Source organism: Capricornis sumatraensis, chromosome 3 (genome assembly GCF_032405125.1).
Source record: "Capricornis sumatraensis isolate serow.1 chromosome 3, serow.2, whole genome shotgun sequence".
In the NCBI taxonomy this organism is placed as follows: Eukaryota; Metazoa; Chordata; class Mammalia; order Artiodactyla; family Bovidae; genus Capricornis; species Capricornis sumatraensis.
The window spans coordinates 21178632-21231685 of NC_091071.1; the positions used below are offsets into that span (position 1 = coordinate 21178632).

General features: G+C 47.2%; 1 protein-coding gene and 1 non-coding gene across 2 annotated transcripts; both read right to left on the reverse strand.

Annotated features, from left to right (window-relative positions):
• Window positions 1-6146: 6146 nt before the first annotated feature.
• TRNAC-GCA (transfer RNA cysteine (anticodon GCA)) lies at window positions 6147-6219 on the reverse strand. Its single transcript has one exon. It is a non-coding gene; the product is annotated as a tRNA-Cys (tRNA).
• Window positions 6220-14819: 8600 nt separating this feature from the next.
• Window positions 14820-40924, reverse strand: SCNN1G (sodium channel epithelial 1 subunit gamma). The gene is made up of 13 exons (XM_068968891.1): window positions 40608-40924; window positions 38494-38803; window positions 35338-35528; window positions 34256-34359; window positions 31479-31642; window positions 23488-23586; window positions 21841-21958; window positions 20952-21030; window positions 20811-20868; window positions 20560-20621; window positions 16454-16529; window positions 15797-16159; window positions 14820-14837 (listed from the first exon to the last, which is right to left on the reverse strand). Exons 1-13 carry the CDS (start codon window positions 40922-40924, stop codon window positions 14820-14822), a joined length of 1959 nt encoding a protein of 652 aa, XP_068824992.1.
• Between the last annotated feature and the right edge of the window lie 12130 nt (window positions 40925-53054).

Here is a 53054-nt window from a genome sequence, read left to right on the forward strand (position 1 = left end):
GAACTGAACTGAACCTTTCTATTTACAAAAGAGATACAGATTAAACCAACATCACTGTGGCCTATGTGATCGATGTCGTCTGATATCCTGTGTGATCGTAGGTGTAGGAAGTGGTGCACAATCTTTATAAAAAGCCATTTGAAATCAAAAGGCCCTTCCCCTCTCCCCACAAGTGTCAACTCACTGACCTGGCCACTCCACTAGCAATTTATCCAGAGGGGATAATTGGATAGCTGGACAAGGGACGTAACAAAAGCTGTTAAATCAAAGTATCTTTATAATGTAAATCAATGGATTAAATATACATTATTAAGGGATTGGCTGAGTAAAAATAGTGGTTTATTCCTCCTAGAATTTGCTTTCAGCCTTTGACATTTTTTTGATCTGCATAATAATTTGGGAGAAGAAGGAACTGGGTGAGCAGGAAGAGGGGGTGACAGGGAGATTTATTTATTAAGATTAACCTCTTTGGCTGCACTGGGCCTTCGTTGCGGCATGCCGGATCTTCATGGCTGCATGCTGACACTCTAGCTGTAGCTCGAGGGCTCAGTAGTTGCCACTTGTGGGCTTATTGTCCTGCGGCACATGGGGATCTCAGTTCCCAGATCAGGGATTGAACCTGCTTCTCCTGCACTGGAAGGTGGCCTCTTAACCCCTGGATGGTGAGGGAAGTCCTATGGGAGAGTTGCTAAATCTATATGGGTATATGCTAAATACCCTTTCTGTCTTTTGAATTTGGAACCATGTAACTTTATTCCCTACCAAAAAGTTAAAATAAAAATTTTAATAAAAATAAAAATTATGATCTGGAGCTAAACATGGAAGACCATTTACAATATAGGGTTTAGTGGGAAAAGCCCACAGCAAGGCAGAATGAGCAAATGTTTGTGAAAGCTGGATTTATATGGGTAAAGTATGCTGGGAGAAACAATAAAATGTTAACTGTCGTGTCTGGATGGTGGTTTTTGGTGACTATGAATTTTTTTCTTTTTATATTTTTTAATTAAAAAAATGATAAATTGTAAGCTTTGTATAATTAAAAATATATACTTTTTGGACATCAGTGGGAAAACTAGTGAAATCAAAGTTTGTAGTCTGGTTCACAGTAGTAAACCAACATCAATTTCCAAGTTTTGACCAATGCACTCAATGCGTTCACTAAGAAGCTCACGTTAGGGGAAATTGGATGAAGGGTACATGGGAACTCTCTGTGCTATTTTTTTGTGGCTCACTTGTAAATCTAAAATGATTTAAAAATAAAAAAGCTTTTTAAAAGTTTTTAAAATAAATTTAGTTAACTAAAAATGTCACTTTTTCAGGACTTCCCTTATGGTGAGTGGTTAAGAATCACCTGCCAATGCAGGGGACATGGGTTCAATCCCTGGTCTGGGAAGATTCTACATGCCCAGGGCCTGTGCCCTGGAATGAAAGAAGCCCCTGCAGTGAGAAGTCCGGGCACCACAACTAGAGAGAAGCCCCCGCTCTCCACACCTAGAGAAAGCCTGGGCACAGCAACAGAGACCCAAGGCAGTTAAAAGAAGAGTTCAGTTCAGTTCAGCCGCTCAGTCGTGTCCGAGTCTTTGCGACCCCATGAATCACAGCACATCAGGCCTCCCTGTCCATCACCAACTCCCGGAGTTCACTCAGAGTCGCGTCCGTCGAGTCAGTGATGCCATCCAGCCATCTCATCCTCTGTTGCCCCCTTCTCCTCCTGCCCCCAATCCCTCCCAGCATCAAAGTCTTCTCCAATGAGTCAACTCTTCGCATGAGGTGGCCAAAGTACTGGAGTTTCAGCCTCAGCATCATTCCTTCCAAAGAAATCCCAGGGCTGATCTCCTTCAGAATGCACTGGTTGGATCTCCTTGCAGTCCAAGGGACTCTCAAGAGTCTTCTCCAACACCACAGTTCAAAAGCATCAATTCTTCGGCGCTCAGCCTTCTTCACAGTCCAACTCTCACATCCATACATGACTACTGGAAAAACCATAGCCTTGACTAGACGGACCTTAGTCGGCAAAGTAATGTCTCTGCTTTTGAATATGCTATCTAGGTTGCTCAGTAAATATATTAAAAAACAAAGATATCACTTTTTCTACTATGATCACATTGTAGAATGTAGACACGACCGAAAAACAAAGCTTGGTGATGAAGGGAGGAGGGAGGTAGGGTATTACAGGAGTGGAATTTTAGGATAGGAGAGTTTTCACAGGCTGAGGAGGGCCCAGGAGACTGCAGAAGATGAAGATGAGCATGAAGAAAGCTGTAATCGAACAAGGGGCCTGAGGAAGGCAGGTGGGACCTTAGGACAGGGTGCCTCTTTCTCCAAGACCGAAGTGAAGTGAAGTGAAAGTCACTCAGTCTTGTCTAACTCTTTGTGAACCAGTGGACTATACAGTTCATGGAATTCTCCAGGCCACAATACTGGAGTGGGTAGTCTTTCCCTTCTCCAGGGGATCTTCCCAACCCAGGGATCGAACCCAGGTCTCCCTCATTGCAGGCGGATTCTTTACCAGCTGAGTCACAAGGGAAGCCCAAAAATGCTGAGGTGGGTTTCTTTGGGAGGTAGGGGCCAGCTCACCTGAGGAGGGGTGGGGAAAATGTGGAGCTTGTGGATGACAGAGAAGGTCTGGAAGCCAAAGTGCGTCATGCGACCAGGCAACCATGAGATAGCAGTATTTCCCAAGCGTCCCGGGAGATAAGGGTCACTTGGAACGTGCTAGAATCCAAGTCTCTGTGCCTCCAACGCAAACCAGGAAAGAGACTTGAAAACCTTTTCATTTAACAAGTGACCCCAGGTGGCTTTTCCCTGAAGGGAAGTTGGAGGAACACCGAAGTGAAAGATGACTAAGCTCTGGCTGCTTAAAATATGCTCTGACGACCGGCAGCATTAGCCTCAGCTGGGAGCTGGTTAGTATAGCACACCTCACTCCAGACCTGAGAAATCAGCATCTGCATTTTAAATATGATCCCCAAGTGAATCACTGGCATGTCAGAATTTGAGAAGCATTGTGTGAATTAACCACTATTACCGTCTGTTCAGTTCAGTTCAGTTGCTCAGTCGTGTCCAACTCTGCGACCCCATGGACTGCAGCACGCCAGGCTTCCCTGTCCACCACCAACTCCCAGAGCTTACTCAAACTCATGCCCATTGAGCCAGTGATGCCATCCAACCATCTCATCCTCTGTCGTCCCCTCCTGCCTTCAGTCTTTCCCAACAGTGGGGTCTTTTCCAATGAGTCAGTTCTTCACATCAACTTTGCTCAAGGTGAGGATCTAGGCTTGTTTGCTCAGTCACCATCCTTTGGGGATCCATGTGAGTTTGAAGGAACTCATGCTTACTGGGGGTGGGTATGTGCACACATGTGGCCAACTGGAGTGTACCATCCTGTAGCCATAGTGACTGGTTCAGAGGTGGGCATGTTGCAAAAAAAAAAAAAAAAAAAAAGCCAATTCTGGCTCCATGTTGGGACCGTTTCTTTGACTTGCTTTTCATTGCTTTTGTTATTATAATCATACAGAATGGCTGGCCTCAGAAACTCCTGCCCCTCTATCAGACTGTTAAATTAAAATGCCTTTGTTCAGAACCCTGTCAACCTGTAGATAGCAGGAAGGAAGAGATTATTAACACATCCCCTGCCTGAGGCTTGCCATTCTAGAAGATGTCTGCAAGACTAATGGCCTTTTTACTTTGCTTCAGGGCTTCCCAGGTGGCGCTAGTTGTAAAAAAATCTGCTCGCCAGTGCGGGAGATGCGAGAGACTCAGGTTCTATCCCTGGGTCAGGAAGATCCCCTGGAGAAGGAAATGGCAACCCACTCCAGTATTCTTGCTTGGTAAGTCTCATGGACAGAGGACCCTGGTGGGCTACAGTCCATGGTGTCACGAAGAGTCAGTTTACCTTGCTCTCTCACCTCCCTCCACCCATCTCTCTATAAAAAGAATCTGGCATCCAGACCCTGATAAGATGGTTATTTTGAGGCACTAACTTGACATCTTCTTGGTCAGCCAGCTCCCTGAATAAAGTTGTATTCTCTGCCTCAACCCCTCGTCTCTCAGTTTCATTGGCCTCTCGTGTGGCGAGCAGAATGAGCTTGGACTTGATAATAGGCACATGGCCCAAGTGGGACCAGAGTCCCTTGGTGAGTTTGGCATATGTATAGCTGGGGAAGGAGAATCTCATTTTCTTTGACATGAATGAGCTGTCAAACCAATATAGGCTTGGGGAGGTGAGGGTGGGTGTCAGAGGCCATCTTCCCACTGTGTGGAGAGAGGTGGTCTTGAGAAGCAGCAAGTTGCTCAGGGAAGTGGGGATGGATGAAGTGGAAAGGGGTGGATGAAGTCCCAAGACTGAGCAGCAGAGTCCATTCACGCCCAAAGCTAGATGCATCTGAACGTTTCATTTAAATGAGTCAAGATAGCCCCCCGCCCTCTCCTTTGGGGAAGCCTACGTAGCTCTTTGAGCTGGGGTATCTGTCCCAAGTGAGAAAACACAGATTCAAGAAGAAAATGAGGCAGGACTTCCCTGGTGGTCCTGTGGCTAAGACTCCATGCTCCCAATACAGGGGGCCCAGGTTCAATCCCTGGTCAGGGAACTGGATCCCACATGCAGCAACTAAAGACCCTGCATGTCACAACTAGGACCCAGCACAGCTAAATAAATACATAAAGATAAATGCTTTTTTAAAAAAAGAGGAATAAAACAGGGCATCAGGGGCTGAAGTCTCCAGGGGGATGTGAATAAGAGCTCATCGTGGGTGATGGTGTAAATCAGGTGCAAGAGCTTCACAGGAAGAAGGCTAGAAGGAGGGGCAGGGAAGTGGCAGAGAGGGTCCAGGGAAAGGTGAGTCCACCTTGAGAAAAGCCTGCAGGCAAAGCCTCCGTTGAAGCCTGAGAGCAAAGTGAGGTCAGCCAGACCAGAGGCCGAGTCTTGGACTGGACCTGGCCCTCAACTGATCCTGAGCACAGATGGACTCCTGACCTGACTGTGTGCTGGGCCCTCCTGTGGCCATAAGTTAACTCAATCCTAAGTCCTGATCTTGTTCTTTCTCCTTTTTCTTGGACTCAGTGAAAAAACTCTGGGGCAAGCTGACTCAGGGCAACCATAGTTTCCCCTTAGTTCCCCTGAACTACACCCATCACTCAGGAGGGACTAGAACATTTTTGCAAGATCTCAAACTTTGACCCAGAAATCCAAATCCAATTTTCCACCTGGAGAACCAGCTAGTGATCTCCCCAGTCATCCTCTTTCCTGACATCTCTGCTGTTGGGAGGAAGAAGTGATGAGGACACCCCCCTTGGCTCTGGTTGTGTTCTGAAAGTCTGTGCATTTCCAAAAATTGTTCATCAGGGTAATGAAGGGTGGGTCCCCCAGTTTGCTGGCTCAGTCACTCAGTCATATCTGACTCTTTGTTCAGCCCCATGGACTGCAGCCTACCGGGTTTCTCTGTCCATGGAAATCTCCAGGCAAGAATACTGGAGTGGGTTGCCATTTCCTTCTCCAGGCCCCCGCTCCCCACCACAAGACCTGCATCTAAATGGAGGTGGCCCAGTGGTCCAGAATGGTGATTTCTCAGAAGCCCAGTGTGATTTCAGAGCTTGAAAGATAATTAGCAGCTAAGTGGATGATGATAAATAGATGGATATATGAGTAGATGGATAACTGGATGAATGAATTGGTGATGGGTGGATAGGTGAGTGGCATTACTGAAGGAGGCAGAAGTTTGTTCCAAGGCTGGTGAGGAGCTGGGTAAGTGCCGGTCATTGGAGGCTGACAGCACCATGGATAACCAGCTTTGGTCTTGCCAAAGCTTCCTTTGCTCTCCTTCTCTTTCCTTGCCTTCTTACTTGGATCACTCTTGTGTTGCTGGGTTGAGGCATCATCCTCAGCTCGACCGAGTTCCCTCTCGCATGAAGTGATGGTGGAGGATCTGTGGAGGAAGCTTGTCATGGTGCGTTAGTGGCTGCTGCCTGTTTGCTGTCTGTGCTTTCCTGAAATGATCCAATTTTCCACAGTGTATGAACCAGTGAAGTCGCTCAGTCGTGTCCAACTCTTTGCGATCCCACGGACTATAGCCTACCAGGCTCCTCCATCCATGGAATTTTCCAGGCAAGAGTACTGGAGTGGGTTGCCATTTCCTTCTCCAGGGGATCTTCCTGACCTGGGGATTGAACCCAGGTCTCCTGCATTGCAGGCAGACGCTTTACCGTCTGAGCCACCAGGGAAGCCCTCCACAGTGTATAGCGGGTTTTTATTGCTTGTGCTGAACCAGTAAACACTCTTCCTTCTTGTGACAGCAGCACCCTAGTGGTTCTCAAGCAACCCCAGTCCTTACTCCACTCTCTTTCAATACAGTTTTTGAAGGGAGGCTGCTCCTCTAATACAGGAGTAACATAACCAGGCCTGGACAATCATCATGTTTCATCTCTTTGGTTATAGCGATTGGTTCGAGAAAAGACCCAAGACTCAAGTATGTCCAATGCAAGACCATTAAATAATTTTGGGTTTTTTTTTTTTAAAGAGTTGTAAGAAGGAAGCTTTCTTCCTTTTGGGGATGTGAGAGATGGAGCATGTATGTGGGACTTCCACTCTATAGCAGGAGTGTGTCTGAGAATGGAGCTAACATGAAGGAAAGCGCAGAGAGGCAGGAAGTGAGGGTTCTGATCTTATCACTGGAGTTTCTGGATCCAACTGTACCTGAAGCTGAAAACACATTTCCAGTTAGGTGAGCCAAAATTTTCTCAACCCAATGTAAATTAGGTTTTTAGAACTTGTGCCAAATTCCTTACACAATCTTTATTACTTTTGTACGAATACAAATCTGTATTTTTGCTAATGTTATTTTAAAGGAACAAAAGACAACTGTCAGATTCCTGAGTATGTGCAGTCGGTCAACAAGCAGAGCTGTTAAATAGAATTTGTCAAAGAAACACCTGCAGGTCTGGCCAGAGATGTGAGCGGATGTGGCTGGGAAGATTGCTCTGGGAGTGTTCCTGGAGGAAGGGAAGGCCTGGTAACAACTGGCTCCCATTCCACCTCCTCCTCCGGCTCCTTCCAGCTCCAGCTGGGTGCACAATGAATGAGGCTCCTTCAGCCCTCAGCCTGCAATTAGAGCACCCAGGAATCCTGCTGATAACGCCCTTTTTCCACCCTGGGTTGGTCCTGCCCCTGGAAAGAAAGAGCTGGAACAATTTCCTGGTTTCCTGGGAGGTGGGAGGTGGGCCAGAGCGTGGGCTAGAGCTGGGCCTGGTGGGGGTGCCGTTTCAGCACACCCACCCTGGAGGAAGGCTTCCCAGGTGGCGCTAGTGGTAAAGAACATGCCTGCAAATGCAGGAGACATAAGAGACCCCGGTTTGATCCCTGGGTATGGAAAATCCCCTGGAGAAGGGCATGGCAACCCACTCCACTATTCTTGCCTGGAGAACCCCACAGGCAGAGAAACCCCCCAGATGGGCTACTGTCCATACAGTCGCAAAGAGTGGGACGAGACTGAAGTCACTTCACACATATGACACACACCCTGGGGATGCCTCGCTGGCAATCTCCCGAGCTGTCTCAGTGGAGGAGGGAGGCACAGAGGCAGATAATTGTCCTTGGGGGCATTTCATGGAACACTACATAGCTTTATTACTGTTGTTGAATTGCTAAGTCGTGTCCGACTCTGAGAGACCCCAAGGACTGCGGTGTGCCAGACAACTCTGTCCTCCACTGTCTCCTGGAATTTGCTCAGATTCACCTTCATCTCGTCCTCTGCCACCCTCTTCTCCTTTTCCCTTCCATCTTTCCCAGCATCAGGGTCTTTTTTAATGAGTCAGCTCTTTGCATCACGTGGCCAAAATACAGGTGCTTCACCTTCAGTGTCAGTCCTTCCAATGAATATTCAGAGTTGATCGAGGATGCTATTAACATCCATGTGCTACCTTTGTTACTGCCCACTCACTATTTTGTTTTCTGAGATTTTAAAAAATGTGCAGAATCCTGCACTAGAAAGATATGCATAGAACATGTATGCCGTTTTTAAAAATAGGAGCGCAAACACCAGTGTTTGAGCCCCTGCTGAAGAGGGGACCACCACCAGCCAGTTCTCCTCATGCCCTGTAGGCCTCTGATCAGCTCCACTCCTGCCACCCCCTCCCCAGAAGTTTCTGTTATCCTGATTTCTGTGGCCAGTGCCTCCTGCTTTTCTTTGTAGTCTCTCTTACTGTTTTCCTTTAAGTCAGCTCACGCTTTTACTTGTTTTGGCTGGGTCTTTGTGGCTGAGCTTGGGCTTTCTAGTTGCTTCAAGCAGGGACTATTCTTTGTTGCAGTGATTGAGCTTCTCATTGCAGTGACTTCTCTTGTTTCAGAGGACAGGCTCTAGGGCACATGGGCTTCAGCAGTTGTGGCGTACGGGCTCAGTAGTTGCAGCTCAGTACTTGTGATGCACGGGCTTAGTTGCCGCATGGCCTGTCGGATCTTCCTGAGCCAGGGATTGAACCCGTGTCGTCTGCACTGGCAGGTGGATTCTTTACCACTGAGCCACCAGGGAAGCCCCAACTCACTCTTTTAATTCAACTAGTTTTTCGCCTTATTTTTTTTGAGATGCAATTCATGTAACATGACATTCAGCATTTTAAAGTGTACCGTTCAGTAGCACTCAACATGTTCACTCCTGTCTATCTCCAAACATTTTCTTCACCCCGAAAGGAGATCTTGGACCCACTGAGCAGTCATCCCCCACCCCCCCTCCCCCCAGCAACCTACTTTGTCTCCATGAATTTACTTATTCTGAGTACTTCACATAAATGGAATCACACAATGCATGGCTGAACTCCTTGGCTTTCCGTGGTGGTCCAGTGGTTAAGAATCTGCCCTCCAATGCAAGAGACGTAGGTTTGATCCCTGGTCATGGAACAAAATCCCCAATGTCTCAGGGCAATTAAGCCCGCATGCCACAAGGAAAATCCCAAGTGCTCCAAGTAGAGAAGGCCCCATGCACTGTAACTAGAAAAGAGCCCGAGCCCTGTGACAAAGACCCAGCAGAGCCAAAAAGAAACTAGAATCTAAATAACAACCAAATAAACTAAAAGAAAACTGCTCCGTCACCTCTGACATGTCCCTCTGCCTGAAACGTTGTTTTCTCAGATATGAATGACACCCTCAAGTTGTTCAGATAATACCCTTGCCCAGAGGTCTCCCCTGACCACATAACTCCCAGCCTGGCCCCTCTGTCTGCCCCTGGACTCCCAGACCCTCTCTACCCTGTGGTACGTTTTCTTCTTTCCATAGCACTTCTCACCCTCTGATGTGCAATCCTTCATACTCACTTCTTACACAGATTGTTTCTGGGTCTGCTCTCCCTCAGGAGGGGGTGAGGTCCACATGGGCAGGGAGCTTTATCTGCTTGCCCCACACATGTGTCCCCAGCTCCTACAGTGCTGCTTGGCAGAAGAGTAAGCAGTTGAGGGAGACTGAATAACAGCCCCAAGATGTCCGTGTCCGACTCCTTGGAACCTGTGAATGTCACCTCTATGGCACACGGAGCCTTTGCAGATATGATTAAGTTAAGAATCTTGAGATGGGGAGACTATCTTGGGGTCTCCAGGTGATCCGAAATGTAATCACAAGTATCTCTATTAAAAAAAAAAAAAAAAAACAGGGGAAGATTTGGCAGCAACAGAAGAAGACAACATGATGGGCTTTTCTGTTGGTCCAGGGCTTAAGAATACACCTTGCGATGCAGGGGACAAGCGTTCCATCCCTGGTCCATGAAGGTCCTGCCTGCTGTGAGACAGCTAAGCCCGTGCACCACATCCACTGACCTCTGGAGCCCTGGAGCGGCAGCTACTGTAGCCTGCGTGCCCTACAGTCCGTGCTCTGCAATAAGAGATGCCACCACAATGAGAGGCCTGTGCACGGCAACTGGAGAATAGCCCCGACTCGCTGTGACTGGAGAAAGCCCTTGCTCTGCAATGAAGAGCCAGCAGAGTCGAAAGTAAATCAGTGGATATTTTAAAAATAAAAGAAGACAATGTGAAAATAAAAGCAGGACACTACTGCTTCAGCTGGCTCTGAAGATGGACAAAGGGGCTGGGCAACGAGGAATGCAATTTCAGAAGCCAGAAAAGGCAAGAGGACAGATTCCCACCTGGAGCCTCTATGGTGTGCATGGTCCGGCCACACTTTGATCTTAGCCCTATACGACTCTTTTCATAGCTCTGGCTTCCAGAACTGTCAGGGAATACATTTCTGTGGTCGTAAGCCCCACAGTTTGTGGCGATTTGGTACAGCATCCATAGGAAACTAATACAGAGCTCAATGAACAGCTGTTAATGAATGCACTGCCCAATCAGTAACTAAAGGAAACTCCAGTATTATGCACAACAAGCAGAAGGTAACTGAGAAAACAAAGGCGTTGTAAACAGAGTGAGGCAGTTAAATTGGGCTGGATAGCCAGAAATCTGTGGGTCCTGATTTGGCTTTCTCTTTGTTAAAAAAGAGACCTGAGCACCCATCAGAAAGCGTTAGAGATCAATGAGCCCCAAACTCAGACTTGATGTCTCTGCGTGTTGAAGAATGAAATGGCTTTCCACATTCTGTCCGTCCTGGTGCTTAATGCTCCAGTTTCCTGGGGTAGGGGAGGAGGTCAAGGCAGACTTCACAGAGATGGTGACCTCTGTTCCTGGTCTTGGAGGGTGAGTAGAGAGAGAGAGAGAGAGAGAGAGAGAGAGAGAGAGAGAGAGCAGAGTTTTGCTTTGTAGCTAAGTTTGGGGGCCACCACAAGTCACCACTCTAGGGTAGGTCCTGTGACTTGAGGAATGTAGCTGAGGTAATGGGGAGTCACCAGGGGCATGTCAGCAGGATGTCTGTGAGGGGCTTGCCCTGTGGAGACATCCCCCCTGGGCAGAGCCTGGAGTCTGGATGCGAGACAGGAGAGCTGGGGGATTCGTGAGGAGGGGAGCTTTGTGCCGCTTTTTGTCTGGGTTCCGTCTCGGGCTCCAGCTGCGTCTTCAGTGTACAGGTCTCAGAGTCCATTGTTGACTCTCTTCCTGTTTGACCTGCTTTTCTTCCATGGTGACCTCATCCTCTCCCCTGTTGACCCCCACAAATCTCTGTCTGGCCCAGACCTCTTGCCTGAGTCTTCAACCCCAGGAGAGGCTGGATTCTATCTGATACCACCCCCTGGGGTGCAGGCTTACAGGGGACATGTTGAGTCTGAGGCATCTCTGTCATCAGGGAGACATTTTGTGGGCCACGGGATACTTGAGGCTGGGACTCAGGGGCCTGGAAGGGAGGTCAGAAGAGCAGTGATGTCAGGAGCTCAGTTTGAGAAGAACAAGGGTGCATCAAGAAGAAACATTTCCACAACCTGCTTGTGGAGCCATTGCCCCTTGGAGTCAGTAATGTTGCTTCCTGCCCCCAGGCCATAGGTGTGAGGCCTTGCACCGAGGCTGCAGAAGTGGAGCCCAGAACCAAGGTCACTTCCGGAGCTAATTGAGCCTCTTTGTAACCATTGCCAAAAGCCCCCTGATCATCACTAACAAGCTTCCTGACTCCCAATTAGGCAAAGATGCCCACTCCAGTAAACACCCTATGGCACCCCCCAACTAATCACCTAATGCCAACCTTCCAGCACGAATTTTCTTTGTCTTGAGGCTATAAAATTTGGCTATTAACTCAGTGAAAACTGTCGACTTGCCCTGGTCTGTCAGGATTTGTCGGTCCGCTGCACTCGCAGTGCCTACTTTATCTCTGCTCTTTGTTCTTAATAAACTCACTCCTCTCTGCAATACTCTGTGTCTGGAAATTCTGCTCCAACCTGAGCTCAGATGTCTCCACAAGCAACTCCTGGCACGTGGCTGCACATCTGAGGGGTCTGGGAATGAAGCGGTCCTCCCCTATTCCCACCTCTGTCCTCGCACAGGAAGGCCCTTCAGCTGAGCAGGCTGGACCTTAAGCCAGAGGACATCGGAGGCGAAATCCTCAGGGGCAGGTGTGCTTGAAAGGCAGGGTGCACAGTGGTTAAGCACACGAGCTCTGAGACAGGCCAGGGTCCACCAGTTACTAGGGATTGGGGCCACAAGAATGGGGCCCATAGAGATGGTGTCCTGGGCCTCTGTTTCCTTATCTACACCTGCACTGTGAGAATCCCACAAACCAGTGTGTGTGGAGTGCTCAGCAGATTCCCTGGCCAACAATAAGTGCTTAATGAATATTAGCCATTGTTATGGTTGTAATTTTTTTTATTAGCTCCATAAACTTTTTCTAAACACCATCACTGTTCTCAGTCTTACCCCAGTTTGGGGACAAAGAGTAAGATACAATTCCTGCCCTCAAAGCATCCACTGTTTAATGAGAAAGGAAAGGAAAGGAAACTGAAGTTGCTCAGTTGTGTCCGACTCTTTGAGACCCCATGGACTGTAGCCGGCCAAGGTCCTCTGTCCATGGGATTTTCTGGGCAAGAAACTGGAGTGGGTTGCCATTTCCTTCTCCAGGGGATCTTCCCAACCCAGGGATCGAATCTGGGTCTCCTGCGTTGCGGCAGACTCTTTACCGTCTGAGCCACTAGGGAATTGTTTAATGAGAGAGACAGACAAATGGATAAGAAATTGTACTAGGGAATGAAAACTAAGGGGCTTCCCAGGTGGTACTAGTAGTGAAGAACCCGCCTGCTGTTACAGGAGACACAGGAGATGCTGGTTTGATCCCTGGGTCGGGAAGATCCCCTGGAGGAGGGCATGGCAACCCACTCCAGTATTCTTGCCTGGAGAATCCCATGGACAGAGAAGCCTGGTGGGCTACAGTCCATAGGGTTGCAAAGTCAGACATGACTGAAATGACTTAGCATGCTCACTTGGAAACTCTCTTATAGAGGGAGCTAGTAAGGGAAGGGATGGGAAGACTCTACCGAAGTGGTGATATCTGTACCTGGGAGAGTGAGTGGAGGAGGAGAGAGGGCATAGTTTGGCACCATAGGTTGGCTAAGGCTGGGAGCCGGGCAGGAAGGAGGTGGCTGAGCCATGGGGTGTCACCTGTGTCCTGGGGGAGATGTGGGTGGCTATGCCTCCAGATGCTCTTGACCTCCCTTTGACAAAGCCAGGCTTCCCTGGTGGCTCAGACGGTAAAGAATTGGCCTGCGATGCGAGAGACCTAGATTCAATCCCTGGGTTGGGAAGATCCCCTGGAGGAGGGCATGGCAACCCACTCCAGTATTCTTGCCTGGAGAATCCATGGACACAGGAGCCTGGTGCAGTCCATGGGGTGGCAAACAGTTGACACGACTGAGTGACTAACACTCACTTTGACAAATCCAGCAACTCCTGAGCCCTGCTGCAAACGTTCTGCCTGTGACATCATGCTGAGGCAGGTCGGTTCCATGAATCTGAGGCTGGGCCCCCACCCCTCCTACTTCAAGGGAGGAGGAGGAAGCTCCCTCTGGGCAATGCCCAGGAAGGCATCCGTGGCAAGTTCCCTGTCGGCACTGGCTGCAGCCACCCCAGCTCAGCATGGACAAGAGCCAGGCTCTTGCCTTCTGTAACCTGATGCTTGCCTGCATCAGCTCTGACTTCTGAGCCCACTCCTCAGGCAGCTCCTGCCAGGGGTCACGGTGACCTTCTCCCTGTGTGCTGCCATGCTTCCCAGCAGCGCCCCACCTGCAAGGACCAGGGGACCACTGCATGGGGCAGAGATGGTTGTGGCTGCCACAAGCCTGAGGTGGGGTTGGACCAGGCAAGGTTCCCCATCCCTTCCTCTTTTTTTTTGACTGAGCTGGGTCTTAGCTGCTTTGTGCGGGCTTTTCCTAGTTGTGCTGAGCAGGGTCTATTGCTGTGCACAAGCTTCTCATTTTGTTGGCTTGTCTTGTTGCAGAGCACAGGCTCCAGGGTACACGGGCTTCAGGGGTTACATCTTGTGGAATCTTCCCAGACCAGGGATCGAACCCGTGTCCCCCACATTGGCAGGAGGTTCTTATCTTCTGCGCCACCAGGTAAGTCCTCCCTTGCTCTTTCACTGAGTCTCCTGCCTCCCTCTAGCAGCCATCCTTGGGCAGAAGGCAGTCCTGAAATGCAGGCCTGTCCATATTCACAGATGAGGGTCTTCCTTCTGCCCTACAGCTGGGTGTGGAGCCTTCCCCTCTTCCCACCTGGACTGACAGGAGCCTCATCCTTAAAATGCACAGACACTGATTGGATGCAAAAATGATGGACTGATAAAGTGCATGGGCTCTGGAGTCACCCTGCCCAGGTTGAAAACCCAGCTCTGCCACTTCCTAGCCGGGTCACCCTGGGCAAGTAAGCCAACATTTCTCTGTCTCAAGTATCCTCATCCACACAGTGGGATAACCATACCTCCTTACTGTGCTAATCCCAGGGTTGGTAGATTTCTTTTTCTGTACAAGGCCAGGGAATAAATACTTCAGGCTCCTGGGGGGCTGCAAGAGCAGCCACTTACCTCTGCCCGCCGTGGTAACCCAGCCATACACAATGAGTGAACAAAGGGGCATGACTGTGTTCCAATAAAACTTTATTATGGACACTGAAACTTGAATTGCATATAGTTTTCATGTCACAAATGGTCCTTCTTTTGATATTTTTAACAGTATTTAAAAAAATGCCAAAATCACTCTTAGGTCACAGGCAAAAACAGGATTTGGCTTGTGGGTTGAAGTTTGCAGTCTCCTATGCCAATCTTTGTAAGTGCTGAGCGCAGCAGCCAGCACATGGTTCTTGAGCTGATAGTGGGCACCTACTGTGTGCATAATACACGTCAGCTCCCATCATCATGGAAGGTGTGGATATAGCAGGAGGTAGCTGTCCACGTGGCTGACTTGCTACTGAGGGGCAGGCCATCAGTGGGGGAAGGTGGTCTGCCTTGGAGAAAAAGCAGCTGAGGTGGGTTATCAGGAAGTCATGCCTTGGGCTACCACCGGACAGGAGTGGCCAACAGAGTCCTTTAACTGGCCCTTCTCTGCTAAGGGTCCAGAGTACTGGCTTAGCTGCCCAGAATATGCCCCCCTCTCCGCCCCAGCTCAGAGTGAGGGCCTCCTGCCACACCCCTAGGTGCCCCGACAGGGCCCTCTTCCCCTCTAACACTCCAAGGACCCTGAGCCACCTCCCTCCTGAGGGCTCAGAGCAGACCTTGCCCCAGTGTCAGCGACCGCTGCTGCTGCTAAGTCACATCAGTCGTGTTCGACTCTGTGCGACCCCATAGACCGCAGCCCACCAGGCTCCGCCATCCCTGGGATTCTCCAGGCAAGAGTACTGGAGTGGGTTGCCATTGCCTTCTCTGATGTCAGCAACTAGGAATGGTTTACTCACAAACAGCTCCAGCTCCAGGCCCAGAGCTTCCTCCTATCTTTGGCACCAAGCAGTGAATGTCAGGCCTCGACACGTAAAGTCACATCCTTGGGCCCCAGCCCAGGCTGGAGGAGTGGCTGAAACCCCCAACTTGGTGCTTTGGAGGAGTCTCTCACTCTCTCTCTCTCAAGATCTGGCCAAGAACTCTGTCAGGCTTCACTCCTGGCCTTTGTCCAGGCCGGCCCCATCTCCTTGGCCCCATCTCTCTCCGTAGCAGGTGTGCTAAGGGGTTTGGCCTGCAGGATCTAGCTCGTCCTAGGCGGCCCTTATGAATGTGGCTGGGAGGGGTCCGACGGTCCCCTGCACACACCCAGGCCCACCTCGTTCAAAGCGGACTCATAGACAATGTCTTTGAAAAGCTCAGCGGGGGGAAGACACCCACTGTGTGCTGGAGACTAAGTTCTCAACCGTGGCTGGTGGTCTTGGTTCCATCTTTCTTCCCCGCCCTGCCTCAGGACTCAGCTGGCACCTGGGTGTCTGTTAGCTGACTGGAGAAGGCCCTCTCCAAGCGCAGGGTGTTGTATCTGGGGGGTGGTGTGCCGGGCACCTGGGGCCCTGGGGCTGGAGGCAGACTCAAGGCAGAGGTGAAAGTGGGCAGGTCATCGTCTATGTTGAGGCCGGGGTTGTCCCGGCCCTGTGGGATGTGGGGAGCCTCGGGGCAGGCGGGTGCCCGTCTCCGGGCCCACCACCCCTTGGCTTTGTGCCACTGGTGGCGGGCAATGATGGAGAGGGAGTCGATGAAGAAGACCTCGATGATCTCAATGACACAGACGACGGAGCAACTCATCCACAGGCCCAGCTGGCCACCAATGTTGGACAGAAGCTGCTCGATCTGCAAGGGAGGCCAAACCACATGATCAAGGGGGAATCCCCACCAAGCTGGCTTCTTGCAAAGACCCTGAGACCCCAGGGAGCCACTGGTTAGCCCTGGCCCTGAACAGGTTTGGGGAAGATGAGGGCAGGCTGTCTGTCCCCTCCTACCCTGCCCATTCTGATCTGAGGCCTGGTTGGCCTTTGGTGGCCCTACTAGCTTGGGCTGGACCCCCACAGTCTGACTCTGCTCCCTGAGGCCAGGCAGATGGGCGAAGTCGCAGACCCGGGACAGTCTCAGAAGGGAGCCACTCACACTGTTGGCAGGGTTCTCCATGATGGATCTCTGGTTCAGGTCTTTGTAGAATATCAAGAGTTTGGCCAAGTCTGTCCTGTAAGAATTCCAATAGGCAATGCCAAGGTGAGTTGGAGGCTTTTGCACTCTAGCAAATAGCCAGTCCCTCAGCATGGCTGTGTCTCTCTGGCCCAGCCCCCAGCAAGGCCCAGGCTCTGAGCTCCACAGGGTGTCTTAGAACCTGGTTTATAGGGTTCCTTGTGCACCACAGAGCACATCTCCAGCCTGGACCTGGTCACTCAAGCCATCCCTTCACTCAAAAACCATTTCCCCAGCTCTAGACTAAATCAGTCCCCACAGCTGCCCTCCCACAACGAAACCTTGCAATCGTGATTGTTTGATGGCAATCTAAAACATGTCTGGGAGACATATGACCAACCTAGATAGCATATTGAAAAGCAGAGACATTACTTTGCCAACAAAGGTCCGTCTAGTCAAGGCTATGGTCTTTCCAGTGGTCATGTATGGATGTGAGAGTTGGACTGTGAAGAAAGCTGAGTGACGAAGAATTGATGCTTTTGAAGTGTGGCGTTGGAGAAGACTCGAGAGTCCCTTGGACTGCAAGGAGATCCAACCAGTCCATTCTGAAGATCAGCCCTGGGATTCCTTTGGAAGGAATGATGCTGAAGCTGAAACTCCAGTACTTTGGCCACCTCATGAGAAGAGTTGACTCATTGGAAAAGACTCTGAGGCTGGGAGGGATTGGGGGCAGGAGAAGAAGGGGACGACAGAGGATGAGATGGCTGGGTGGCATCATTGACTCGATGGACATGGGTCTGAGTGAACTCTGGGAGTTGGTGATGGACAGGGAGGCCTGGCGTGCTGCGATTCACGGGGTCGCAAAGAGTCGGACACGACTGAGCTACTGAACTGAACTGAACCATAATAACAGCTAGCATTTATTGACCACTTCCTGTGTTGCTAAGCACTCTTCCAAGAACCTTGTGTGAATTAACTCGTTTAATTTGCACAACAGCCCTATAAGGCGTACTGGAGTGGAGTGCCATTGCCTTCTCTGATCCCCATTTTATAGACATGGAAATTGAGACACAGATTGGTTGAGTAACTTGCCCAAGACTACACAGCTCATGACTGGTAGAGTTGATATTCAAACCTAGCTATATCTGACTTTATAGTTTGTGCTCTTAACCACTCACTGTACTAAATTCCCTCCTGTTAGGACTGTGGCAAGCTAGAAAATTCATGCTTATTCCAGAGAGGTAGCCAGTACTCAGTACTCTTTGGTGCTTTGCAAAAATGGAAGTTTAATGTTGCCAGAATTTTGGATCTCTCAGGAAAAGGTGGAAATAACAGGTTATATTGGTGGAATCATATTTGGCTCAGGGGTTTAACAGTTTGCAATGATTTGATCAAAGTCTATCTTTATTATTAGACTCTAAGGAGAGATAAGAAAGCCTTTTTCAGTGATCAATGCAAAGAAATAGAGGAAAACAACAGAATGGGAAAGACTAGAGATCTCTTCAAGAAACTTAGAGATACCAAGGGAACATTTTATGCAAAGATGGGCTCGATAAAGGACAGAAATGGTATGGACCTAACAGAAGCAGAAGATATTAAGAAGAGGTGGCAAGAATACACAGAAGAACTGTACAAAAAAAATCTTCATGACCAAGATAATCATGATGGTGTGATGACTCACCTAGGGCCAGACATCCTGGAATGTGAAGTCAAGTGGGCCTTAGAAAGCATCACTATGAACAAAGCTAGTGGAGGTGATGGAATTCCAGTGGAGCTATTTCATATCCTAAAAAATGATGCTATGAAAGTGCTGCACTCAATATGCCAGCAAATTTGGAAAACTCAGCAGTGGTCACGGGACTGGAAAAGGTCAGTTTCCATTCCAATCCTAAAGAAAGGCAATGCCAAAGAATGCTCAAACTACCACACAATTGCACTCATCTCACATGCTAGTGAAGTAATGCTCAAAATTCTCTAAGCCAGGCTTTGACAATATGTGAACTGTGAAATTCCAGATGTTCAAGCTGGTTTTAGAAAAGGCAGAGGAACCAGAGATCAAATTGCCAACATCCGCTGGATCATCGAGAAAGCAAGGGAGTTCCAGAAAAACATCTATTTCTGCTTTATTGACTATGCCAAAGCCTTTGACTGTGTGGGTCACAATAATCTGTGGAAAATTCTGAAAGAGATGAGAATACCAGACCACTTGACCTGCCTTGAGAAATCTATATGCAGGTCAGGAAGCAGCAGTTAGAACTGGACATGAACAACAGACTGGTTCCAAATAGGAAAAGGAGTACGTCAAGGCTGTATATTTAACTTGGCTTATTTAAACAAGGCTGCTTATTTAACTTATATGCAGAGTACATCATGGGAAATGCTGGGCTGGAAGAAGCACAAGCTGGAATCAAGATTGCCGGGAGAAATATCAATAATCTCAGATATGCAGATGACACCATCCTTATGGCAGAAAGTGAAGAGGAACTCAAAAGCCTTTTGGTGAAAGTGAAAGAGGAGAGTGAAAAAGTTGGCCTAAAGCTCAACATTCAGAAAACGAAGATCATGGCATCTGGTCCCATCACTTCATGGGAAATAGATGGAGACACAGTGGAAACAGTGTCAGACTTTATTTCTGGTGGCTCCAAAATCACTGCAGATGGTGACTGCAGCCATGAAATTAAAAGACACTTACTCCTTGGAAGGAAAGTTATGACCAACCTAGATAGCATATTCAAAAGCAGAGACGTTACTTTGCCGACTAAGGTCCGTCCTGTCAAGGCTATGGTTTTTCCAGTGGTCATGTATGGATGTGAGAGTTGGACTGTGAAGAAAGCTGAGTGACGAAGAATTGATGCTTTTGAAGTGTGGTGTTGGAGAAGACTCTCAAGAGTCCCTTGGACTGCAAGGAGATCCAACCAGTCCATTCTGAAGGAGATCAGCCCTGGGATTTCTTTGGAGGGAATGATGCTGAAGGTGAAACTCCAGTACTTTGGCCACCTCATGGGAAGAGCTGACTCATTGGAAAAGACTCTGACGCTGGGAGGGATTGGGGGCAGAAGGAGAAGGGGAAGACAGAGGATGAGATGGCTGGATGGCATCACCGACTCGATGGATGTGAGTTTGAATGAACTCCGGGAGTTGGTGATGGACAGGGAGGCCTGGTGTGCTGCGATTCATGGGGTCGCAGGGAGTCAGACACGACTGAGCGACTGAACTGAACTGAACTGAACTGAAGTACCTTGGAGGCAAGTATCGTGTCTGCTTGGTTATCACGGCATCCCCCAGCACCTCACACCTCGCCTAGTGGACATTAAATAAGATGCTGGAGACCAAACTGGGGTAGAGAACCATGTAAACAGTAATGACCCAGAGAAATGTTAGTTTACATGGCAATCCCACACCCACCTGCTCCACCTTTGTCTGCATCTGTTGAGATCCTTGAACTCTGGCCTGGGTGATTTTTGCTAAAAGTCTCTTCTAAGTTAATTTTGATAAGGAAAATCAAGTGTGATTAGAAGCTGCAAGGTTTAAAAGAGTATTTTTCCAAGTGTGTCAAGATACATCAGGAAATCATGAAAATAAATGTACTGAGTCTTACTAGTACCTTTTACAAAGTGAAATATAAAAGATCAGGTTGCCTCCACAGAGAGATTCAAAATTTTTATCAACTGATATAGGCACTAAGCATTTGGAATTATGCTGTGACCCATCGGACGGTTGTAAACAATTGGTACACGAGTTGGATGGTTTGGTATACAAGTGTGCAACGTCTGAGAAGCAGCCTGAATGCCCTGTACATCATAAAAGAGTACTGTTTCATGATAGTTTTATTTTGGCAGTGTATTCAATGCACCGCAATGGGAAAAGTATCAATAAATTCATGCTGTGGGTTGTGGTCAAACAGTTGAGAGCCCTTAGCCTAGAGCAGGGCCTACCTCATGATAAGACTCAAGAAATATCTGTTGAATAAAGGAATGAGTGAAGGAGTGAATGAATGAAAAGGAGAGGGTTTGGCATGGAGGAATCAAGTGAGGAGGCTGGAACAAGGGTGGGCAGGAGCAGAGGAAGCAGGGCAGAGATCAACTTACTTGTTGAGTTTCTTCTTTATATGCTGGCTTTGGTCCCAGGTGAGAACAGACAGCAACCATTTCTGTGGTGGAGAAAGAAGTGGCCTGGGGATGCCTGGAGAGGCCAGAGCCGGCCTGTCTGCTCTCTCCTCTCAGCCCCAGCTCCTGACATGGGCCTTCCCTGTGGATCACCCCTGAGGCCAGAAGACACAGCCAGGACCTCAGGCTACAGGCCGAAGTTTCTGGGGGGGAAGAGTGGGCAGAGAACTTACCTCGGAGACCTCTGATGGCCACTGTGCCAGGCTGGTGGTCAGTGTCCACTCCTTAAAGCTAAGCGGAGAAGGGCATAGAGTGAGTGTGGGTGGCCTGGCCCAGCCCAGCCGTGTTCATCCCACCCTTTCGGGTCCACGCACCTGCAGGCTTCCTTGCACACCGACTGGCAGCCCAGCTCTTCCCGGACGAAGGCCTGATGCAGTTGGTAGTAGCAGTACACTGAGGAACGGGGTGTGGGGAGATATGAACTTTGGGGCCACAGGGCCCTTTCTAGGGTTTCCCAGTGATGCCCCCATGCATGCATGCTTAGTCACTTCAGTCATGTCTGCCTCTTTGCGACCCCATGGCCCATAGCCTGCCAGGCTCCTCTGTCCATGGGATTCTCCAGGCAAGAATACTGGAGTGGGTTTCCATGCCCTCCTTCAGGGGATCTTCCTGACCCAGGGATCGAACCTGCATCTGCCTGCCTCTCCTGCATGGCAGGCATTTTCTTTACCCAGTGAGCTACTTGGGAAGCCCAATACCCCCACAGTCTCCTTTTAATGATTTCACCTTCCACTTTCTACAAATACTAGTTCTCTGGAAACAATTGCTACCTTGTGATTTTGAGAGACGGAAAATTGCCACAGTTAAGAACATTAGCTGGAAGTGGGATGGGTTGGCAGTCCTTGCCTTGGGTCTAGCTTTGTTAGACCCTGGCTGTGTGATCTTGGGCAAGTTGCTTAACCTTTTTGAGCCTCAGTTATTTATTCTGTGAAAGGAAGGACACTATCAATAGTCCCTACCTCCTGGAGTTGACAGAGGGGATCAGGGACTTAGCAAAAGCTGGGGTGTAGCATTTGGTCCTTAATCAGAAAGTGGAATTCAAGCCAGGTTTCACAACATGAGTGAAACTGGTTAATATCTCTCTGTGTCCCTCAGGTCAAAGGCCATCAGGGCAGGGTCCTGGGAGTGCCTTAGCTATTGCCAGGGTGGGGCTGACCCTGCTCCTGGGGTGTGCAAGGTGGGGGGTGTTGGTGTCTCACTCACTCCAGTTGGGGTGCTGCTGGTAGTTGCAGTAGTCAGCTCCCTGAGGTAGAGGCTGACTGTACTGGGCACACCCACAGTTCTCTACCATCTTTGCCTGGAAGCACGAGTGAAGGCAGATCTGAAAGACAAGACCCAGGAGTTCCCTCAACCTCCTTGCCTGTGGCTGCCAGAGACCTCCCCTCCCTATATCCCCCAGTCAGAGGGGGTCAACCTCCCACAGCCTCGGCAGACAGCATAAACGTACCCCTCATGTCCTAGCTGATAGGGTCAAAGGGACAAAGCTAGAAAACATACTGGGAATTTGAGATGTGGAGGCCAGGATGAGCTAGAGAGGGCCTGGGGTGGTCATTTGCCACCACGTGAGTGCTGACCCAGAGGTAAGTGGGGAACTTGGAGCAGGTGCCAAGAAACAGAAACAAACACAGTCTCCAACTTTCCAATTTTCAGCTGCACGCCCTCCACGCAGGATCCCTGGGGATCTTAAGGTACCACGATATCCACAAAGCTTAGAGCCATAAGAGCTAACACTGGGGGCTTGGAAGTCAGGCTACTTGAGTTCATATATCAGCTTTGCCACCTCCCAGTTGTGTGACCTCAGGTGAGTTACTTAAACTCTCTGATGCTTTGTTTTCTTCATTTTTGAAATCAGTGTAACAGGACCTACTTCATGAGGTGGTTGTGATATGAATCGAAAGATGTAAAGTGTTTATAAATGCTAGTTTCTCACTAAATATTATCCCGAGTGTCTTTCCACTGAGCTGACTTTTCTTTTTCTTCTGTCTTAATGTCAGTGTGATTGCATCTCTATTTCTTACAAGCAGACCTTGTCTGACCACTAGTCTCTTTTCATAGTGTCTCCACCACCTCTCAGCTCAGCTCTGATAGAAGCTAGAGGATTCAGGGCAGAGGGCGCCTGGTCCTTCTGCTCTGCTGGGTGATTCTCATTTGACTCTCTAGGTGTCCTGGTGGGAAGCGAAGGGCAGACTCGCAGAACAGAAGACAAGGTGTAACAGGTGATAGCATCCAAGGGTCAATGAAGGTAATAACTAATGGGTGGTGGAGACTGAAAGGAACCAAAGAACGTGTCTCATTTGATAAGGCCACTCTATCCACTGTTTATCCTGTAGGAATACGGGCCCACTGTTACCAGATCTTATTTTTTAAGAGAAGCTAGAAATCTGGATTTTCTTATGAAATTCCCCGACTTTTAAACCAGGTGAAAAACCAGGTGGGCAGGTTGGAAGGGGCCTGGAAACCACCGATTAGCAGTCCCTGATCCAATCCAAACTCCCCTGGTGGCTACTGAGGAGCACACAACTTGTCCAAAGCTGTCAGCGGATGAAAGGCACCCCTTAGCCAACCCCTCCCAGACTGCCTCCTCCTCCTGTCTCGCATTTGCCAAGGCTGATTTAGGAAGCAGGTTTGTTGAGCTGTACGTTCTGTTCCAGGCAAACCTCGACTAAGCTCTGGTTACAGGTGGGTTGAAGAGGACTGGAACCAGCTGGCATCATTTGTTCTTGAGATCTTTGGATGAACCCCAGGATTCTCACCACAGTTCCTGGTCCCAGACACACCCCAACCTATATATAATTCTGTCTCCTGGGTCCAGACCACAGCCCAGGGCTGGGTGCTGCCTCCAGCCTGTACCTGGAGGGAATACGTGGCATTGTAGATGTTTGTGATCTGCACGTCACTCCAGTCCTCCGTGCAGTGGCTGTAGGGATCACTCAGCTTGAAGGACTCCGTCTGTAATCACAGAAGCACGTATTCAGCCCTGCACCCCTCCAGGACCCAGACAAGGGGCATTGCTAGCAGCTTCTAGGAGCTGAGCAACCACCCACTCATTCATTTAACAAATATTTATTGAGCACCTACTAGGAGCTTGATGCTATTCTAGGCACTATGTCACTCAGTCGCTTAGTCATGTCCAACTCTTTGCATCCCCATGGACTGTAGCCTGCCAGGCTCCTCTGTCCATGGGATTTTCCAGGCAAGAATACTGGGGTGGATTGCCATGCCCTTCTCCAGGGGATCTTCCCGACCCAGGGATTGACCTGAGTCTCCCATATCTCCTGCATTGGTAGTTGGATTCTTTACCACTGAGCCACCAGGGAAGCCCTCTTGTGAGCACTATGGAATCCACAATGATCGAAATAAGTTCCCTGCTTTCCTGGGGCTCACATTCTAATGGAGTAGACCGATGACCAAAGAGCAAATAAATCATTTTGAATAATTTTTTATAGTGATCAATGGAACTAGGTAGAAACTGGAAGGGTTCGGAGGAGGGGACAACCTTTCCAAAAGTGATTAGGGAAGACATGGAATGGCAGGAAAGAGCTAGACTTGTCAAGAAACGTAGGAAGAGGATTAGGCAGAAGGAGCAGCCAGAGCAGAGGCGGGAGAGGGCCAGGGTGGCTGGACCATGGTGAAAGGGAGAGCCGTCGCAGGAGATGACGTCTGAGAGGGACGCAAAGGACAAATTGTGGCAGTCTCCTATACTGCTGAGAAACGTGGGTTTGGATTTGGTTTCCTGAATAGTAGTGAGCCGCTGGAGAATCCATGGGGATGGGGCAGGAGGGATTAGATGAGCAGTGACTGTGCTGCATGGGATTCTTGTCTCAGCAAAGGACTCATTTCCTATCTTCTTACCTTTTGGTCCCAGAAAGTGACTTGGAAAAATGGACTTTCTTAGGGAGGACCAAAGAATGCCCAGCATTATAGAATGATACCCTGATCAGAAGAGGTAAGAACATTGCAACTCACTATTTGAAAGCCTTATTAAATTATGTTTTTTATTATGGCTTACACATTTGGTTCTAGCTTAATATTTGTCACTACAAAGGAACAATCCAGACAAGACAATTAGGGGAAAAGAAGGATAATGTCTCCCAAGGGGGAGCAACTATAGAATATAATTTGTGACCAACTCATAGCTAGGATTTGGTTTGTGTGTGTGTGTGTATGTGTACAAAGGTGTGTTTTTTTTTTTTTTTTTTTTGAGATGGGGAGGGTAAAGGGCAAATGGATGTCAGATTTATGGGAGGGAAGAAATTTCATTTTTCTTTGAAGAGTGGCTGAATAGAGAGAAAGACAGTTGAGGGTGGGTGGGGTAGGGGGAAAAAAATCAAGAAGTTTGGTACAGACAGAAACTATAGTCAACTCAAGGGGCTATAATCTCTTTCTGTTTGTATTATAATTCATCTGTTGATCCATTAGTCTTCCTCAATTAACTGCAAGAACCTCCAGGGCAAAAGACAGTGCTCATTTTAAAACATTTAAACAGAAGAAGCAGAGAGGAAAGTAACCATCTGATTTCCTCTCTTCCCCTGGGCACCTACTGCAACAGGTCAGATTTCCATCCTGAGATCCAGACACAAAGATTCACATGTTCCCTTGCCCTACAATATCCTTTTCTCATTCATAACAAAGAGTGTGTGTCTTTCCGTGTCAGTATAGAATAAACAGACTTACTTCATTCCTCTAATAGCTGGGAAACAAACAGATTCAGAGCTTCCAGTACATGCCAGGGCTAGGCTGGGAAATGGGCACAGAGATGCCAAGCAGTGGCTTCCCTCAAGGGCACCTTCACCCAACGCTACCCTCTAAGCTTCTCCAAGCCGCACACTCCCGATCAGGTGTCCCTTGGAGCCCCCACGTCCTGCTAAACTGGCTACAGAGCCCCGAGTGTCAGCCCTGGGCTCTATTTGCCTGCGGGGATCGTTCAGTACCCTGAAATCTGGAGGAGAAGGTCTGTCCATGCAGGTAAGCCCTGTGCAGTTGGCAAAGGCAGCTGGGGCTCCTTCTACTTTGAGAATCAGCCTGAGGACCACTTCCAGGAAACTGATTGTGAGAAAGTCATAACATTGTGATTGTTATGCTTTTTGAGTATTCAATGGCCCTCTACTCTGAAGGATGCTTATCAAACTGGGTTATTTCAGGCTATTTCCTAAAACACCTGGGGCTGGGGCAGGTAGGGCAAATGGCCTTTTTAGAGTGGAATAGATGTCTTCAGCTTCTTGGAGCCTCAGTCAGAGGAACCTGGACAGAGCCCTGGCTTTCTCTCACTCTCTCCCCCGCTTACCCCCTCGCCTTTCATTTCTTCTTTTCCCTGTCAGCTTTCCAGAACTGCTGACATGGGCAGGGTGGGGAAAGATTTTGGCTTCTGTCCTGATCCCTAGGGACCCCAAAATGTGAATGAATATATGTGTGTGTGTGTGAGAGAGTGTGTGAAGTTTAAACAGATAGATAGATAGGTGTGTGTGGGTGTGATTAGGCGTATGTGTGCACATGTGTTGTATGTGGGTGTATGTGGAAACAGGACTCATTTTTCTCAAACCAGGTCCTATCTGCTTCCTTCTGAGAATTCTGGGGGAGGAGGGAAGTCACACAGGAGTCCTTAGCTCACCCCTGTAAAGTCTGAACTGTGTCAGGGAAACGCCCAAGGGCAACAGGAAACCCTAGATGGAGTTATGGGTGCTTTAAATCTCTTTTCTTTTGTTCTGTTTTTATATTGTAATAAGTTATGAGATAATTCCTAGATGCTAATAAATTATAAGAATTTATGTCCTAATCAGTGGAGGAAAAAGAACCATTCAACATATGAAGTTAGGACTACTTGTTAAGAATTTGGAGGAAGTAATAAATCCTATCTCAATTTCAAATCCTGCGGAGATAGAAATTCTAGTGGGTTAAACTAGTAAATGAAATAATGAAATAACTGGAAGGAAATTCAGCTCAGTATCTGATCTCAAGGAGGAAAAATACTCAATAAACATAATAACTAAAGAAGAAACCGAAGACTTTGACTATATAAACACCTGATGTTTTTTTGCCTGTGAAAAAGGTAGCATAATGATAACTAAAATGAAAGCACAAACTGGGAAAGATATTTGTAACACATATGGCAAATCATTAGCACGCCTTCTAAATACTATATGGAAGAGAACAATATCTCACTCATAAAGAATGGGGGTGTCAGGAAGGACAAGAAAAATCTCCAGTAATGCTTATTTTTCCATCCTTTCACATCTCTTCTTTTTTTTAAAAAAAAAAAGAAGGGTGTATAGTAATAGCCAATATTTTTGGAGCACTCAACACATGCCAAGCACTGTTTGGCATGAATCAGCTCACTGAATTCTCACCAGCCTGTACAGCAATATTACTATCATCCCCATTTCACAGATGAGGTGACTGAGACACAGAGGTCACACGGCCCAAGTGCAAAGTTGGGGTTTGGATCCTAGTTGTCTGGCTCCAGAGTCTGAGCCCTTAATCCCTGTTACAAACATGCTTGTGAAAAGAAGCGGGTGCTTTAAGATAAGAATGTGCAGTAGGGCTTGCAGTGACAGTGAAGTCTCGCCCCTCTTCAGGGCCTGATCCGCACCCCTCTAGGTGAATTTGCCTTTGTCCTCTTCCTCATCTCCTATTCATGATCCAACCTGTTGTACTTTGGTTTCTGTTCCACTCCTTCCACTGAAAACTGTTCTGGCAAAGAACCAGTGACCTCTTGGTTGCCAAACCCAGAAAACAGCTTTTACCCTCTATCTTGCCTGATGGCGCAACCGTGTTTGGCACTTCTAGCTCACACCTTCCTTGAAACTATCTTCATTTCTTTGACACCAAGCCTTTCCAGCTTCTGCTGCTGCTTTGGTGCCTCTATTTCTCCATTTCCTCTCTGCTTGGCCCTTAAACATCTGCGTTCTGTCTCAGGTCTTGAGAGATGGCATTTATTTCTAACTCTAGAACTGTGTTACATGCAATCCCCACCCCGCCATTGCTTCTGGATTTTTCTCCTGAGCTCCAGGCTTAGAGCATCTAATCACTGGACGTTTTCAGAATGATTTCCCAAAGTTACACCTTGGGTATGTGCCAAACTGAAGTGGTCATTTTCTCCCTGAACCCTACTCTTCTTGTATTCCCTAATTCAGAACCTGGTACTTCCATTCAACCCAATACCCAAGTCAGAGCCTAAATATGGATCTAACTTCCCCTGGCCTTTCCCTGATGACCTTGGTCGTCCAGCACTGTTGCTTCCACACTGTAATATCTCTCAAATCCAGTCACTTCTGCTCATCCCCACAGCCATCGCCTCAGTGAGGGAGTCATAATTTCTTTTTAGTATTACTGTAAATACTCGACTGCCTCTAGCATTTTGAGTGTGCTTCAAAGCAGTTTTTGGAAATGATTCACTACATTTTGAATCATTTTGAAATGAGACTTCAAATCCTTTCTGCAACCCCCTTTGTAATTGCTGTGCCCTTTGTCTGGAGTAGCCTTTCCTGATTCTATTTGCCTGACATTTGTCCTTAAGAAATCATCATCTAGAAAGCCTAGACCAACAACTTTGGTCCTGGCTCCCGTTCATCCAGCCATCCAGAAATATTTACGGAGGATCTACTATGCCCTAAGAACTGAGCCTGGGAACAGATAGAAATGGTCCCTATTCCCACAGAGCTTGGACCTGTATTGCAAAGCTGTGTTATCTTCTCTTAAAGGTGAATTTTGAAGGTAGGTACTCTGATATACCCATCTCTGAATATCCAGTGCTTTGGGCACAGAGTCCCTCAATGAATGAAAGAAGATTTGTTAACCAGCTGCCTAACCAACTGAGTCCACCAGTTTAACATGCTTCTCAAAAGTAAATAACTACCTACCTAAAAAATAAAGGAGAAAGGAAGGAAGTCTAGTGTGTTTGGACTTATTCTTAATGACCCTCTGGTGACCTCTCAGTAATCTTTGTTTTTGTTGTTGTTGTCTTAAACGCTCATAAATCAGAACCAGAGCTGCCTGACCCTGCTCTGTGGCTTTCATTTTGTACATCTCAAGTTAGGTGTAGCAGAAAACCCACCCATGTCTTTGTTTACCCATCATTGCTAAAGGGAGCATTTGCTTAACAATGTGATGGGCATTCTTAAGCTCAGAGAAGAAAACCAGAGGGCAATTCCCTTGGTTCTCATACTTTCCCAAGCTCTAAGTTTGCAGACACTGTAACAGGCAGGAGGGAAGAAGAGCACGTGCTGTAAGAATGTGCTGTAAATTCCAGGTGCTTCTTCAAGTACAAAACTGCCGGGGGGAACACTGGATCAAAATGCTTACTGTTCTGATCGGGGAGTTTTGTAATCTGCTGGTTAAGACAGGAATCACAGACCTAGTTCCTTAAGTAGGAACCTAAAGTGTTTTCAAATCACAGTCTGAGCAAGCTGGGGCTCAAGATTTTTTTCCTGGGCCATCAGTATCCACACAGGCCAAGTTGGTACACAACACTTCCCATGTGGAACAAACTGCCCACGTTGAACAAAGCCCCTATGTGACATGGCTCCTTTGAGCTCTGGGGCTCCCAGATGACCATCCCCATGCTTTCTCTTGTTCAAGGTTGCTCTTGAACGGGGCATGGTGAGGCACTGAAGCCACAGATCCCTGTTCAGCAACTCTGCTCTCCCAACTTAAATACCACTTCGTCAGGAAAGCACCCCTCGAACTCTCCACTTCCCCCCCATAAAAAGCCCTATATCAGGCATCTCTGTGATATGCTCTCATGCATCCTGTATTTATCCTTCTCAGCACCTATGATGATTATAGTTATTCACCTATGTGGTTTTTGGTTTGTTATTATAAATTCTCTCTGCTAGACCCAAAGTCTAAAAGAACAGGGACAGTTCTGGGGACACTGATGTCGTTCCAGTATCTAACACACATGAAGTGCTCAGCAAATGCTTGTTAGATGAATAGATAATGGATAGATAGATAAGGTCCAATGCCCATCATGTGACTTTGTACCACATCGGAGACAACATTTATGGCTGTGCTAAAGCTCTGGTGTCATCCTAGCTCTACTTTCTCTTAGGAAGACACACTTTTCTTCTTCTTTCATTCTAAACTACTCAGGTTTCTAAAGCCGAGGTTCCTGAGTTTGCTGCCTCCTGGAATGACCTCTGGGGTTCGATAAAAATACAGATCCTTGGGCTCATCTCTCAGAGAGATTGATTCAGTAGATCTGAATCTGATGATCAATCAAGTTTGGAGACCACTGCTCTAGAGGAAAAATTTGTGAGGTATAAAGGGTAAGAGGCTTAATGTGGGGCATTAGTGAAGTGAAAGTTGCTCAGTCATGTTCAACTCTTTGTAACCCCGTGGACTATACAGTCCATGGAATTATCCAGGCCAGAATACTAGAGAGGGTAACGTTTCCCTTCTCCAGGGGATCTTTCCAACCCAGGGATCAAACCCAGGTCTCCCGCATTTCAGATTGATTCCTTACAAGCTGAGTCACAAGGGAAGCCCTTGGAATGTGAAGGTTGGCTATAAACAAAGGCATGAACAAAGGGTTCACAAGGAGAGATTTTTCCCCTCCATAAATAGGTGAAAAAATACCACTAAGAATGACTGTCAATTAAACTTATAATAGATGCCATTTTTTCTTAAATTAGCAAAGATTTAACATTGCTTAATGCCTGTTTTGGTACAACATCATTGGAGGGCAATTTGGCTAGTCTACGTCTTGAATGATATACTTCTAAGAAGTAACTGGATGACTACACATCCCACTGCACCATTGTTTTCAGTTGTACCTGGAAACAAGCTCAAGTCTATCAACAGAGAATTGCTTCAATAACTTACCCACACAATGGGATATTATGTCTTTAAGAAGAATGAGGCAGAATCTATGTGTATTGCTATGGAACTATTTCCAAGCTATACTATCAAGTGAAAATTTGGGGCAGAACAGTATTTTGCATTTGCAAAAAAGAAATGATTACACCTATACACAGGCTTGAAGAAGACTTTAACTCCCTCCTGAGTCATGGAAGCAACAGACATAGCTGCCTGTGGAGGAAGGAGGAGACCAGCGGTCAGGGATAGGAGAGGTGCGTCTGCACGGTAGGACCCTTGTACTGACTTTGTACATATACTCCTTTGAAATAAGTACTTAATAGTTATGTTGTTAGTGTGAGAGAGAGACTGGCATAAAGAGACCCAGGCCTGCAAACAGGAGACTATACAAGCAGTGACGTGACCAGGGGTGTCCTTGGACACCCCTCACCTTGCCCTTCTACTTCCATTGGGCATGGCCAACCCAAGAATTGGACTCTGCAGCCCAGATGTGCTCCTGTTGACAGGTATGAGTGTTCTCAGCACCCAGTGAGCTCAGAGAAGGTCAAAGACTTGAGAGAAGGGGGATTCTTGGTACATGAGCTGAAACTGATGGAAGTAGGAGGGACTAAATAGACCTGTGAAGGCCCAGTGACTTTCCAATAGTGGTTTACATGCTCCATTGGCCTGTAGGTGGCCCAGGAAGGTATAAATCTGCTCCATTTATATTACTGACAAATACATCATTAGTATCTGATGCCTTGCTTCCAGCACAGGTTTTGTAAACGTGGATGCCTGTCTCTGAAACAAGGAAGGTTCCTTCAATTCTTATCCTAAATGGTGTCCTGTCCTTGTTGATCCACACAGAAGACATAAAGACAGCCCTTAGTGTAACTCAGAGAGTGACCATTTGAGTGATCATTGGAAAACACAAGACTTTGCTTCCTCTTAAAACCAATACACTTTTCCATAAGTTCCACCTCACTGATTATCCTTCAATAAAAGCTGTCCTCCTTGCCAAGCAGATGGAAATCAGAGCGTTCTCTTACCAGGTGCATTCCTATGGAGGTGGCCATGGCCGTCTCAATCTCCGTTCCCACGTCCTCCACGAAGGGGTATTCGTCCTGCCGATGGACAATCACCTTAGCCCCGGTGGAGGACACCAGGAAGGGGTTGTACTCTTCTTCATTTATGTACAGGATGACCTGCAGCCCTGGAAGGACAAGGCAGCCCATTGTGGTCAAAAGCCAGGAGAAGATTCCCTGCTGGTAGCTTACCTCTCCCACCACTCTGGGAGTCTCAAATCCAAGACCCAGGCATTTCCTACAAGTGAAAAGTGGACAAGAGCAAAATGGGAAGCTCCATGAGGGGAGCCTGACTTTTCACTCCTCTGTTTCCAGAGCTTAGCTCAAAATAGGGCTCAGGAGCAGTGTCACGACTGCAGCTTTGCTAAGCACAAGTTTTGCTACCTGGCCTAAGACGTGAACCTCCTTGTGGCTCTTTAAGATGGGGAGTTCTGCTGGGCACCCAAAGGGATGTGCAGGGCTGTGGCTGAGATACCAGTAGTGCATCTGATCACTGCCCTAAATCCTCTCCCTGACCCTACTGTTGCACCTGTGTCTAATCTGAGCCAAGCAGCCAGAGGGACCTTTTAAAATCAGGTCACTCCCTTGTCTGAAACTCCTCAGAGGCATCTCATTGCATACACGGGGACGCCATAAAATACTGTCCAGAAACCTGACGAGCTCTCATATGGTGATGCCTTCCTTCTCATCCCACTCTCCCCCTCCATCAGGAAGCTCTAAGCACACTGGTCATCTTTCTGTTTCCAGAGCACACCAAATCCATTTCCTCACTGAGGTTCTCGGACTTACTAGTGCTCAAACACTCCTCAATGGACCGTATCATACATCTTCTCCTCTTCAAATAACCCTCATCCCAGAGGCCTTTCTGGACCTCCTTATCTGAAATAAAATTCCCATCTCAACTCAGCCCTTGTGCGGGGTAATTCTTGAGGTGTAAACCTAGGATTGATAACCAGATAATGTCTATGTGCTTGTTTACTCATTTATCTGTCTCTCTCCAACAAAATACAAGCTCCTTGAAAGCAGGGATGACATCTGTGTTATTCACCACTGGGTCCATAACATTTGGAAGAGGGCCTGACATACACAGGATACTCAATAATCATTTGATAAACAAATGAGCAAATGAGCAGGGCCTATGTGAGCTGAAAGAAGAGAATTTTTAAAATTATTTTTACTTCTTTCTGTTGCTGTTTAGTCGCTAAGTTGTGTCTGACTCTTGACGATCCCATGGACTGTGTGTAGCCCACCAGGTTCCCCTGTCCTTTACCATCTCCTGGAGGATGCTCAGCTTCCTGTCCATTGAGTCGGTGATGCTATCTAACCATCTCATCCTCTGCCGTCCCCTTCTCCTTTTGCCTTCACTCTATTTGTAACTAAAGGAATCAAACCCCCGAGTGCAGAAGTGATTTGCTCAGGGTCACAAAGCTCAAATGCAGCAGAGTCAGGATTGTGCAACAGTTCCCAGACTACTTCTTCCCACTGACGTATGTTCCCTGAGTTATGGTTTCTTGCAGGTGTGGTAAGAACACAGACTGTGCAGTAACAAAGAGGAGGAGTCCAACTGGGTTTTCCTTCCTAAGACCTTGCCTCTTCTTATAGGAGCATATCTATATATCAAATCATGTTCAATTTGTTTAGAATCTTTCAAGATAGACCAATTGGTTGAGTTCCTGCCTTCTCTACGAAAGTCACGGTAGTAGAGTAGCAATAATGGTAATATTGGAGGCAGTAGTTTTGGGTGGTAATAGTAGCAGCAGCAGCAATGGTGGTAACGGCAGTAACAGTAGTGATGACAACCACAACTAGCATTTATTGTGTGCTTAGTGTGTGTTCTGGACTGAATCGTGCGTCTTTCTGCAGACCACCCTCCACCCTATTTATTGAAGTGTTAATCCCCACTGTGATTGTATTTGGAGAATCAGCCTTAGGCAGGTGATTAAGGTTAAATGAAGTCATAAGGGTGGACCCTAATCCCATAGGATTGGTGTTCTCATAAGAAGAGGAAAAGACAACACAGCTTTCCCCCTGCAGAGAGAGGCCATGTGAGGACAGGGACAGGTGGCCAACTGCAAGCCAGTAAGAGAGTCCTCACCAGGACCAAATTTGCCAGCAGCTTGACCATGAGTTTCTAAACATCCATTGTTTAAGTCACCCATCTATAATATTTTGCTATGGCAGCCCGACCAAATGAATACAGTGTGTGTCAGGTCTTATTCTAACTGCTTTTCATATTTTGACTTCTCAATTACCTTCTATTATCAATACCATTGTTATTCCCGCTTTATAATAAATGAAGGGGAGTAAACTTTCACTGGGCTGCACAGTGAATGACAGAGTGGGTTTTGACTCCAAAATCTGTCATCTTAATCAAGATAAAGGTATGTTGGCCTCTCTAATCTCCTGCTCAGCACATCTGGATTTAAGTCCATTCAGAAGCTGCCAGCTCGGCATTACTCACTCCAGCTACAAACTTAAACCTGAGTGGTTTCCCCAGGTGAAGAAACACCAGAGTTGTCCCTGTTGCTCTCTCAAAAGCAAAGAGGAGATGTCAAAAAAGAAAACAGATTCTGATAGAGAAGGAAAGAATCGACACGGATGATAAAAAGTTGTATCCCCAGTTTCTGGCCAGGTTAGGGAGAGCCTGTATCTCTGGAAGGCTTCAAGCACCCCAACTGTCCCGCTGCCAGCAAGCTTGTCATTAGAGCACCCCAGGAGCCCCCTGATGCAGGTTTTCTTACCAAATTCACTGCCTCCCATGGAGGTGCTGAGGATAGTCTCATTTTGCCTGTTGTTGAATGTGTAGCAATTCCCATACATTGGATGGTGGAAAAGCGTGAAGTTCCTATGGTGGAAGAATACAGGTCAGAAAGGGCTGTGCCGGGAACTCCCACCATGCACCTGAGCTGACATCTCAGTGGGCAGCGCTAAAGGGCCAGCTCTCTTCTGTGGACAATGGGTGACAGACACGACTTACTTTCCCCATCTTTCCTCTGACAGATGACAAACAAGGCCCCTCGTCCAGCTGACACGTCGATGAAGAACCACCCTCTGCTTTCCCTTCACCCTCTTAATCCACTCACCTCCCTCTCCATCCTGACTTGGCATTCTTTGTGCCAATATATCTGTCCTCATTTCCTCTACGCTTGAATGTCTCAGCCAACCCTTGACTTTTCTTCCATTCTGATTCCTAGCAAATGATTCCCAGAAAAGGAATCACATCATACATGTTCTTATGCTGACTTTAGAATCCAACCTTCAGAAGACATGATTCTAATCACTCAATTTTCACAGGGATCAAATACTGACTAACATATAGAAAGGCTTAGTATTTTAAAAGAATGAAGAAAGTCCTTACCATAAACAGGAACACTTTAGACTAGGACACTGCCTAGTGTCCACCAGGAATCTGGGTGTTATCTTAATGGTAGAAAGGTATGAAAGCTCACGTCTGTACACAGACCTTCCTGCCCTCCCTTCTCTCCCTGCCTCCTTCCATCTCTCCTTCCTTACTTCCTGTTGACTAGATTGATGGTTCTCACTGGTATGCACGATGGTAATATACAAGGTTATATGTCCACCATCAACTACTCTGTTTTTATAATTTAACGAGTTTAAGGATGTTTTGACGCTAAGTCATCTTCATCTTCCTCACAGACTCTAGAGCTGAGCTCCTGTATTAGTCATTTTCCAAAAGGCAGGGTCAGTGAGAAGAGCACCTGTCACTCCCAAGGCCTCTAGCTGAGCTGCAGGTGCGTGCAAGGAGCCCAGCACTCAGAGCCCCTGGTCCCTGGAGCTGAGAGAGCAGCCTTCCACTACTGACCTGGCATCGCAGGACACCCCGTCAAAGAAGCAAGTGACCAGCAGCTCGTCAGCAGAGTAGCTCATGTTGATTTTCTTCTCCTGAGACACCTGTGCCATGATGTTCATGTAGTGCAGCTTGTACCACTCCTGGATAGCATTGACCCCTGAGCTGAAGGTGTAGACCGCACAGTCTGATGTGTCATTAGAACACTGTGAATAGGAGGAGACACCAAGATAAAGCCACGGGCCCTGCCAGGGGCCTTTAGAAGGACTGTGAGGCTAAGGAACTGGGATTCTAGATACTCAGGGGAACAGGAGGGATACCTGGGCAAGGATTGGCTTCTCACTTCTGAGGCCAGGGACTCAACATCCTCAAGTCTCAAGGACCAAGAAGGGGCTGAGTGAGGAAGGACACAGAGCCTCACTCATGAGTCCCTAAGTGAGAAGCAAGACCAGCATCTTCAGAGTCCCCAGATAGCCAGGCTTTAACCAAGTATGGCTACTGAGTTCCACCTAACCCTCACCATTTCTTATTGGGTCAGCAGTCTAAAAATTGAGATTCTAGCCCAGACACTGCAATGACCTCTCTGCAGGACCTTGGGCAAGGCACTCAGTTTGGTCACTCAGTCGTGTATGACTCTTTGTGATCCCATGGACAGCAGCACACCAGGCCTCCCTGTCCATCACCAACTCCCGGAGCTTGCTCAAACTCATGTCCATACAGCTGATGATGCCATCCAACCATCTCATCCTCTGTCATCCCCTTCTCCTCCTGCCTTCAATTTTCCCCAGCATCAGGGTCTTTTCAAATGAGTCAGTTATTCACATCAGGTGGCCAAACTATTGGGAGTTTCAACTTCAGCATCAGTTCTTCCAATGAATATTCAGGACTGATTTCCTTTAGGATTGGCTGGTTTGATTGCTTTGCAGTCCAAGGGACTCTCAAGAGTCTTCTCCAACACCACAGTTCAAAAGCATCAATTTTTCAGTGCTCAGCTTTCTTTATAGTCCAACTCTCATACACACACTTGACTACTGGAAAAAACATAGCTTTGACTAGATGGACCTTTTTGGACAAAGTAATGTCTCTGCTTTTTAATATGCTGTCTAGGTTGGTCATAACTTTTCTTCCAAGGAGCAAGCGTCATTTAATTTCACCACCTGCAGTGATTTTGGAGCCCCCCAAAAATAAAGTCAGTCACTGTTTCCATTGTTGCCCCATCTATTTGCCATGAGGTGATGGGACTGGATGCCATGATCTTAGCTTTCTGAATGTTGAGCTTTAAGCCAACTTTTTCACTCTCCTCTTTCACTTTCATCAAGAGGCTCCTTAGTTCTTCTCCACTTTCTGCCATATAAGGGTGGTGTCATCTGCGTACCTACCCTTATTTCACCTACAAAATGTTGATCAAAATACCATACTTCCCCACCTCATATGCTGGTTAGGAAGACCAGCATTCAAAATATATAATAATGGGAATTCTATAGGGAAACTGTGATCTTGTCCAGATGTTCTCATCAAACTTATGTGTGTGTGTGCTCAGTCCCTCAGTCATGTTCAACTCTGTGACCCCATGGACTGTGGCCCGCCAGGCTCCTCTGTCCATGAAAATGTCCAGGCAAGAACACTGGAGTGGGTTGCCATTCCATTCTCCAGGTGATCTTCCCAACCCAGGGATTGAACCCATTTCTCCTGCATTGCAGGCAGATTCTTTACCACTGCGTCACCTGAGAAGCCCCTCTCATTTCATCAACAGGGCTTGAAAACTATCCTAGAAGGCAGACACCAAAAGATGAATTTGAGTATCAAGGAGAACTTTATCTTGCATAAGGACCCAGGAAAACTTCACAAAGGTTCAGTGATTTAGAGAAAGTGCCACTTTCCCCCCCGGACTGGCAAATGGAGCCATGAGATCTCACAATCAGCAACCAAGACTATGAAGAATGAGTAGCTCTCATCCTGCAGAAACAGCTGGGGCACAGAGAGGAGGATTATGGTTGAGTGTGGCCAGGAAGGCAGTGGAATTCATTTTTGGTAAATGGCTGCTTCTTCAGAGCCCCTTAAATGGGGCCAAGGAGGAGAGATGAGAAGTCAGGCGATAGCACCTCATGAAGGCAAGTATTGCTGGGAACACTGTGCGTTTCTGCTGCTCATTTTCTATTTTCTTCCTTCTGGTATCTGCACTCCAATTTTATTTGGTAGAATTTCCTTTCCCTCTTTGGATATAGTCGGCCAAGACTGTCCATCAAGATGCCCTACCCTACATGAGCCATCAGGTGACCCAAACTTGGTCAATCGGATAGTCCCTAATGGGATTTGAATCAACAATTGAAGCTTATTTCATCCAGCAGCAATATCTGAAATGACTCTTCATCATTTCTTGCCACCAGGATCCCTGAATCTTCCCTAATTTCTGTCCTTTGAGAGGACTCCATGAGCTACTGGTACCTTCTAAGACAGAGGCCCTCAACCTTTTTGGCACAAGGGACTGGTTTCATGAAAGACAGTTTTTCCACAGATGTTGCGGGTGGGGATGATGGTTCAAGTGATGGGGAGCAGCAGGTGAAGCTTTGCTGGCTCACCTACCACTTACCTCCTACTCTGTGGCCAGTTCCTAACAGGCCACCGACCTGATACCAGTTCTACTGGCCTTTTTATCTGCTTAAGATTGCCTGGGGGCTTCCCAGGTGGCTCAGTGGTAAAGAATCTGCCTCCCAATGCAGGAGACACAGTAGACGCAGGTTCGATCCCTGGGTCAGGAAGATCCCTTGAAGGAGGAAATGGCAACCCACTCCAGTATTCTTGCCTGGGAAATCCCATGGAAAGGAGCCTGGCGGGCTATAGTCCACAGGGTTGCGAACGGTTGAACACAATTGAGCACAGCACACATAATAACGATTGCCTGGATCAGTTTCAGTTGCTTGCAGCTGATTCACCCTGAATGTGTTTCTTTCTGAGGGGCTATAGGACTAACAGCAAAGAAGAAACCTCCCTGGACAGGATTCCGCCTCCCCGGACCCATGACCCCGCCTCCCTGGACCCATGACCCCACCTCCCCAGACCCACGATCCCACCTCCCTGGACCCAAGACCCTGCCTCCCCAACCCGTGACCTCACCTCCCCGGACCCATAATCCCACCCCAGGCCCCGAAACCATGAGAATGTGCATCTTACCAGCTGGAATCCCACCACCTCCTTGGAACTGTGGATATGCATGACATCTGATGCCTTGTGAATGATTCTTGCGTTGACTTTCCGCTTCCGTCCCGTGAAGAAGTCCCTGGCCTTGCCCGTATCACCCTTCTCGAAGGCCATCAGTGGGGCTAGGTTGAGGAACTTGGGATCAGTGCTCTTCCTGACTGAACTCCGGGACTGTGCCTCTCGGCGTTTCCGAGACGTAATCTCTGAAAAGCCATACAGAGTCTTCAAGGCCGCTCTGGTCTCCTGTTCCAAGTCGGCTAGGAGGTGGCGCACAGCACTGTACCTGCCAGGGTGGGAAGGAGGAGTTGGGGTGGGGAAAGCCCTCTGGCCCTTTACCGTGCTGCTTCCCATCGACGTGCCCATCACCCCAGTGCCCTTGGCCAAGAAGACCAGGCCATTTAAAAACTTCCTCCTCCAACATGACCACTGGCTCAAATAAATGGGGACAGGCTCCTGTATGACCCTTGTGTGAAGCCTGTGGCTTCACCTTTGCCATCACTGTCTGCTTGCTCTCGGGGTGTGTTGATGAGTTTGCCCCAACCAGCATTTCTGGAGTGGTGACTGTCAGCTGCCTCCCATAAACCAGCCACAGTGAAGACAAGTAAATAACTGCTAACCAGGAATCTCCCCAGCGGCAGGCTCTGTTTCCACCTGGCATACTTGCCCCTGCCCACAGGTTCTCCTCGAATCAGTGCTGGGAGGGAGGGGTATTACTGTTACCTTGAAAACCCCTAAGAACACAGAATGATTCAGGAGCTGACCACATGAAGCATAACAACACCATCTTTTCATTTTCACAATACTGAATGGTCCTGACCTCCCTCTTAACTCTCCTCACTCTCTCACCCCCTTGCTTTACGCACAGACCACACAGCATAGTGACTGAACATAGAAACTTCAGAGCCAAACTGCCTGGGTTCCAGTTCCCCATCCTGCTTCTGGATGTGGGACTCTGGACAAGCCATTTAGCCTTTTCATGTCTCAGTTTTCTCATCTGTAAAATATGATTATTAGCAAGAGTTAACCAGTTTATTCTATCCATCCATCCATCCACATATCTCTGTATGTATGTGTGTGTATATATATATATGCAGTTAAATAACAAATATTATTAATTTTATTAGTGTAATTTTATTTGTTAATATTTCAATCCTCTACCAACATCAGCTGCACTAGGACAAAGACTGTTTGGATCATTCATTTCCATGCCCCAGAATGAGGCATAGTGAATGACAACTTGCAGAGGCTGGGTAAGAGATTACGGAACAACTGATGAAGGGAAGAAAGGGGGGCGGGGGAGGAAGGAAGGAAGGAAAGAAAGACTTTGAGGGGGAGGATGAGTTTAGACCTGACTTTGATTTTGAGCTTTGCCATCAACTCATCGAGGACTCTGTACAGGTTAGTTCTCTTTGATGGTCTTCCTGCCTTGCTCTTCCCTTCTCCCCGCCCCCACCCCTGCTCTGCCAAATTCTGATCTGTCTCACAGATCAGTTTTCAATAATCCTGAGAAGGATTCCGATGACCCATTTAGAACAGGTCAGGCAGCAATTAGGCAGGACGAAGGGATGGTCCTGCCCAGAGCCCAGTGATCTCAATTAGTGGGGCTGGGTTGACTCAGGTGAGGGTTTTGGGCAGCTGAGGTGCTTCCGGAAGTCATCTAGGTGTCACGTCTGAGTCAGCCTCCAGCTCACGCTCAGGGGAGAGTAAGGGTGTGAGCTGGGCGAGCTCAGGGCAAATGGCTAAGCTGGACTCTGTGTGTGTGTGTGTGTGTGTGTGTGTGTGTGTGTGTGTGTGTCTAAGACAGGAGGGATGCTTGTCCATTCCAGACCCAGCCACCAAGCAGAAGAGTTCCTTGCAGCCTCTCTAGCCCTCCTCCCTTCCTTGAGCCAGTCATCCTCAGAAGTTGCTGATGGATTGAAAATTTGGTACAGATTTTAAACCAGGGAGAGGGCAGTTTACCAACACTGGCAAGAAATTCAAGTTTCTAAACAGTGTGTCTGCAGGCTGGAGTGCATGACCTTTGGGAGGGGCATTGGCATCTGGAGAGGGCATGACCCCTCCTCCACGTGCCTGCTCTTGCCTCTTACTTGTAAGGGTTGATGTTGCAGATGGTGACCGCAGGAAAATCCAGCTTTTGGAAGTGGACTTTGATGGAGACAGAGACGGTGTAGAAGGATGAGATGAGGAGGGCACACTGCCAGAAAATGAGGGCCACGGCTGTCAGCGTGAAGAGGATCCAGAGCAGGCGCCGGAGGCGGCCACGCGACACCACAATGCGGCGGCAGCCGTGGGTGTTGGTGTTCAGACAGTACCACTGCATTAGCTCTTTGATGTTAGGTGCCTGAGGTCCCGTCACGGGCAGATTCTTCTTGATTTTGGCTTTGATCTTCTCTCCAGGAGCCATGGTGAGGATGGGACAGACAAGCTGGAGGGGCAGAGAAAAAAGGCAAGTGAGTAGGTACAGCCCAGAGGCTGGGTGCTGGGAAACACCAGCTCACGTGTCCCCAATGGCTTTCTTCCTCTTTCCCTTTGGGCTGGACAGTCTGCTTTCTGAGGCCTTGGCCCTTTCTCCAGGATATTTGCTTTGGGGCCACCACAGCTGCCTCCCTCTCTGCCTGCTTCCCAGGGCAGCCCCCAGGCCAAGCCATGTGGATGCGGGGGCTGGGTAAGGCTTAACATGAAAATGACTCCATGAGTTTGAAAGACCTTTCTCCTGGGTGCTTGGAACAACCCCACCCCATCAGACTCCACTCCCCTCTTATCAAGCTCCATCATGAGCTTAGCAGCCTAGGCCTGATTTTATCACCTCCGTTAGCCTGCCTTCCTTGAGGGCATCATTCCTACCTTGTCCTGCCCCCCTGGTGCTGACCTCAGCATCTGGCACAGAGCAAGTGCCTTGCGAATCAATTCTAACAGATAAAATCTGCCAAGAGAATTTCCAGGCAGCCACACTAGATCATGTTCAGTCCCTTGCCAGAGCAGCTGTAGCTTCCCGAGCTTTCCTCAGCTGCTTTACTGCAAGTGGAGTGTTTCTGTTTCACTTCTGTTTCACTTTTTCTCTTTATAGTCAAGCTCTTAGTGTTTCTAGAGCACCTGATACAATAATACAATAATAGCCTATAAATATTGGCCACTTAATATTTGCCAGGCGTTGTGCCAGATTTCCTTCATTCTAACATACCACTGATTTGGAGAATACACTTTGATTTTATAACAGCTTTGTCTGGGGAAGAGTGTTGAAAAGCAAATTACCACATTCATCAATATACATGACGTATCTGAATTACGGAAGCTTTACACTGTGCAAAAACCATCTTTTAAGATATGAACTAAAATAATATATAGTCTCACTAGTCTCATAAATGTGTACAGTCTCATTCTTCATATAGAACATACATAATAAATCTATCTATATAGCTACAGATCTATTTATCTATCTATATAGATCTATCTATATAGATTTATATATAGATAGACCCAAATCTATCTGTATATACTTCAGTTCATGTTTCAACAATGCCATAATGTAGGCATACTATTATTATCTCCAGGTTACTGAGGAGGAAAATGAGCTCAGAGAGGTTGGAGTAACTTGTGCAAAATCACACAGCTAGTAAGTAGAGGCACTTGGTTGGAACCTTGCAACCTTTATCACCATGGTATATGCCTTGAGGGGACTGGTATTGTGCTGGGTGCTGCCCCCTCCTCATGAGTTAATTAGCAGTTCCTGGAACTAAAGATGGGATTCTGAGCTATTTACTTTTCAAAATCTGGGTAGTTAGTACAATCGCTTCCTAACATTGGTGTTAGTAAACACTGGCATTGGGGAGGGGTATATGGAAACTCTTGTCTCCTGTGCCTACCATAGGTGACAGAGACAAATTAGGATATACTATAATTTGGAGTAGGATATACAATGTAATCCCCATGCTCCCCACTCCCCCGCCCCAACCCGCCCCGCCCCACCCCACCAGACAAAGACTGTAGTTTACCCCATCTTGTTCTTCAGGATTCTGGACTTTAGCACTCACTTTTTCTCTACCCCAAACCCATGGGATATTGTCCAAAATTGGGAGCTTGGGCCAAGCTGGGAGGCCTTCAAGTTTATGGTGTCAGTGAGTTTCAGGTTTATGACAGGAGGATACAGAGTGTTGCAGGGGAGATAAGATGTCCAGAGGCAGCCAGCCACTCTAAGCCTTCACAGATGTATATGATCTTGCTGTAGTCTCTGATCTTCAAAATTATGCTATAAACCTCTTGGCAAGAGGAAAGTGATTTATTGTGTTTTATCACTTTAAATATTGTCCATCCTGACCTCCTCTCTCCCTACAATTCAAAAGCAAAAATTTGCAAGAGGTTGTTTTAGAAACCTAGGTCCAGGTACAATTTTGTATCAAATAAAACTGTAACCCAGGGAAGATTTTCTCCTCTGTGAATGTTCCACAGAAACTGTGATTCTGGAAGTTTCTGTCATCAAAGCTTCTTGTCCTCTCACTAAAGACGACTCCTAGGGTCCCTCTATCCCATCAGCCCCTTTCCTAGGACTGCTTTGACCCCAGTGGGTCAGCCACCAATGTCAGTGAAACCGCAGGTGAAAGAAGGGAACCCATCTTGCTCATCATAAAACATATACATCTTCACACAAATAATATAATATTTCAACTTCTGAGCAAAATAAGGTTTGCTACAGAGCAAGGTTGTAGCTACATTTAGGTTATATTGCTTGATTAAACACGATGCCCTTGTGGTAGAGTTAGTAACTGACACCCAGCACTCATTCTTCCAAGCACTTTACAAGTATTAGCTCATTTAATTTCTATAACTATCTTCGGCAATAGGCACCACAATTTTCTTCATGATACAAGTGAAACAGAGACGCTGAGCAGTTAAGCAACTTGCCCAAGGTCACACTAGAAAATGGCGGAGTTGCAACTGAAACCAGGAGCCTTGAACTACAAACTACTCCCCAAATAATAATAACAGCAACAGCAGCAAGAACAACAAAAATAATACCAGCTTTCATTTACTGATCCTTTACTCTCAAGCTTTCTCCTCAGTCTTTTCACGCATTACCTTATTTAATCCTCACTGAGGAGGAAATGGCAACCCACTCCAGGATTCTTGCCTGGGAAATCCCATGGACAGAGGAGCCTGGCGGGCTACAGTTCATGGGGTCACAAAGAGTCAGACACAACTGAGCTCGAGCAGGCACAGAGAAGAAAACTGAGGTGCAGAGCTCAGGCAACTTGTCCAGTGCCACACAGGTAGGATTGAAGTAATTCTCTGGAATTCCGGGGTCCCTCGTGATTCTCTTCTGGACCCCTCTCGCCCATTCCCGACCTCGACTGTCCCCCAAATCTCAGTGATGGAACCCGAACCTCGGGCTCTGGGCGCCAGATCCGCGCTCCTCCCCGGCGACTCTGCAGCCCCTGCCCTCCCCGCGCAGAGGGACCCGGTGCTGTGCCCGAAGCCACGTCTGCTTCAGGGTAGCCAGGGCTGAAGCCGCAGCAGAGAACCCAACCAACTCGCTTCAAGTGTTTGCTGTTTTTTGCAACCACAGCCACCCTAAAGAAAACATTCCGCGGGGGTGAAGGAACGACCGCGGTCAGGTCCACGCGTCTCTCTGAGGCCAAGAAAGGAATGAGCAAGTGCCGGGTGGAGAGACTGGGCGGGGCGCAGCCCCGAACCCCTGGACCCAGTTTCTGAATAAATCAGTAACGCCTCTGGCTCTAGCTCTGCCTCCCCGGCCACCGCGTGGGCAGACAGCAGAGCGCTAGACCGAATGGATTTATTTGGGAAGGAGTCCGAGCATCCCGGGTACCCGAAGGCAGCCGCGGGCTGATGATGCCCACTCCGCGTCTACCGCCCGACCAGCGTGCGGAAGCTCACCGCGGCCGCCCCGGTGCCTGAAACTCCCGACCCAACTCGGCTGGGCTCACCTCACTCGGTTCGGAAGTGTCTGCGGTTAGCGTGTGCGCGATCCGAGTACGCTCTGTTCCGCTCCTCTTAACAGCGAGAGCATCCCGCAGCCGCAGCCGCCAAGGCTCTTGTGGGCTGGGCCCCGCCCCCTGGAGCCCCGCCCCCATCGGGCCCCGCCCCCCACCTGCCCAGGTGTATTTTTCCAGCGGCCGGGGGACTTGCGGCATCCCAGTTGGCCACGATTCTGCAGCGCCCCCTGCCATCCCGAGGGCGCTCTGCGCCCCAGCCCGTCCCGCGCCGTGCTTCCAGGTGGCACGGCGCTGTGCCTGCTGCCGCCCTGAGGCCACTATGCATCCTGCTCCTCACGCGCTCGCAGCGCCTCCTGCCGCTCTGTTACTGCCCAGCGCCTTCCATTCTGGTCCAGCTGGGCACCCTCCCGGCCCCAGCATCAAGAGACATGCCAAGTAGCCTCCTGTCCCCGGCTTCCTCCTGACCTGGATGGAATCTGAGGGCGATTCAGTGCCCACCTGGGCAGCAGGGATGTTAGGGCAGGTCGCTCATCTTCCAGTCTCTTCAGCTGTCTTTTTCTTTCTTTTTATTTTAGGAACTCACGCTGAAAACTACAAGAAATGAGCTTGGGAAATTACAACTGGGAGGGACCATAGGGACGCCTCTGTCACAGCCCCACTGACTAGAGAAAGAACAGGTGCAGAGAGGAGAAGCGGTCTGCACTTTTTTCATTTCATGATATAGTATATGTAACTTGCCTTGCCAATAACTACGTTTACCTAAGTATTCCACTCACATATCATTTAATTGATCTTTGGATATATTTCAAGGTCATCTCCAATTTTTTACTAATGTAAATTATTCTGTAAAATATCATGTTCATCTCTGATTACTTTTGGAAGATAAAATCCTATTAGTGTAATTTTTTCTGACAATGTATTTACCCAGTTTAATTGGCACAACAAAAAGGACAGTTAAGAGAAAAAAGCAGGCTACAAAACAATACATAGAATATATATCAAAATATTTAAAAAGAAGTTATCTCTTGGGGTAGGCTTACAAGTGAATTTCATTTGTTTTTTCTTGTTTTATATATCTATATCTATATCGATATACATATATAGATATATATTCTGTTGTTCAGTCACCAATTTATTTCCAACTCTTTGTGATCCCATGAACCGCAGCACATCAAGCTTCGCTGTCCTCCAGTATCTCCCAAAGTTTGCTCAGGCTCATGTCCATTGAGTTGGTGATGCTATCCAACCATCTCATCCTCTGCTGCCTTCTTCTTTTGCCTTCAGTTTTTCCCAGCATCAGGGTCTTTTCCAATCAGTCTGCTCTTCACATCAGGTGGCAAAAGTACTGGAACTTCAGCTTTAGCATCACTCCTTCCAATGAATATTCAGGTTTGATTTCCTTTAGGACTGATCGGTTTGATCTTGCAGTCCAAGGGACTCTCAAGAGTCTTCACCAGCACTATAGTTTGAAAGCATCAATTATTCAATGCTTAGCCATATAAATATAGATATATATACATATAAATATAAAACTTGTGTCATAAAAATAAAAAATGTTTTTACAAGATTTGGAGCTAGTTGAAATCAGGAATAACACTTAAGATCAGATCTATGTCACTATCAGTTCAGTTCAGTTCAGTCTCTCAGTCGTGTGACTCTTTGCAACCCCATGAATCGCAGCACACCAGGCCTCCCTGTCCATCACCAACTCCCGGAGTTCACTCAAACTCACGTCCATCGAGTTGGTGATGCCATCCAGCCATCTCATCCTCTGTTGTCCCCTTCTCCTCCTGCCCCCAATCCCTCCCAGCATCAGAGTCTTTTCCAATGAGTCAACACTTCGCATGAGGTGGCCAGAATATTGGAGTTTCAGCTTTAGCATCAGTCTTTCCAAAGAACACCCAGGACTGATCTCCTTTAGGATGGACTGGTAGGATCTTCTTGCAGTCCAAGGACTCTCGAGAGTCTTCTCCAACACCACAGTTCAAAAGCATCAATTCTTCGGCGCTCAGCTCTCTTCACAGTCCAACTCTCACATCCATACATGACTACTGGAAAAACCATAGCCTTGACTAGATGGACCTTTGCTGGCAAAGTAATGTCTCTGCTTTTCAATATGCTATCTAGGTTGGTCATAACTTTCCTCCCAAGGAATAATTGTCTTTTAATTTCCTGGCTGCAATCACTGTCTGCAGTGATTCTGGAGCCCAAAAAACTAAAGTCTGACACTGTTTCCACTGTTTCCCCATCTATTTCCCATGAAGTGATGGGACCAGATGCCATGATCTTGGTTTTCTGAATGTTGAGCTTTAAGCCAACTTTTCACTCTCCTCTTTCACTTTTATCAAGAGGCTTTTTAGTTCTTCTTCACTTTCTGCCATAAGGGTGGTGTCATCTGCATATCTGAAGTTATTGATATTTCTCTAGGCAATTTTGATTCCAGCTTGTGCTTCTTCCAGCCCAGCATTTCTAATGATGTACTCTGCATATGAGTTAAATAAGCAGGGTGACAATATACAGCATATAAGTTAGATAAGCAGGGTGACAATATACAGCCTTGATGTACTCCTTTTCCTATTTGGAACCAGTCTGTTGTTCCATGTCCAGTTCTAACTGTTGCTTCCTGACCTGCATATAGGTTTCTCAAGAGGCAGGTCAGGTGGTCTGGTATTCCCATCTCTTTCAGAATTTTCTACAGTTTATTGTGATCCGCACAGTCAAAGGCTTTGGCATAGTCAATAAAGCAGAAATAGATGTTTTTCGGGAACTCTCTTGCTTTTTTGATGATCCAGCAGATGTTGGCAATTTGATCTCTGGTTCCTCTGCCTTCTCTAAAACCAGGTTGAACATCAGGAAGTTCACAGTTCACATATTGCTGAAGCCTGGCTTGGAGAATTTTGAGCACTACTTTACTAGCATGTGAGATAAGTGCAATTGTGGATATAGTTAACTTAGGCTAGATTGCCTTCTCTTTAAAAATCAAGTTAAATGTATATACAATGAAATGCACAGGTTTTCTGGTTTCCATGAATTTTGGTAAATATATGCACTATGTAAGTGTCACTCAAATCAATATATAGCGCATTGCCCCAGAGAGTTCCCTCAGCCCATTTTTACTCACTTTCCACAGCCAGCCAGCATTTCTTAGGGCAAATAATAGATTCACTTTCTTGGTTCTTAAACTTCATGTAAATAGAGTCACACAGTACATGTGTCTTTTTGTGTCTGGTTTTCCCCCTGAATTCAGTTGTGACTTTTGTTTTTCTACTATGCAATCACTGCCTCTGCTTATGGAATTATTATTACCCCAGTTTTACAGATGAAGGAACTGAGACTCAGAAAGCTGAAGTTTACCATTTGTAAGTGGCAGAGCCAATATCTGCATCCAAGTCTGCTTTATAGAATACAAAACCTACACACTTACCCACAAGGCTGCATGAGAATCTTGCTGCAAGTAGGGCCAAGCTTCATCCTTCCAGGTCCCACATGAAGGATGACAAAACATCCTTGGGACGGCTGAGATGGAGAGAAGCCCCTCACTTCCTAGGCCACGGGACTGCAAGCCTTCTCTCAAGGTGCTTGCATAAGGTGGCATGGTTAAACAAAGTTATAAAAACCGAAACAACTCTATCATCATTAGACCATGTGTGCATGTGTGCTAAGTCATTTCAGTCATGTCTGACTCTTTACAACCCCGTGGGCTGTAGCCTATCAGGCTCCTCTGTCCATGGGATTCTCCAGGTAAGAATACTTGAGTGGGTTGCCATGTCCTCCTCCAGGGGATCTTCCCAACCCAGGGATGGAGCCGTGTCTCTCTGTCTCCTGGCTTGGCAATTGAGTTCTTTACTACTAGTGCCAACGGGGAAGCCCTTATTAGACCATAAGCCACTTCTTTCCCCCCTGAAAGCATATTTATGAAATGTATCTACAGTCTACTTCTCACTACCTCTGGGGCCACCACTGTGCTTCAATCCATCATCTTTCTCCTGTGGATCGTTGCCATAGCCTCCCAACTAGTCTGGATGAATCCATCTTCTAGAGCCTGATGTCAGTACACTACCCACTGGGATGCTGCTATATTAGCCGTATCATAACGCCTTCTGTTTAAATCCGTTCAGTGGCTTTTTACTTCACTCAGGGTAAAAGCCAAAGTCTTCATGACACCTACAAGGTCCTCCATGACCTGATTCCTGTTATCAAGCTTCCTTTATCTCCTATCGCTTATACTCTGGTTTATTCTGCTTCTTTCTCATTGACCTCCGATTATTTCTTCTATATGATGGACACACTCCTGTTTCAGGCCTTGTGACAGGGGTCCACTCTATGTGAGCTGCTCTCTCTCTCTCTACACATCTCTACACACACACGCACACACACACAAACACACACAGAGTCATTCAGATAATTCCATGGATTATCCCCTTGCCTCCTTCAAGTTTTTGAATTATTATTCTATCGGCTACAACGTCCCTGGTTGCCCTATTTTAAATCACAGTGTTTCCTATCATCCCAAATGCCTCATACCCACTTCCTTTGTTATTTTTCAATATGACAGGCCCAATCAAGATCAGGAAAACTGCAACACTTCCTCCCCTCCCCAGCTGATTCCAGCTGCACCAGTCATTCAATATTGCTGTGGCAATTGATAACTGGTATATCTTCACTCACACAGAAGCTTTGAATGATCCAAGCATCTCAGGACTACTGGGACTAGTGTTAGGCTCAGTATCCAGAGCTCAGAGCCTGGAAAATGCAACCACAGGGGCCAAGTTCAGAGAAGAGTAAAATTGCTTACACTCAAAACCAGCTACTCCTTTCTCAATGATACTAGAAACTTTGTGAGTGGAATTAGTCTCAGTAAAGTCAGTTGGTTTTAATGAACAGAAATAGACTTAAATTAGTATCAGCAAAACCAAGAAATTATTAAATGATGCAAGCAGAAGTCTTTTAAATAGGAGACAAAGAAACATAAATAAGGCCTCAGGAGAATGGAAACCAGGAACTTTCTGGATCTCTCAGGAGGAGGATTTTGTGGGCTTTTTTTTTTAGTTCCCCAACCCCTCTCAGTCTCAGGGGAGCCCATGAAGAATTTGATTGGGCACTATTATGCCAATGAGCTAGATTTTGGGGGTCAGGTGTCTTCATGTCCAATAAGCCAGCAGCATGAGAGTAGGATTAAACATGACAGCAGATGTCCACCACTATGGGAGAACAGGCAATTTTCAGAGTGTGTGGCTATGAGTAAAGATGAAATCTTAAAATGAAGTGAACCAACACTTCCTTTTGAGTTAGCAGTACTACTTCTAGGCCACTTAGGAAAAGATACATTTAGATAAGACTCCCCTGCTTCCTTGATGCCTGCTTCCCTGGTGGCTCAGATGGCAAAGAATCTGCCTACAATGCAGGAGACCCAGGTTCAGTCCCTGGGTTTGGAAGATCCCCTGGAGAAGGGAATGGTAACCCACTCCAGTATTTTTGCCTGGAGAATTCCATGGACAAATGATCCTGGCTGGACTATAGTCCATGGGGTCTCGAAGAGTTGGATATGACGGAGCGACTAACAGTGCTACTACGCTGTCCCCTGGGCTTCCCAGGGGCTCAGTGGTTACAAGAATCTGCCTGCAATGCAGGAGCTGCAGGGGACACTGGTTCAACCCCTGGGTCGGGAAGATCACCTGGAGGAGGGCATGGAAACCCACCCCAGTATTCTTGCCTTGGAGAATCCAATGGAAAGAGGACCCTGGTGTGTTACAGTCCATGGGGTCACACAGAATTGGACATGACTGAGTCAACTGAGCATGCATGCACACACACTGTCCCCTAAATGCACAGATTTTGTAGATTTGCTTGCCCAAAGCACTGGTGTAGTGGTCATCTGTTTCTTCTATTTTTTAATCAACATTTATTTCCTCTTGTTCTGGGGACATTCTGAGTTTCCTTTGGAGAACAACTCAGCCTTCTTTCCTAATACTTGAACTGTGGTTCAAGCTGGATTGATCCCACCTCTGGCTCTGGGTCTGGCCAATCAGCTTACCTTACCATACAGGTCAGTGTTTTGTTCAGGAGTGGGCATGGGCCCCAATTTAATCCAGTGAGAGTCAGGCCCACACAGGATGTCTTCTGAAAGACTGAAAAGGTGAACTTTCTTTACCGTTGGAGCTAGTAGCAGAAAGGACTGTGGAGTCCAAGAAGTGCTGGGAAAATCACATGAGACCTGGAAGCAATGCCAGAATAAAGAAAAGGAGAGCTAAGAGATGGAAAGTGTTCCAGCCCTGATGATAACATGTGAGTCTCAGGACCTAGCACAACCCAAAGCTGGGTTTACCTTCTAAATTTTTCAGTCATGTTAGTTAATACATTGGCTATTGTGCTTAAGATATTTTGAGTTCAGTTTCTCTCACTAGAAATCAAAGGAGTTTCAACCAACAATCTACTTGGTTAGGGTGATGTCATCTTCTGCTCCTTAAAGTGTATTCCATATCCAGTCCCAGATGCAGGATCTACAGACTTTCTGGAGAACATTATTTTTATGTCAAATAACTCCAGTAAGGGCCGTCTTTCACAACTTGAGCTCATGAAAAGTGGTAACATAACAGACAATCAGGGCTTCCCCAGCGGCTCAGACAATAAAGAATCCACCTGCAATGTGGAAGACCTGGGTTCAATCCCTGGGTTGTGAAGATCCCCTGGAGGAGGGCATGGCAAACCACTCCAGTACTCTTGCCTGGAGAATCCCCATGGATAGAGGATCCTGGTGAGTTACAATCCATGAGGTTGCAAAGAATTGGGACACAACTGAGTGACTAAGCACACGTGCACATGCACATGCACACACACGCACACACACACACACACACACACCCCAATCATTCTTATTTCTTAATCCAACCCTAGCGTCCAGTGACCTGAATACTGTTTCTGCACATTGACTTACCTTGGGCCAATAGCATTACTTTTCATAATAGTAAAGAAATGCAAATCTGGTTACATTAATATTCTACGACATTTTTTTCTCCAAGGGACATAAATGCTTCTAACAAAAGTTAGCATCATTTTCTAGTATAAGAAACATTATTTTGTTAATCAGATTCTTTAAGGCTCAAGAGACATGCTTATGAGGGGACTTATTGAAAGCACCTACAAGACAACTATTTCAGGAGAGTTCTTAATGGACTCTATTTCTTCTGGCTGCATGGAATTCATTCCACTTTCTACTGGCAACAGAACCTGTATTTTCCTTTGGGAAATCATCTTCCCCTAGCTTACAGCTATATGATTCTGGTAGGAGCCCCCTACTTCAACACCAACCATGGCATTTTTCTCTCTGGCCATCATTTGTTCAGGAAGGGTATGCTTCCTGAGCCAGCTGATAAAAACCTTCCCCTTAAGAGAATTTAATCAGCATTTTGCTAACAGGTGAAAAGGCTTCCCAACTTCCTAGCTATGTCAGAAGGGTTTTCACTGCCCTGTATCCAACTTACTTGGCCTTCATGAATTTCACATTTTATCATACATCACCTAAAATATTTTAGTCTACTTCTAGTACTTATTTGTAATCTAAGTAGAACTCTGTATTTTGAAAGTATCTGAAACAGACAACTCTGAACTAGTTTAGTTTTAAGATGGAACAAATCATCTCATATACTGAGGAATTTGGTTTCAGCTTAGCATAAGCCTGGGTTCAAAAGATGTCACACACACAAAAAGATGTCACCAGGACCTGTTTTTTGCTATGATTAAGTCTTGGCTCTACTTTCTCAGTGTTCATGCCATTTTCTGTCCAGTTCGATCATAAGAGGATTGCATTAGCTCCAGTCTCTAACGTACATAACTGAGTCCAGCAAGACGTGTGGCTTCAGAATAGATTGTAGAATTAGTTTTGAATTGTCCTTGTTGTTGTTCAGTTGCTCAGTCATGCCTGACTCTTTGTGACCCCACGGACTTCATCATGCCAGACTTCCGTGTCCATCACCATCTCCCAGAGTTTGCTCAAGCTTATGTCCATTGAGTCAGTGATGCCATCTAACCATCTTGTCCTCTTTCATCCCATTCTCCTCCTGCCTTCAATCTTTCCCAGCATCAGGGTCTTTTCCAATCAGTTGGCTGTTCTCATCAGGTGGCCAAAGTATTGGAGTTTCAGCTTCAGCATCAGTGCTTCCAGTGAATATTCAGGGTTATTTCCTTTAGGACTGACTAAGGAACTCCTTCGGAGAAGGCAATGGCACCCCGCTCCAGTACTCTTGCCTGGAAAATCCCATGGATGGAGGAGCCTGGAAGGCTGCAGTCCATGGGGTTGCTAGGAGTCGGACACGACTGAGCGACTTCACTTTCACTTTTCACTTTCATGCATTGGAGAAGGAAATGGAAACCCACTCCAGTGTTCTTGCCTGGAGAATCCCAGGGATGGGGGAGCCTGGTGGGCTGCCGTCTATGGGGTCACACAGGGTCGGACACGACTGAAGCGACTTAGCAGCAGTAGCAGCAAGGAACTCCTTGCAGTCCAAGGGACTCTCAAGAGTCTTCTCCAACACCACAGTTCAAAAGCATCAATTCTTTGGTGCTCAGCCATTTTATGGTCCAACTCTC

Bases quoted from the DNA above. Each gene is read 5' to 3' on its own strand.
- SCNN1G (XM_068968891.1), bottom strand. From the start codon at position 40,924: ATGGCTCCTGGAGAGAAGATCAAAGCCAAAATCAAGAAGAATCTGCCC. The intron at 23,587-31,478 runs GTAAGAGAACGC...CTGTGATTACAG, and splicing joins CCTCCATAGGAATGCACCTG to ACGGAGTCCTTCAAGCTGAG. The intron at 16,530-20,559 runs GTAAGTTGATCT...GAATTCTTACAG, and splicing joins ATAAAGAAGAAACTCAACAA to GACAGACTTGGCCAAACTCT.